Source organism: Colossoma macropomum, unplaced genomic scaffold, assembly GCF_904425465.1.
Source record: "Colossoma macropomum unplaced genomic scaffold, Colossoma_macropomum, whole genome shotgun sequence".
NCBI classification, from domain to species: Eukaryota; Metazoa; Chordata; class Actinopteri; order Characiformes; family Serrasalmidae; genus Colossoma; species Colossoma macropomum.
The window spans coordinates 30,844,758-30,916,846 of NW_023494799.1; the positions used below are offsets into that span (position 1 = coordinate 30,844,758).

General features: G+C 37.7%; 2 protein-coding genes across 4 annotated transcripts; both read left to right on the plus strand.

Moving 5' to 3' along the window:
- Window positions 1-19,814: 19,814 nt before the first annotated feature.
- On the plus strand, window positions 19,815-52,038 carry LOC118818710 (complement factor H-like). 3 transcript variants are annotated; one of them, XM_036586064.1, is made up of 20 exons: window positions 19,822-19,965; window positions 20,501-20,671; window positions 20,766-20,871; window positions 24,272-24,348; window positions 25,602-25,784; window positions 29,735-29,902; window positions 30,155-30,346; window positions 30,436-30,609; window positions 30,698-30,865; window positions 33,227-33,406; window positions 35,919-36,113; window positions 36,213-36,377; window positions 36,836-37,015; window positions 37,185-37,373; window positions 42,044-42,211; window positions 43,509-43,694; window positions 45,088-45,255; window positions 47,467-47,514; window positions 48,048-48,206; window positions 51,378-52,038. In XM_036586064.1, the coding sequence occupies exons 1-20, from the start codon at window positions 19,902-19,904 to the stop codon at window positions 51,572-51,574; spliced, it is 3,138 nt and encodes a 1,045-aa protein (XP_036441957.1). In that variant the 5' UTR covers window positions 19,822-19,901; the 3' UTR covers window positions 51,575-52,038. The 3 variants fall into 3 exon arrangements, with proteins under 3 accessions (XP_036441959.1, XP_036441957.1, XP_036441958.1); XM_036586065.1 differs by lacking the exons at window positions 43,509-43,694; window positions 45,088-45,255; XM_036586066.1 differs by lacking the exons at window positions 35,919-36,113; window positions 36,213-36,377; window positions 36,836-37,015; window positions 37,185-37,373 and having other exon boundaries at window positions 19,815-19,965.
- Window positions 52,039-56,084: 4,046 nt separating this feature from the next.
- LOC118818712 (complement factor H-related protein 1-like) lies at window positions 56,085-69,408 on the plus strand. The gene is made up of 9 exons (XM_036586068.1): window positions 56,085-56,228; window positions 57,804-57,959; window positions 59,517-59,693; window positions 62,969-63,160; window positions 63,250-63,423; window positions 63,511-63,678; window positions 64,737-64,922; window positions 67,070-67,240; window positions 68,713-69,408. Exons 1-9 carry the CDS (start codon window positions 56,162-56,164, stop codon window positions 68,907-68,909), a joined length of 1,488 nt encoding a protein of 495 aa, XP_036441961.1. The 5' UTR covers window positions 56,085-56,161; the 3' UTR covers window positions 68,910-69,408.
- The last annotated feature ends 2,681 nt before the right edge of the window (window positions 69,409-72,089 follow it).

Below are 72,089 nucleotides of genomic sequence, written 5' to 3' on the forward strand. Positions count from 1 at the left end.
AGTTATTCATTTTTCAGTGTCAGAAGAAAATGAAAATGTATTTAGCAGAAAATTACTTAAAAACCTCAACAACTCAGTGATGTTAAGGTCTGGACATTTCAAATTTGCAGCTTTTTAAAATTAGTTTTCTTTTCTCAGCGAGGGCTTCTTGACAGCTACACATTCATTCAGGCTCATAGCACTGTTTTCTTCTCACAGTGGAAGGATGGATAGATTTACACCTGTAGCTCTTGCTTCAGATCTAAATGAAAGCTTTTTAAAAACTCTTTTTTTTTGGAAACTCTTGTTTTTCACTTTCATTTTGCTTTAATGTTCCTCTTCTTTGTAAAAGTGGATTATCTTATGTCCAGTCGTCTCAGAAATATCTCCTGAAAATGAATGGTTGCATTGCCTGGAAATTAACTGAATTAAATGAAGGGTGGTCGCTGACTTTTGCACAGTTCTGTATATAGAGAGAATTCTGCAAGAAAATGAACCACCATACTGTAAACATTACGTTTACTTTCACCTACAGCTGCATGCTAATTATAATTTAGGAAACATGAGCATTTTTTTACCTTTAGTGCTTTTTAAATTTCACTTCTCTGACCTTCACGTCCTACACTCATGCGTGTCCTGTAATCAAGAGCTGCGTAAGCCCCTCTGGAGACTTGCAGATGTACAGTGTTTATGTCATGCTCTTGCTTTTGCTTGTTCGGTGGTGATGGTGGAGTAAGCTGGAGGCGGCTGGCAAATTAGAAATCCTCTGTAAAGCTTGGTAATTAACTGGCCACCCTTGAACCCTGGGCAAACTCCTCAGTGAGACAAATGAGTTGCAATTATTTCGACCCAAAGACCGCCACGAGTTGTCTTAGGAGAGGCAACAGACGCCACTCAAAAGTAAGTTAACCAAAATTTCAAGGGTGTCTCAGCACAGGGGAATGCAGCACAACGCCTCAGTGATGGTACACAGAGTGCACTTGTGAGGGAGACTGAATCCACACAGAATCCAGATGAGAACAGTGGATGCTGTTGTACTTTCAAATGAGTAACAATAAAAGCCATATGGGCTGCAAACTGACGCACAAGAAGAGAATATTGACTGCCTTTTACAGCACTGCGCTAACGTTAGAGACCGCCCTTCAATTATTTACCTTCCAGTGGTGAACCGTGACTATTAGAGCTAGGCCTTCAATTCAGGCCATAAATGTGAAAACTCAGCCAATACGTGAAAAAAATACCTCTACATGCTTTTCTGTTAGCTTACAGAATGGGATTCTATCAACGTCTGAGGGCTAAGCTAATAGCAATTTGCGTAAACATTTTTTGCCAGTTCTAGATTAAACACTGACATGTGAAGCTTCTAAAAGACTTTCATCATTTGAAGCCTGTGACAGACATATTAGCCTATGTTTTAGCAGTTACACTGTGACTGTTATAGGAGACTGGTATAGAACTGCTGCTGCTGCTTTCCATTTCAGTACCCCATTGTTCAGACTGCTGCTTGTATTCACAGACAGTGACATATCTGGGGATGTGTCTCAAAGAACTACATAGCTCAGTATTCAAGGTCCCAGGGAATCAACCATTTTCTAGGGTGTCTTGTTGTCAAAATCGTTTCAGTGCACTGGAATTTTTTTAAGTTCCCACAATGCACCGTAAAGACCATTGAGCATCATCTGTTCACTACGTTCCTTGACCAGAAACAGTGTCAAACCTCCAGCTCAGCTTTCAGCAAGTTTTAAAATGGTGGATAAATGCTGTGCATCTCAGTTGCCTCTTCACCAGGAAAATATATTAAATATGTATTTTTCACATTGTGAATAAAAAAAAACTACCAACAATAAGGGCTATGGTTTAGATCACAGTTTATCATTCCTTTATTAGTTTTCTACTAATTAAAATATTCCACCTGTTAGCTGCTTAGCTAACCAGTTGCATTTGTCCCTGAATTACTTATACATTTTGATGTAAATGTTTGCCACTAATTACCTACCAAATAATATCATATATTTAGCATAATAACACAGTACAACACCATATTTCCCAAGTATTGCACTTTATTTGTTCTTTTTATGAACAAAGTATGTCATAGTAACTTGACCTGCTAACAGGCTAATAGCTAACATGCGGACTAAGCCCCTTCAGACATATTCAGTTACAGACTTTAAGTTTGAATCTCCACTGAAAGGATCAGATGTAATGTTACCGAATGTCTATTTAGTCGTTAGCTAACTGTGTTTTTAGCTATGATTTGCATAGGTGAACCACAGTTAGCTTGGCCCTATGCTAACAGGGTTAGCATTTATGCTAGCCGTGTTAATCACCTAAAGAAAGGCTTGATTGCACTAAACACTGCTGTGTGTGACTGACACATGACTGTATCTGGTCTCAGTTTAAACAAAAGGAGAGTGTTCATGAAATGACTGGAATATTTTGGTATAAAACGACAGTTTGGCTAAGCACAGCACAGTGGATGAGCTTTTTAGCTATGCTGATGGATGTAATGCGTTAGGATCCTAACCAATAGAGAGCTCACTTAGCTATAATCTACCTAGATATCACAGAGAAAAACAATTCCTGATTGGCCAATTTTCTCCTCGGCGTTCAAAGAATTTAACCCTTTTGTTTCCTTCCAGAACTTAACAATGATACAAGTGTAGTACTGTAATAGAGTTTAAATACAAGCATGATTCTACTGAATAAAATTAACTAAAAATTAGAGATATGTATTTTAAGTTCCCAGAAATCATTAAGTCTTCTCTGAAGGCCTTGAAGGCCCAGGGTGATCCCCTCTGTGATTTCCAGTCAAAACAGCCTTTAAGGCCAATTCATACATTTGTCAGGAGATATTTTTCAAGAGAGTAGATATACATTTGTATGCAAAAGTTAAAAAGTGAACAAAAGTTCAAAAAGTGAACATCTTTTCAAATTCAAATGTTTTGTTAAGTTTCCAACTGAAAATAACACATTTCTGTGCAGGTAACAAACATGAACATGGCATGTTTCAGTGTACAATATCTATTCATTTGCTGAGTCTAACATATTGGAAGAAATTAAACAAAATATAAAACGTACCATAACTTTTATGTTTTATTTTACCCCCAATATGTTAAGTTCAGCAAATAAACAGTAATCATGCATCAAAATGTGCAGAAGTGTGTTCTCTGTAGAGGATGTGTGAACTTATAACAAATCAATACATGCAATTTGTCAAAGCCCAGATTTTTGCATATGACTGTAAGATAATCCACTTGTATGAGAGGAAAGTCAAAGAAAAATAAGAAAAAATAAATCAGTAGTTTCCAAACTTAAGTTTTAAAAATGACTGAAAGATACAGAGAAAACGGGGCCTCCAAACACTGGGCAGGACCTGGTAGAGCAACAAATCGGTCCGCATCAGATAAACAGCACTCAAAGCTTTTATCTCTGAGAGAAACATCAAGCTCCACTCTTGATTCAGATCTGAAAAAATCTGAAGTGTTTCTGTCCATCTGTGAGAAGACAACTCAACACTATGAGTCTAAAAGGATATGTAGCTGTCAAGATGCTACTGAGAAAAGGAAAGAAGAATTTGCAAAGCAAACAAAGAAGCTGCTGGTGTTCTCAGAACGATGGACTGACCACCTCCAGACGTCCAGACATCACTGAATGTGTTTGGATTGCAAGAACCAGAAAATACAACAACGTTTTTCTCCCGATGCTGAAAAATTAAAAACTTGCACTTCTTTGTCATTTTAACTGGAAATTTAAATAAATAAATAAACAAAAGGTGGTCTTTGACTTTTGCACAGTACTGTAGATATGTCTGCAAAGCATACAAATCACATGTTTTGCATGATAATGGATTTGATTTTTTAAAGCATGTATAGAATTCAGTGCTTTGTATATAAAATTCAAACTTGTTCTACTGTGGATTACATAGTACATCATTAAACTGCCATGCTGGTTTAGTTCAGCAGCTTCATAGTCACTCATATTATCCCCTAAACTCTGCAGGCATTTTACAGATGCCTGTGTGAAGCGAGTGCCAAAAATACAAAAGTTATTGACTATATCTCTGAGGTGCAGATAAGGAGCGTCCCTATATTTGATATTTAAAGCCGAGTCCACCAAGCTTTTCATGGCCGTTCATCTGATGTTGCCACGTCCTAAATTGTGCTGGTGATAATGGGAGCGGATGCAGTCATTTCCAAATGGACTCAGACTTATCAGCGAGAGCACAGTGTGCTTTGAATGTGACTTCTCCTATCACTATTCAGCTCATGTGGCTGCTGCGCTTGTGATTTGCACTTTGTTCAGTGTGAGATTTGATAGCTCTCTCATGGTTTGTAACCTCCCAGGCACATTGGATTTCTGTTGAGGATTACTTAAGGTCGTGTCCAGAGGTGCATAGTAAAGAGCAGAAGGAGCAAAAGCAATGCACTACAGAGTGGCAAATTAGACTGCTCATATTACTCTTTACTACCAATAAAATTCATGTAACATTATATGGAAGTTATGTAAGTCTCAAAACCTGCAATACAGTTAAAAAAAAAGAGAAACAATCTGACCCCAAAATTCACTTTGCTGCATGTCAAAGGGCCTTTAGTATATGACAAAAATGCACTGAATCTGGAAAAATTGTGCATTTTAATGAAAAGCACTCTCTGCTGCATGTACTACATAGCATGCCCGCCTTGTAGGCACAGAGCCTTAGATATGCCCAGACTGACCAAAGGCCTACCCAATCAAGTACAGAATTTTTTAAGCTGCATTTTTTAAGAAAATGAAATTTGATTCGTCTTCTGTAAAGTTTTGTATTGTGGCCAATTGTATTATTGCATTATTGTATTGCGGCCAATCAAAATTCAGATGGTTTCCACTTCATACCTGAACGTAGTAGGTAGGTAGTCCTACTTATATTTTATTTCTTAGCCTTCAAAACACCTCTTAAAATTATGCGTTGATGAGTCAATAGAAACACCCGTTTTTGTTTCTCTAGCATTTACAGATATATTACACTTGAAAAACATGTTAGGGCTAATTTATTTATATTTTGAAATAAAACAAAAAGTTATTGTAACAATTACACCTCTTTGAACCATCAATTTAGCAATATTGGTTTTTGAATCAATTATGTAGAATTCCAAGCACCACAGAAGTGCTCATCCTCACAGTCATGTGTGAAAGGTCAGTGCCATATTTTGAGGTAAAACACATGTTTTTCTACCATTTTAACTGCAATAATCTATACATGACTATGACATATATCATTTAAATGACATAAAGAAAACAAATGCCAAATAAATATTAGAAAATACGTAATAGAAGTTGTGTCACTGGTGTTACTGCGTAACACAAAATCTCTTATTTTGAAATAAAAATCACACTGATGACATCAATTGACTTCCTTTTACCTATTTTCTGAGGATCTATGAAGAAAAGCACATGGTAAGTCCACTGTGTCTTTTCAGTTATCAGAAATTTTCTCATTTAGTTCATGATTTCATATGAAGCTTTTAGTTGAAGTCACTGGTGTGACCTACTTTATTCTTAGGTTACTGGGAAAAAATAGGATACAAATGGATAAAATTACATATTAGAGGATATTCCATAAATTAATAACACGTGGTTTGATGCTCTGTAGCAGCCATTTTGTAAAATTTGTTTTTTCATTTAAAATGTCACTGGTGTTACTGTCTCTGGTGTTACCTTTCTCGTGTGTAACACCAGTGACTCCTATGGATAAAAAAAAGTGGACTTTTCTGGTACATACTACATGTTGAACTCAACACATTGTTAAAAAGGAAAGTTGGCCAAGAAACAGCCAAAGAGGAGAAGATCTGAAGAACCAAGACTGAGAAAGAAGTTCTTGGATCAGGCAAGGAAGAAGAGCCGTGTTGACATCAGCAAGTCGTTTCAGCAGTGGAGAGACCTCGAGAGCTGACGAGGCTTAAGTTGTTTTTTCATTTGCCAGCTTCATGTTTAAATTTCCCCGTTCCAGCTTAAACTACCTGAGGTGCCAGAATGTAACTGCTGCAACATTTAAGGTGGAACGGAAGACTGGAACAAGAAGGTGAATAAGAACCTGATGAGGAGGTATATATATATAATTATACACAATATTAATACGAATGAATAATAATAGTCTTAACCTCGATATCATGGTTCTTTTATTAAAGAACCCCTAAGGAACTTCATTTTCAAAGAGCGTAAGAGGTATGTGTTCTACTACCAGGTGGTCACAGACTGCAGGATTATTGGTGCAGCCTATCACGTAGTAAGGCAGGTGTCACAGTTGCCATGACCACAGCCCCTGCGGCTCCACCCCATTCACCCTCCTCCTGACTCAGAGCTCCTATGTCTCGTTATCAGCATCACTCCTGCATGTATATATAGCCTATATTTCCTCTGTGCTCACACTTCCAGACTTTGCTGTATACCCAGTTTCTAGTTATCTGGTCATCTCCTCCTCATCTGCTCCTTGTATCTTGTCCGTTATTGTCTTCTGTGACCTTTTGTTTGTACCACCTTTATTGAAAGTACTTGCATCCTACATTACATGCAGCATAATTTTTCAGACTCCCTAAGTCTTTCGATGAAAAAAGCCTCTTTGGAAATAATATTGATTTTAAAGGACCTGTATGGACATGTAATCAATATGAAAAGAGGGTGTGTTTAAGAGATTGACTGGAGCTTTTTGCATTTGTATTCTTACAGACATTATGACTTTATGACTGGGTATTTTCCCTATTTTTCCAGATTTTTACATCTTCACTTTAGCCATTTCCTTCTAAGTACACTTAAGCTGTTGCAAATTACTTAAAAATACATTTTTAAGAGGTTATATACATATTAGAAAGGCTAGTGCAAGCTAAACTTTTATATTTATGTCCAACAAAATCTTAAAATACATTTCATACCGCATATATGATATCAAACAATAAAGTGATTTAAAATATAACTGAGAAGCATCCACAGGAGTTCATATGCAGACAAGATAAATGAATCCCAGTGTAGCATATAAATCCCTCAGCTACAACATATATCAAATAGAATGTTTGTTGAGTTTATATTTTTAGATGTGAAGCATCTCATGGATGTGGTTTGTATCTCAGTCAGCCACTCACTCCCTCACTCACATTTAGCAGACTGAAGATCTTCCACGAGGGGGCGCTGTTAGCACAGTTCTTCATAACAGTGGCACTTCATATCAGTGACACTATGTCCTTGTTTCCTGTGAATGATAGTTATCTTCTGTTGATTTGATGGAGTAATAATATTACACCTGCTCTATTAAGTGATTTTAATCATCAAACTACAAGTACATATATGTTCTCATAAGGATATGGCCTTGGGCACTACACTCTTAACAATAAAGGCTCCTAAACAGTTCTTAGTTTGAAACCTACCGCTCTGTGAAAAGCCTTTACAGAAAATTTCAATTAGGTGGAGATTTTTCATGCTCGCATATATAATTTACAAAAATGGACCAAACATCCACTGAAAGGTTCTTTAGGGAACTAAATGCGATCCTTCTATGATGTTACTTTAGGAAGCCATGGTTCCTTTATGGCAGAACATTTTGAGAAACTAACCTTTTTGGTACCTTATTTGTAAGAGTGTACGTGTCTTCAGTGGAATGTGTTTATAAGATACCTCCGTAAAGATTGTGCGAAAAGTCTGAAATCCAGCTGTGCTTTCAAAGCACACTAAATATGTGCAACAATGCCAGAAGAATCTTTTTTGTCAGAGTTGAATGTTTCAGATCATCAAACTACTTTTAATATTAGACAAACATCACCCAAGTGAACACAAAATGCTGTTTTTAAATGATGATCTCACTTATTGAAAGAAAAATGCTGTTCATCCACCTTGGCCCTATGTGAAAAAAGTAATCGCCCCCTTAGCTGCTAAATTAAACAGTTATTCAAATTCAGCTGACTATTGGGTTCAATTTCACTATCCACACCCAGGCATGATTACCGCCAGACTTGTTAAATCTAAACATCACTTAAATAGATCTGTCTGGAAATGTGAAGCAGACTAGAAGGTCTCAAAAAGCAGCACATGATGCCACGTTCTAAAAAGATTCAAATACAGATGCAAAACAAAGTCACTGAAATGTACCAGTCTGGAAAGGGTTACAAAGCCATTGCTAAGGCTCTGGGACTCCAGCGAACCACAGTAAGAGCCACTAACCACACATAGATAAAACTTGATACAGTAGTGAACCTTCTTAGGAGTGGCTGGCCTACCAAAATTTTATTAAGAGCACATCAACAACTCATCTAGGAGGGACTCCTTAGGAGAGTTGCAAGGCACAAACCACTGCTGACCAAAAAGAACGCAAAGGTTCATCTCACATTTGCCAAAAAACATCCAGATGCCCCCAAAGACTTTTGGGACAATATTCTGTGAACTGATGAGTCAAGGGTGCAACTTTTTGGAAGACATGGGTCCTGTTACATCTGGCGTAAAGCTAACACCACATTACACCGTAAAAACATCATACCAACAGTGAAACATGATGGTGGTAGTGTGATGGTCTGGGGCTGCTTTGCTTCTGCAGGACCTAGATGACTTGTCATAACTGGTGTAACCATGAATTCTGCTCTCTATCAGAAAATCCCAAAGGAGGTTTGTGACCTAAAAAACCAAGCAGTTGGGTTATGCAGCAGGACAACTACTTTTTCAAATCGGTGATACAGATTTTGAATAAATCTTTATCTTCAATAAATGCGATGAATATTTGGAAGCTACATTTTACATCTGCTCTTGCTGTCTTTATCTTATGTCAAAATTAGTTGAATGAAACATTTAAATGTGACAAATTAGCAAAAATAAATCAATGAGGGGCAAATAATTTTTCACAGCACTGTACATAATGTAAAGGTTCTAGGAAGAACCCTTAAACTGGTATAAATTTAAAAGGTTCTTCACATTCATAAATCTCTTTGACACATGGTTCTTAAGGGAACCAAAAGTGGTTCTTCTATGACATCACTCAAAGAACCCCCTTATAACTTTAACTTTTATTTTTAAGAGTGTGCTGTGGCAAACATATAACAGTGTAGGCTTCAGTGAAATTCACAGTGGTCAGTATTTTTAAATGGGGAACGCAATCCACTTTGCAGAAATACGCATTCTGTTCTACTCCGAGATTTACGAATGCTGATCTTTAGAACAGTGATCTAATTGGATGTTTCCAAAGCTACAAAAGTGGAGAACACTCGAGTGTCAGTGTGATGGAATGATGGCCCGGGGCCTAGAGCCATTGCAGGGTTTTTCATTGTTCTACACAAACAGAGGGTGCATCAAGCTTTCTGCATTAGCATGGCTACCCCTCCTTACTGTTCATTAACAGTTGATAAATGTGGGCGTGTATAACAAAGGTTCGTTAAAGCCCTTTAGCGTGACTCATGAATATTTTCTCCATTGCCTTCTTCTCTCTTTCTCTCCTTCTCCTCTACTACCCTCAACCACATATAACGCAGGTCATCAGTCAACCTCCCACTCTTTATTATCCCTTTCCTTTACGGCTGGAGAGCAGTCACTGACTGCCCCAGCCACAGATGGGGCTAAATCCAGATGACTGTTGGGTCAAAACATTTTTGCTCATTTTTCCACGTTCAGTGCCACTGCACCCTGATGGAGCCATTATTCAAAGTGTGAGACTATACTTGTTTATATATAAACAGTATACTGTCACACTGTATACTGTTATTAATATAAATGCGCTGCTGTCAGAACAAAACCTTGTATCTCCATTTTTGTTGTTTTTCAGTTTGTTGCCTTTCACATTATATGTAAATTTCATGATGAATAGACCAAAAGAAACAGATATATAAGGAAGAAACATTCTTTGCTTTTAATGTAAGTCAATGGAACCAGAGTTTTTTCCAAGTAATTTTGGTCCATTCAACATGTCATCATGAAATTTACACACAATGTAAAGGGCAATAAGCATTTGCCAATTATGTCAAAAACTGAAAAACAACAAAAATGGAGATACAAGGTACAACCAACTTCTGAGACTGAACTTAGGAGGTGTGGAAAATTATCCCTACAGATTTCTGAAGCTGTAATAAAGCCAAAGGATGCACATATTAAACACAAACACACACATTTCCTAAACTGCTTATCCTACTGGGTGTTGGGGATTGCTGGAGCCTTTCCCAGCAGTCATTGGGCAGAAGGTAAGATACACCCTGGATGGGTCGCCAGTCCATCGCAGGGCAGACACACAGACATATATATTACATATTAAACACTGGAAACAAAATAATATTATGTTTATATGTTGAGGCTTCTGTCGGTGTAATTTTATGTTGTTTTTTTTTTTAATGATGCTGAAAAATGAATAACGTAACGAATGAATAATGTACCTTTTTTTGGGCTGGAAGCTATGCACGCTGTAATGCACGTTGGTCTCAAACCTTTTCACAGCACTGTATAATAATAATAACAATAAGAATAATAATGATCAGCATTATTATTATTATTTTATATTTTGTAATAATCCATATGTAAAATACTTAAATCAGAACAGATAAATCCTTTTTCCATTTATTATACTTGGAAGTCTTGAATTGTGTGCTCTCATAAAGCTTTTGTAACTGCAAAGTATTTCAAAGTCATTGCTGCCCTCTTGTGGCTGACATGAATGCTGCACTCTGTGACTCACAACAAGGTAGGAGGAATTCTGTGTTTTCATTTTTCGTAAAGCTGTAGTCCAAATCTGTGTCACGTCCAATACTCAGCAATGCTGGAGTGTATAATCGGGAAAATCGAGTCAGGAAAATTCAATGGGCCTGTAACGTTTTTGGCTAGGTTAACATACACCAAGCAACCACTTCACTGAGTACAGCTCCTTGTTTCTATGCTTATTGTCCATTTTATCAGCTCCACTTACCATAAAGGTGAACTTGGTAGTTTTACATTTACAGACTATAGTCCATCTGTTTCTCTGCATACTGGTGGCTCCCTTATATCTTGTTCTTCAATGGCATGGCCCCCACAGGACCACCACAGAGCAGATTATTTGGGTGATGGATCATTCTCAGCACTGCAGTGGATCAGACACAGCTGTGCTGCCGGAGTTTTTTAACTCTGTGTCCAGTCACTGTCAGTTCTGTCAGAAACGTCTACCTTGTTGGTCCATCTTGTAGATGTAAAGTCAGAGACAATGGCTCATCTGCTGCTGCACAGTTTGTGTTGGTCATCCTCCAGTCCTTCATCAGTGGTCACAGGATGCTCCCCACAAGAACCTGTTGGCTGGATATTTTTGGTTGGTGGACTATTCTCAGTCCAGCAGTGACACTGAGGTGTTTCTAAACTATAGCAGCACTGCTGTGTCTGATCCACTCAGACCAGGGCAACACATACTAACACACCACCACCACATCAGTGTTACTGCAGTGCTGGGAATGATGGTGGTCCTGACCATTGAAGAACAGGGTGAAAGGGGACTAACAAAGTAACACACTAACACAACGGCACCACGTCAGTGTCACTGCAGTGCTTTGAAAGACAGTGATATGCTAAGTGGAGCCTATAAAATGGACAGAGTGTAGATACAAGGAGGTGTTCTAAATGAACTGGCCAGTCGGTTTATATAAACTCACGCATATACACACAGGAGCACAGCGATTAACTGTGAACGTTACAACCAAGTCTATATTTGTAGTGATTTAGGGGCTTCATCCGCAGCCCCTCCTTAAGAGATTCGCATGTTCAGCTTCTGCGCCGCGGTGAACCTGGATGGACAGCAGCACAAAGGAGAAAAAACGCTAAGGTGGCGCCGAAAAGGCAAAAAAAAACGCTCGAGGAAGATGCAGTGAAATGCTTTAGTCCTCCAAATAATCTACCATTTTTAGCTCTAATCATAAATAGTTTTCTTCATTCATTCTTTATTATTCAGTCACGTTCTCACGGCTCGGCCAATCATATCAGACCTCGCAAATTATAAACCAATCATATGAGACTTGGTCGAGGGTCTGTGGTACTCTGCAAAGTTGTACAAGCGCCAACGTTGTAACCGGATTTTAGCTACAAGCTTGACTTTTAACAACAGTAGAACCCTTTTTGGTGCTATATAGAACCCTTTTCAAAAAGGCTCTATAGAACCATCTACAGCACATTCTCATTCAGTCTGAAGAACTCTCCATTTAATCATGCAAAGGGTTCTTTTGAGTGTTTATGGTTCTATATAGCTACGTGAGGTAAAGAAACGAGGGTATGCCACTAACTGATGAACAGGAGTGTCCCTAGGCCAGTTTATCTACACTGAATGTACATTATTCATTTAATTAATTCAGCCGTGCATTTATTTTTCATTATCCAGCTGTGCCATCGTGTCTCCAGGTTCACAATATACTTGTGCTAGCAAGACGCAAACTAGGGGAGGCGCTGCTGCTGCTGCTGCAATCCAGCACTGCCTGGCGGCACAACTAGAGATTTTCTAACAGAACAGGACACGGCAATCCTGCTGTTTAGCGTTGGGAAAAAGGGCACCGCCAGCTCAGCCAATCATATCACACCTTGTAAGTTGTAAGCCAATCATATCAGAGCTGGGGGCGGATCTCTGGTGCTACTCACCCTGCGAAGTAACGTCAGTCGGCAACCGCCAAGGCTGTGACAGGATTTTAGCTAAAAGCTCCCTAAAATGACCATTAGGCCTTATTCAAAATATATAATATACAGTCTGAAACCGTAAATAGTTACAGAGAGAAAACATCTACCTACAAATTGGATTTGTACGAATTGTGGTCAATTGTGGTCAATACATTTTTAGCTGGTTGCTTTTTAACTAGTTAGCTAGCTTGCTAACTAGCTACACGAGGTAAAGAAAAGCGGATAGGCCATAAAGCACAAGTGTTAGCGAGCTAGCTTAAGAGCCAACTATTTTACGAATTAAAAAAAAAAAAACTTAATTGATATTTGTTTTCATATTTATATCAAATAGTTTGAAGAAATCACACCAGTATTAGCCACATATTGTTTTTACTGCATCTAGCTTAGATAATACTGGTGTTGTATGTAATGCAGTTTTATATCCCTGAATTCCTCAGTCTGTAGCTGGATGTTAATTAAGTGGTGGCAACTTCATAAAAGGCCCGTCAGATGAGAAGATTTTTGCCAGTTTCAACAAAAATATGAACGCTTTGATCCTTGAGCTCTTGTAAATCTGGGTTTAATAAAGATAACCTTATTAAACACAGGCAACCAGAAAGAAAGAAAGAAGCTAAAGGAGACTGACAGCTGAAGGAACACAAGAACAAGTGTTTCATTGAAGCTTTCATTCAAAATTAACACTGAATTTGTAGAAATGTTATTCTCTTCATACATCTTCATTTGAAAGAAATGTAAAAATATCATTTTTGTATTGGCAAATGTCACTATGACCATGTCATGCAGATTATTAAACATGTAAGCACAACTATAGAATAAAATCAGACTCTATCTGGTCGCACAAATTGAGCCTGTACTAATCTATAATCCGTGCATTTGAAAGACATATTTAGGCAGACATTTTGGGGCCTTTAAAAAACATCCTCCTGGGGGAGCGTGCTCCCAGACCCCTTTAGTAAAGGCTTAGCCTCATCCATAAATCTCTAGTAACGCCTGTGCTGATGAGTCAGCTATTTTGATAGAAGCATGAATTTTAAGAAACTTTACAGATGGTAAGTATGTAAACCAGCAAAAGAGATGATACCACATAATAACACATAATGTTATTGACAGGTCCTTATGTATTTGTTTTCATATATCTCAGTAGTATTTCAAAACAGTTAGTAGTAGTGTTAGTATTAGCTATACATTGTTGTTTACAATAAGTTCATCTCAGTGAAAAGGTCGCATAGCATTGATCATAATTTTATATTTTTCATTTTCAACTTGTAGATGAAACACCTAAAGTTAAGAGGCAGCAGCTCCACCGAAGGCCAGACAAGTGAGAAGATTTTTGCCAGTTCAAACTGGAACTGACTGATCTGTCATTAAGCCTAGAATTCTTGTAAACCTGAGTTTAATATAAATGACTGTTATAACAGAAGAATGTGCTATTTTTTAGATAGATATTCCAAAAAATTGCAAAGGAGATGCAACAATGCAAAAGTGTATGAATTGCTTAATTTCATTTTACTTTTTAAGGAATTTGAAACTCTGTCAGTCACCGTTTATTTTTCCATTTATCAAACACAAAACATAAACTACTATTAATAGCATGACATTGGAATGATCAACAAATCACTTCCAGTCCTTAAATCTGATATCATTTTTAATTTAGAGCAGATTGGAGAGGTGTGCCTGTCCACTCAACACCTCCTTGCAGAACGTATTATAGAGGAGTGAGAGCAAATGCTTTTCTTATAACCATCTATGGTCAGCAGTGAGAATTAGTATACAGTGCATTATGAAACATTAGCACCCCCTACTGATTACAGCTACAGATTGAGATTTAACATAATGAACTTAAAGTCTTTGCAAATCGAATGCATTTTAATACAGCATTTTATTTTTTAAGAAAATTAAACTTAAGCAGTGAAATTTAAAATAGAGTTTTTATAGTAAAGGAATTAACAAAACACCAGCATTTTATAACCTAATTTCCTGCTACCACATCTGTGGCATATGATTGATGACTATTGACAAAAATTTTAATGTGTTTAAAAAAGCATAGAACACCACTGACTCTGTTTCATCACTTGCCCATTGGCTTCCATTTTACTTGTGCTTTGAGTGAACGAGTTTTCTGTTCTTTTACTTACTAAAGGGAAAAGTGTCTTCATTATTGTTCCTAGTAAGCCGTATGCCACGCATGAGCTTAAGGTCATCATGCCCAAAGCCAAGTGTCGGCTAGAGAGATATACATCCCCCAATATTGGGCTGTGGAGCACTGAAGCTGCACCCTCTGGAGTGATGGAGCTCCATCCGATACAGCTGGGATGAGTTGGAGTGGAGTTTGTGGTCCAGAACTGATCATCAGTACCTCAGTATCAATCAAATCAAAACAGTGTTCTAGCATTCCAGATGTTTTCTGAAACTTAAAACTCAAAGTATTTGATGTTGACCGTTCTTTGTTTTACACTTAACAGAACATTTGCATTTAAGACCTAATATTATTTTAAATAATAAAGTGAATCAAAATGGCATGACAAAAAAATTGGCACCCTTAACCTAATATTTCATTTCCCAAGAGCCTCAAAGAGAAAGGGGCCCCCAAATTTTTGCATGTGATTTTTAGGCTTCCGTACAATTCTTAATTGAAACATCAATGTATCTAACTAGTGTCAAATACAGTGCCAACAATAATGCAACTTGCATTCTGACACCCCTTAAATGGGCCCCCCTGTGTAAACGGTAAGGGGCTTAGCCCGGGCATAGTCTGTAAAAGGAATGAGGAACGTCTGTGAGTGGAATGATGCAGAGCTATTTAAACAAAACCGCATGTCCTACAGCAAAATTACAGCATTTTTGAGCTTCAGCCCCTCAGAATTCAGTAGTGCAATACACTTTCTGTTTTTTGTGCTAAGAGGGATTTTCTCTCGTCTACTGAAATTTAAACATTTAATGAAAGTGAGGTGCTCATATATGGGTAGCCACGTGGAAAGTAACTGTGGTCAGTGGTTAACTGGGGGTGGTATAACTTTTCCTTTTTGTCCAGCAATTTTGTGACAGCCCCTAACACTAAAGTGGACGTAGGAGCAAGCTCTGTGATAGCATGCAAGTTAATGTGTCAAATAAAAGAACATACTAAAAGCACAGTTCACTAAGAGCTATGCTTGTCGTAGAGTTTTACTTCAAAGGGAGAAGATAATCACTTTTAAAAAACAGCAAACATTAAAGTTAAATACAGTGCATTGATTTGAAGTCATGTAACTTACAAGCAGCATGACAAAAGTGAAAACAGTGGTATTATGAAAATTTGGCACATTTAATGTTATGGCAGTTTCTACTAAGGCAAATGAGGTGCAGCAAGGGGTCCATGCATGAAATTTTCAGGTGGCCCAAAATTACTGCTGGCACCCCCATGCATGAATGGATAGCAAAAGATTGATTCATTTAATAACTTTCAGGATAAATGGTGCTTGTTTTGAATACTCAAAATGTATATTACATGTTAAAATCATCCTGGCTTCACCACTGGCATTTATTAGCATGTGACAATTCAGCTTCTTTTCAAAAAATCTGACCACTGAAATCTTGTTTAAATTGGATCATTGCATGCACACGTTTGTTTCTTACATGTATGAGTAGAAATTTTTTATTTTATATGCAAGATTGACAATTTCATTTCCATTTGTTAATTTTCAATTTGAACCTCTTAATTAGAAATTAAACAACAAATCTTCTTTTTACTTATGAAATCTGAATTACTGCATGTACAGTAAAACTGTTCTCATTACAAAGACTTGGAAAATGTAAAGAGGTCTTCTTGGTGATAATTGAATTTTTAAAAACTAAAACATAAGTCTTACTAATAAAATATAATGTTATGTTTTTACTGGTAGCAATGGAATTTTTGTTTTTCAAATTAAATTTCTGATATCAAGAAACTGTGGCTTAAAAGGTAAAACTGGCTTGCCATAGTGCAGGACCTGGTTGGAATAGTTACGGCATTGTTGTACTTTGCCACAGGTCCAAGTCTATGTGAACTTTGCAAAACAGGCTAAAAGCCCACAGTCTGTCCCATTTACAGGTTTAATTCACTAAATGTGGTTTTCACTCATACTGTCCTTTAAATCATCACAAGCTTAGCTCATGAATGACAATGATCTCTTACAGATTGTGCTGTGGTTTGTGTTCTTTTGTGATTTACTTTGTAGATCTAAATGTTCTGGATGAATCACTTCACTGTTGACAAAAGAAGAAAGAAGAAGGGGGTTTATTTGAGGTGCTAAAGGTGGCAATGAGTAGTGCATATCCAAAAAGTTTCCCAAAATGGTCCAAAAACCAGACCTGAACTATAGCTTTGCTTACCTATCACTAAATAAACAGTGATTTTCGTAAGTGACATGGGGCTATTTACTGGAGTTTGGTAATCATTTAGCTGTGCAACCAAAAGGATATTGACCCTTTATTTACAAGTTGCTTGTACTTTTGCAGCTGAAAGCAAGGAAAGATGCAAATGCTGTTAATAATAACAATGATGTCTGCAAATCATAGGCTGATAACGTTGTTGGAAATGTACAGTATTTATGAACATATTATGTGCATGTTAAATGTAAGGTCATATTTTGGGTTTAAGTAATATTTCAGGATGAATTAATCAGGAACTGTAATTTATGACATAGGGATTGGGGACCTCTGTGACAACATATTAAATGCCACGTCAAAATAAATTCAACTAGCCAGTCAGATTGCAGAGTACATAATTAAGCTTGCTAATCACATTGCAAGAGCAAAGATTAAATTAGGAAGTCAGATTGTAGGATTGAAAATACTTGATGAAAACTTTGACTGGTCAATCAGAGAATAGGAGGGGAAATTTCGCCAATTGCACTGCAGGTCGATAATTCAAACATGATGGAGAATTCAGCTAGACAACGACTGAAGGACTGAATTCATCTAGTCATCAGAAATTTATCCAGTGTAATTTCATAGGAAAGTGCACTTTGCTGCAGTAAGAGACATCTTTACACTAGATGTTGCAACATTGCTATGAGGATTTGGTTGCATTCAGCCACTACAGCCTTAATGAGGTCAGGTACTGATGTTGGATGGTTAGTTCTGGATTAAAAAAACGCCACTCCAGCTCATCCAGAAGGTTACTTCACTGCAGCAAACACATTTCCACTGCTCCACAGCCCAATGGCAGGGGTCTTTGTATCCCTCGAGCTGATGCTTGGAGTTGAGCATGGTGACCTTTAGCTCAGGTGCAGCTGCTCCGGAGTGTCCCATTCTGTTGGAGATTATATAAGCTGTGTGTGCTCAGTAAAATACCTGTGTCAGCAGTTGTGGGTGCATCTTAAAGTAGCTAAATTCCCTTGTTATGTTACCAGCATGAATTAAGCTTAGTCCTGTACTACACAGCAAACTGAAAGGAAATTCCATTGATAGGAAGATGTAATCCAGGATTACACTGTCTAGGAAACATATCTTAGTTTATTAATAATTGTGAAATGCAACTGTTTTTCATTTTGCTGAATGTTTCAGTCTATTAGAATTAAATGAGCCCTCCTATCATCTTTAGACCCCATTCAGTGTTTAATGTAAAGTAAATGATAAACTTTTTTTTTGCTTCATATTTACTGATTTGGGTAAACATAACAACTGGGTGAACAACTGGATAAACATAAAATTAACATAATGATGATGATGACACATTTTCGATGTTCTGTATACATTTTGTACACATCAGTGTTCTTTGGGGTCAGTTTGACAGCATGCTGTTTTAGCTGTATAAAACAAACATCAACAAGTTATACACATTTGCTTTGAATGAGAGATTGATCACAATAACATGCAGTTTTATAATCTTCAATAACCTTTCCTCTGTTTTATGACCCTGACCTAACATAACCACACCTGCAATAGTGTGAGAACCACTGATACCTCACAATTAATGGAGGAGGGGAAACATAATTCTCACCAGAACTTTGATATTTCCCAGAGGTTTACATTGCTGGGGTCAATTTGACCCCAAGGATGACAGATGTCAGTAAATTTGAAGACAACAGGGGTGATAATAGATATACTTATGTGTAGTTGTGAGTACTCCCAATCAAATGACCTTTGATTTGCAAGAGAAAATAAGTTAACGCATCACCTACAGGAAATACACATAAATATGGCAATTTTTCAAAGCTTTATTACTATTTAATAGCTTAATCACTATTATTTGAGTTGTTTGCAATTTGCAGTTATTTTCCACAGTGTTTAGTCTGTCATATTTACATTGCAACAAACAGAATTTAATTGAATGTGTTTTTAGCAGTTTATCAGGCAAATTCATGCGAATAAAAGAAAGCAGAAAATACATTTACCGAGATCTATGGGTTTCACAAAGACAACAAAAGTTCTAACTTCTGACTGGTGGTTTAACACCTTCAGAGAGCAGCGCTGAGTAATGTAATTTGAGCTGAAGCTGTTTCTGTCTACAGTTAGGTGCTATTGACAAAAACAAAGTGGCATAGCTTGTCAGCCAATTTGGTCATTCTAAGCTTGTACTTTAAATCAATTTGTCTTTTTACATAAGCACAATTATTTATGACAATATTCAATTTCATGATTGTGACAGGCCTAGTATAAAGTACATGTCTGTATATGCTGTAAGTCAGTGTCTGTATGATGGGCGCAAAATGGAATTTAAGTCTTTTAATGGATGCTGTCATGCTAAGAACACGAGAATAGTAATATCTATACCAAATAACTGTTTTGTATTTTATGTATACACCTAAGCTAAAGCCTTTGATTGTTTGGTATTTCAAAATTATTTTGTAACTTTTCCTTAAACTTTATCCCTATCTGGCATGCACAGACATGACTCATTACAGTTCAATTCTCAAAACAGACAGCTTTGTATGTGTTGCATCACTTGAAGCTTACATGTGCAGTCATCCTCTTAACTTTAACACATCTAACATCTAATGAAGAAGTAGTGTGGAAATCTTGCACACACAGACATGACTCCTAACATTTTACTTCTCAAAACTGACAGCTTTGTAGGTGTTGCATCACTTAAAGCTTACTCTTGCAATCACCCTTCTAACTGTAACAGACACTTCTACATCTGATGAAGTAGTGAAGAAATCCATGTTCTCATATGGTTGTTGAAGAAATACCCCAAGTGTGTGCAGAGGGCTGTTTCAGCTCTGATAAATGATTAACTGAGGACTCACATTGATCCACACAGTGATCTACGCAGCTAATATATCAAAAACAAAACCCAGAGAATCCCAGTGCTGAGTCTTCGTGCTACAAGGCTGGGATCTAAAATGCAAGCGGTTGTCAAAAGCTTCATTTTTGCCCTTTTGGTTTGTTCATTCACCTCGGCGCAAGGTAATGTGCTTATAAAAGCAGTTTACTCTTTTTGCCACATTATAGAATTACCTCTGTGGACCTTTCAAATTCTTACTGACTTCAAATGTTGTCATTGTTGCATTGATAACTTTGTTTGCCCATCGTATATAACTGCATAGTTTAGGAGCATGTTTATAAAATGTTTTAGTTCTTGCATACATAAATTAGGAAGAAATACTAGGTCCTGTGCAATCTGACATGGGTTGCTAGTATTCTTTATGATACGAATGTAATCTTTTGTGAACGTGTGAGCCTGCGGAATTTTGTCACAATGTATTTTCATAAACTGAGCATGAGTCACATTTCTTTCAGAAGCCGTTTCAAATTTTAAATCATTTAGCTTTAATGAGAGTTTCCAGATTTACATTTAATTTCTGAAACTACTTTATGAAGATCTTATCATCATTAAATGAAATGAAATTGAAGTGAAAGAATCTTGCTTTGACAACATTTTCCCACATGGTTAATATTCTGTAGTTGTCAAAAGGCAGTAAGTTTCCTTTATGCTTTCCAGAATGTTCCCGGAAAGAGATCACCTTTGCAAATATTCAAAAAACTGGCCTCGCCGCGAAGTATGATTCCGGAGATACAGTGAGAGTGAACTGTGAGACAGGCTACGTTGGATTCCTTAAACTTACTTGTGACAAGGGTGTATGGACAAAAGACGCCGGGAGAGAGTGCAAAAGTAAGCATACTGTTGTCAGGATACTTCTGTTACAAATAGTGTGATGTGACTCAAGATAGAGAATTCATATTGCGTATGAAATTAATTTCCACAGAAAGGCCGTGTGGTCACCCAGGAGACACGCCAAATGGAGACTTTAAACTCATAGGAGACACGGAGTTTGTGTTTGGAGTTACAGTGGAATACACTTGCAGACCAGGGTAAGAGTCTGTGTTGTAAAATAAAGCAGTCACCTTTCTTTCCTTATTTTCTTTCTTTATTTTTTATTATTTATAGGAGAAATAGTCACCAACATTGTTAAAATGGTAGGCTTAGTCCGCATGATGACAGCGCAACAACTAATAAAGCCTTGCCAAAAAAAAAATCTAGAAAAAGATTACATTTCTGGACCTAAAATCATCTGTCATTACAGTGTTACTGATGAAATTAGCTTCCTTGCTTGTTGTAGCACTGAAGTACTTTAACTTTGCCATGCCATTTACAGTGAGACAACCCGCATTATTTGATTTCCAGATAGTGTTTGAAAAATTTGTGAATGTGCATAAATGCCTGTGCGTCAGTCATCAATACTGCTATTAGGTCACACCTATCAGGCCTTACTAGGACTTTGATCTTAAGGTTCTGCCCACACTGTCATCTCGGTCACCCAAAGAAAACACAAAGGCAAAGAAAACATAGGTGCTTTACCTAACTTCTACATGATGAAGCCACGGCAGCTTGAAAAGGATTTCACTGCTGTACATTATCAAAATCCTATTCGTCTGTCCTTTCCACTTTGAAAATCATACAAATTATCTCATTACCACCTCTGTCTGTTTCTTATCATACAAGGTACCCGCAAAAGTAGATTTGGGTTCTGTGAAGGTTGCGTGGTGGTGACATGGAGTCTCATGAAGTTTTCATTTGGTTTTACTCGTTTGGGTTAGTAAAGCAAGCTATTTTAGTTACCGAGTGATTTTTTTTAAAATGGCGGCTATTGGTTTTTAGTGATGACGTGGGACACTTCTGTGATAGTTTTTGACATTTAATGGTTTGCACTGTTTCCAGCTTCGCCCATGCGTCTTCGTTCAGTACGCTTGGCACTCCAGAAAAAAGGGTTACCAAATCCAGCAAATCCTTCTCAGGAATCGTATGGTTCCCTTGCCAGTAGAAATGAGGGAACAAAAAAAAAACACGTCATCACAGACTTGTTTGTAACTGTCAGGTGGAACAGCAGCACAGGTTGCACCAGATGGAAAAAAATAGGTTACATTTACTCATATTGCTCTACTTCAGTACATTTTCGCTTTAACAGCACTTTGCGTTATACTTCTTTTACTTGAGTTACTTACAATTAAAGCTCTTTTGTTGGTACTTTAAAGGGCAAAAACAACAAAACTGAACTACCCTAAATATAAATATAAAGGTTTAGGTTAATGTAAACATTTCTAATTGATCAAAAAAAGGAACATTCCCTGCCCAGTTAAAACAGTCCAAATATGGAAAGCAAGCTGCGAAAACAGCCTATTTTGAATTAGCTGTATAATGCGTGGAGGCAGGAAAAAAGAGGTTGGGAGAACTGCAGGGCTGGCAGGACCTATGTGAGGACTGAATACAGTCCTCCATCCCTAGGGACCAGGTCACTACAGGGCAAGCCACCGACCTGGGGCATAAACTGACCCAACTGCAGAGGCCTGTACTAACAGGACGGTTATTTAAGAAAACAGAATTTAAAATATCAAACAGGAAGTCACCCAGTGGCAGATTTAAAAAAATATATACACCTCACGGTTCAGAGACCAGTGCCTAAGCAGATGAGCTACAGAACTAAACCAGGTAAATTGCACGAAAGAGAAGATGAATTTAGGACTTGCTTAGTAGGGCAAAGAAACATATTCTTTTTTTCCTTCTCTCTTCTTCCTTCCCCCAACAAAACCAAAAAGCAACTTAGAAACAAAGGTAGGCTTGAGAGGGTTGAGAATCCCCAAGAAACACACTTAAGGGGGCTTGGTGGGAAGCAGGAAGAACGAGAAAAAACACAGGGTCCTTTACCAGATTACTAGCCAGCCTTGTGTCAGCACTTTACAAAGACAATCCAAGGCTGAGCATTGAGTAACTCGAGAGAGCTCCTGTAGCAGGGCTTGTCCAGGTATTCAGAACTGCCCTGATTGAGAATGGATGGCTGCTCTCTGCCTCCCTCTGGTGGCGGCACGTGGTTTTGTTCCCTTACAAATTGTTTCTGTGAAGCCATACAGCCACCTATTGAGCCTACTTTCAGCTCATTTACAGGCCTTAAAGGCACAGTGACAAAAAACAGGCTGTTTAATTTTATGGAATAAAGAGAAGTTGGACAATATTCAAGTTAAAATAAATTAAGTCATTGTGCTGTTTTTGGTATATCCACAAGTAAATAATTATCTGACATAAATATGTTCACTTTTGTGTCATTATTGTTTATGTCTGGCGAGTTAGCTGCCCTTTGTCCTGCAGTTCAGTTCAGTCAAAACCAAACTTAAACTAAGTTGAACAAGAATAGCTCAGCCAGTATGCATTAAACTCCCTGTACTTACTGAATAATAAGCCTTATTGTATCGCATGTAATATGCCTAGGATTTTAAAAAATCAGTGTTGCATACAGTACATTCAGTAACTCTAGATAGTTAAATTAGCGGTGCATATTTTCTGAGAGCATATTGTTTGTTCTATAAAGTTATCTGCGAGGTGTAATTCACATAATTACAGCACTTTTATAATCTTTGTATATTTTTTCCAGATGTCATTGTTTGTTTTTTTCCCCTGTATTTTTGAAGACCTATTTATCATTTATCTACGGCATTTTGACCTGTGTATCTTGATCTATGATCTAATCTATGTAAATGTGACTTTATCCATTTTGTATATGTTAAGCCTATGAAAATTAATGTTCATGTAGCCATGGTTATAGTCAACACTTCACTTATCCTGTAGACCGCATTTTACTTTCCCTGTCTTTAACAGTTTTCATCCTTTGGATCCCAAATGAGTCAGTAAAATTAGCGTCAAGACAACGAAAACGAATGTAGCTACATAGATCACATTAACAGCAGGCTAATGAAAAAATGTTGCACAAGCAGCCGTTTAAACAGCTGTTGGGGTTAGCTGGCTAGTTAACTCAGCTGGTAATTGGAATGTTAGGTTCAAGGAACTTAAAATCAACCTAAATATACAGCTAAATAATTCTATACCAGTGTTGATCAGAAACAAGCAAACCAAAAAAAACCCCACTTATTAACATCAAGTCTACGATAGTGATAACCAGAAAATACTAGTGACTTCCAAGAATGTAAAGAACAGAAACAATGGATGAATGGAAAATTTAATTGACCAGTCAGAATTGAAGTGATAAAATCATTTAGCCAATCAGATGACTCGAAGGGAAAATTCAGCTAGTTTATTAAAAATGTAAAAATTCAATACCAGGTATGATATAGCTTCCACTGTTCAACACACTGGGAATATGATGAGTTATCAACATTGCATTGAAATACCATGTTAACTAGCTTCATTATAGTGGTATGCATCTGTGTTGGTAAAATATACTTGAGCTTCTACTGAAATTTTCCAAACATTTTCTGCTTCAAGGTATGTAATGGCCAGCAGGGTAAACATTCGTCACTGTCGTAGCCAAGGGTGGGATAATGCTGTCCCTGTCTGTGAAGGTAAAGTAAAAAACAATGTCTCTTTATAATTTTTCTTAAACATTGTAATGTCAGATTGCAAATTTTTGCATGTTGTGTTACTTCTGCATTAATAATTTCATTAACCAGAGTTGATGTAAGCCAGTACTAAATTTAAACTCTCAGGTTCTGATTTACTAAAGGTTTGCATGTGTAGAAAGACCCACTAAAAGGACCTGCCAAAAAAAGTGCAAGCTGATCTGCAAGATGAACTCGGTTCATTCAATCAATAGGTTGATTTACTAAACCTGAAAGTCATTTCGAGAATGGTGATTGCAGGTCACATGCTAATCTCCTGCATGTTTTGCTGCATATGATGTCACTATACTTGCACTGTTTACCCAAATGTTTTTTGCATAAATGATAATCTTGTGTAAAATATGTATAAAAATTAGATATTTAGTTGATATAAAGCCTCTCCAGTGACCATACTTGTTCCTGCCCTGCAAAACGATTGGTTAAAAAAAAAATTAAATTAATTAATTAAATAAATTAATTATTGAAATATGAAAGCTGATGCATAGCTGAGCGAAGCTCAGGCTCAAGAGACAACGAAGAAACTGCCAAACAGAGGGAAATGGAGGAAGCACTGAAGAAATTGCAATTATTATAAGCTTTTAAAAAGTAGCTTAAAGGTTCAGAATGCAAGAAAATATCCTGGAGCAGGGCCTTGCTGTTAAACTTTAAACTGCATAGAAGGGCTATGTGTGTGCTGTTTAAAGAAACTAGAAGAATCTAAAGTAGGAAATCTGAGGGCCATCATTTGGTAACTACCTCAATGGTAATTTTAATTCTGCCAAAAAAAATGTAAAATTCTGGGCAAACGTTTTGAAAATGCGATTTTTCCAAACGAAATTCTAGGCTCTCTGAAAGCCTCTGGACATTTAAAATGAAAACTTTGCTCACAAACCACCAATCATGTAGAGCCCAGCCACATAAATTAAAAAAAAAATCACCACACAAAGCAGAAAAATAATATCTCTAAGCTTTTAGTTTGATCATGAGAAAGGTTCCATAATAGGAATAACCTAAAGAACACCTAAACAGTTATAGTAGTTAGAAATAGTTAGTTGTAGTGTAGGTATAGTATATAGTTTAGCTATAGTTGGTTGTAGTATAGTTATAGTATAACGTTATAGAGTCTGTATGTAGATGTAATAAACGGCACAGAATCAGGCCACTGAAATTTCTTCAACAGTATCTTTAATATCTGATTGATTTGACCTGTTTTTCAGTGGTGAAGTGCCCAGCAATTCAAACCTCTGGAGATTTGATTGCAACAGGCAACACTGAGGAAGCAAGCTTTGATGATGTTATTCACTTTGAGTGTACATCTCGTCAGATGATGCTTGATGGACGAGAAAACATTCATTGCACGGAACGGGGAACTTGGAGTGGATCTGTTCCAAAATGCATAGGTTGATGCTCTGACATTGCTCTCTATTACAAGTCAAAGTCTTTGCCTGATCATTCCAGACTATAACCATTTGAGGTGGTGTGTGTCTGTAAACAGCAACATTCTGCTCAGTTTTAGTATATATGCTAGTATTGTATGTTAGCTAAATTACTTCTAAGCACAAAATTTGGCCTCATTTTATTTGTATAGCCCCCTATAGATACTCTAAAGATGTTCAAATAATTAACAAACTTCACTTGATTCTACACAACATTAGATTTAGAGCTGGGACTAGCACAGAGGTAGGGTTTAAGACAAGGGTTAGGTTAGGATTAGGTTTCGGTTTGAGGTTTGGAATAGTGAGTGAGGTTTAGTTTGCCAAAATTAAGATGAATTTAGTAGATCATTGGTCACAATGAGAGGAAACAAGTATTCAGACACTTTTGTTTTTGTTACTTAATATACTTCAAATTTACACACACTGTCTGTTTACCGACTAATGTGTGCATATGTGTATACACACTAGGGTGGGAATCTCTAGGCACCTCACGATTCGATTCAATTACGATTCAGAGGGCTGCGATGTGATTATAAAACGATTATCGATGCATCTTGATGCTTTTTTTTCTATACAGGATTTATTTTTTTCTAACTGTGTGAGGACTTCGTACTTTTTAAAGCAAAGTATTTGTAATTATCCATAACGAATTTACTTCCAATATTTTAATAAAACAAATCGAAGTGATGTGGCAAGTGATCTAGAAGGCTCTCATTCACTGCTCTTGTTTGGAGCACGTGAGACACTGACTGCCACCCATCTGCAATAAAATGCAGTGCTACGGTGATCCAGAGATCCAGTAGCAATAGATGTCCAAGCAACACGTTACAGCTGTCCTACCCGTTTTCTTTTATATTCTTTTATATTTTTTTGCTTTTGTAACTTCGGTTTTGGTCTCGTTCTAGAGAGTGGGGGGATCGCTGTGTCAGTAAAATATCTTCGAGACTGGACGCTGTATCTCGGCTCCAAAGTGTGCAACATAGCGCGAAAGCCCTGGTTCTCAACGACTGAGAACTGGCATGCAGACTGCAGGTCACATAGCAACTGTTCTGTTCTACTTTTCTGGCAGAGATGGAAGGAAAGCAGCTATAGATAAAGCTTAAAGCAGAGCAAAGTAAGTCTGCATTTTCGTTTATATTGTTTAGCCTATACTAGGACATTATCACATACTGAGACATATTGAACATTAAATGATGTGGCTCCCAATGTGGTTTGACTTTTGTTGATAGGACAAAATGGCTCTTCTTAACATTTGGGTTGTGACTCCTGACCTGACCTAGCTTTTAATACAGAGGGTGCCGGTAGGATTTCTCACTCATCCATGGGACACACCTCATAATTATTGAGTTCAGATGTTTCAGTCACACCCATTGCTAACAGGTGGATAAAATTAAGCACAGCCTTGCAGTCTCGATAGCTAAACACTGGCAGTAGAATGGGTCGTATTGATGAGTTCAATGACTTTAAACGTGGCACTGTCATAGGATGCCACCTCTGTCACTGGTCAGTTTGTGAAATTTCTGGAAACACATTCTGTGGAGTGACGAATCACGCTTCTTTATCTGACAGTCTGATGGACGAGTCTGGGTTTGGTGAATGCCAGGAGAACGTTACCTGCCTGACTGCACTGTGCCAATTGTAAAGTTTGGTGGAGAAAGGATGATGCTATGGAGTTGTTTTTCAGGGGTTGGCCAAGACCCCTTAGTTCAAGTGAAGGAAAATATTATTGCTTCAGCAGACCAGGACATTTTGCACAACTATACCCTGCCAACTTTGTGGGAACAGTTTGGGGAAGACCCTTTTCGGTTCCAGCATGACTGAGCCCCAGCGCACAAAGCAAGGTTCATAAAGGCATGATTGCGTGAGTTTGGTGTGGAAGAACTTGACTGGCCCTCACAGAGCCCTGACCTCAACCCCATCAAACACCTTTGGGATGAACTAAAACAGAGATTGTGAACCATGCCCTCTCATCCAACATCAGTGTCTGACCTCACAAATACTCTTGATGAATGGGCAAAAATTCCCACAGACACTCTTCCCAGAAGAGCAGAAGCTGTTATAGCTACAAAGAGGAAACCACTCCTTTGTAGCCTATTGATATACACTATATTACCAAAAGGATTTGCTCGTCACACTCATATGAACTTGAGTGACATCCTATTCTTAATCCACAGGGTTTAATATGATGTCGGCCCACGCTTTGCAGCTATAACAGCTTCAGGTCTTCTGGGGAGGCTTTCCACAAGGTTTAGGAGTGTGTTTATGGGAATTTTTGACCGTTCTTCTAGAAGCGCATTTGTGAAGTCAGACACTGATGTTGAACGAGAAGGCCTGGCTCGCAGGCTCCGCAATAATTCATCCCAAAGGTGTTCTATCAGGTTGAGGTCAGGACTCTGTGCAGGCCAGTCAAGTTCTTCCATACCAAACTCGCTCATCCATGTCTTTATGGACATTGCTTTGTGCACTGAGGTGCAGTCATGTTGGAACAGGAAAGGGCCATCCCCAAACTGTTCCCACAAAGTTGGGAGCATGAAATTGTCCAAAATCTCTTCGTATGCTAAAGCATTAAGAGTTCCTTTCACTGGAACTAAGGGGCCAAGCTCAACTCCTGAAAAAACAACAACACACCGTAATCCCCCCCTCCACCAAACTTTACACTTGGCACAATGCAGTCAGACAAGTACCGTTCTCCTGGCAACCACCAAACCCAGACTCGTCCATCAGATTGCCTGACGGAGAACACGTCTCCACTTCTGTAGAGTCCAGTGGTGGCGTGCTTTACACCACTGCATTCGACGCTTTCATTGCGCTTGGTGATGTAAGGCTTTGATGCAGCTGCTCGGCCATGGAAACTCATTCCATGAAGCTCTCTATGCGCTGTTCTTGAGCTAATCTGAAGGCCACATGAAGTTTGGGGGTCTGTAGTGATTGGCTCTGCAGAAAGTTGGCGACCTCTGCGCACCATGCGCCTCAGCATCCGCTGACCCCGCTCTGTCATTTTACGTGGCCTACCACCTTGTGGCTGAGTTGCTGTCATTCCCAATCACTTCTACTTTGTTATCATACCACTGACAGTTGACTGTGGAATATTTAGTAGTGAGGAAATTTCACGACTGGAAAAATGCACAGGTGGCATCCTATCATGGTACCACGCTGGAATTCACTGAGCTCCTGAGAGCGACCCATTCTTTCACGAATGTTTGTAGAAGCAGTCTGCATGCCTAGGTGATTGGTTTTATACATGTGGCAATGGAAGTGAATGAAACACCTGAATTCAATGATTTGGATGGGTGAGTGAATACTTTTGGCAATATAGTGTAGCATGGGATATCAGGAAAGCTCCTTTAGGTGTAATGTGTAGGTGTCCCAATACTTTTATCTTCTCTTCTGGGAAGGCTTTCTACAAGATTTTGGAGTGTCTGTGGGAATTTTTGCCCATTTTACATCACTCCCCCATCCCCCGCATATATACATATACATGTATATAAATATATGTATAGGATATAATGTGCATAAATTTAAAGTGGATATATTTATCAGAAATATATTAATAACAAAAACAAAAGCATTTGAAAACTTGATTACCCTCACTGTAAGTGTAAATAAAAGGCATCTACAAACTATATACAGGGGGCTATCATAATAAAGTGTTACCCAAGTTATATTATGATTCCATTTAACTCTGCAAGTGTTGAAGTCTATAAAATGCAGGTATCAGTGAGCTTATCTCCTCATCTCCACTTAACCTGCATTTTATAGACTGATACCTGCATTTTATAGACTTCAACACTTGCGGGTATCAGTCAGCTTATCTCCTCATCTCCACTTAACTTGCAGCATTTATTTAACTTATGCTTGTGAGATGCTAATTCTGGATTAGGGTGAAATCAAATTCATGCATAATTTTCTCACAGAAATAAGATGTAAGCTGCCTACAATACCACATGCGATTATTAATGACGCCAAGGAGGAATACAAAGAGAATGAACAGTTAAAATATTCCTGTGAAAAAAAATACAGGCCCAGACATGGAACCCCAAAGTGTCTCAGAAATGGCTGGAGTATAACACCAGAATGTGAAGGTAAAACCCCTCCATTTGATTTCTTTCTATAGTACAATTAATGAAAGATGAAACACAGCCGTACATTTATTCTGAACATATGTGAGCAGTTTATAACTTATTACAGTACCAGCGTTCATCCGCAATCTTTTAGTAACAAAGTATGTTTATCATTAGTCTTTGCATCTTTATAACTAGTCTCTGTGAATCTCCCTGTTATTTATCCTTGTGAGATCAGCTCCTCTCTGTTTTGTCTCATTTTGTCTACCACAGAAATTAATTGTCTGCTTGGGCCGCCCACACCTGGAACAAGCACAAGCCCAAAAGGGAAGAATGTATTCAGGGTTGGAGAGAGTGTAGAGATCACCTGCTCAGATAGTCACTGGTTGTATGGAACAAGAGAGATCAAACGAAACATTATATGCAAAGAAAGTGGTGAATGGGAACACTCGCCTGTGTGTGAGGGTAAAGAATACACAAATATAAAAACTGCAAAAACATTCTTGGTGCTTCAGTTATAACATACAGTAATTAACATCTAAACATCTTTGCAGAAATTACTTGTGATATTCCCTATGGCCAGCATGTGGACAGTCCTCACTACTACTTTAGTAGGGACAGAAGATTGGGGGTCGAAAAATCATACTGGTGTGAAAGTGGGTATCGGGCAGGAGCTAGAACTGCCACGTGTACAGAGAAAGGCTGGCTTCCAAACCCACTGTGCACTGGTAAGTCCCTGTCTGTGGACGCGTGTGGTTAATTAGCTTCCTTATTTCAAAGCAGAGAAGTATTTAAAAAGTCATGCCTGTTTTTCAGAGATTGTGTGTCCTGAGCCAACAATTGAAAACGCAAGACTGCCAGAGAATCCACAACGTCCTTATAAACCAGGTGCACGTATTCGGTACCAGTGTCTACATGGATCTAGCACGTTTGAAATCACCTGTGGTTGGCAGGGAGAATGGAACAATATACGTCCCTGCCCTGGCAAGTATCCATTTGTTAATCATTTGGAGAGACTAACAGCCAAATATTCTGACCAAAGATGAACAAAGTGATCACAGCAATATCAGCATCTTTGGCTACTCTGTGTGGTCATGCACTGTTTTTTACTTGTGTTAATCAGTTATTTAGTATCATGAATCACCGATTCATTCTGTCTGTCGCGATTGCCAATGATTTAAATGTCAGAAAACACACTGTCCACGGCTTTCAGACGGACTACATTAAGAACTTTGATTTCTTTTAGCATGTTTTCAATGTCCATATCAGTTTGTTGTGCTGCTTCAGAACATCCTGTAGCAGCACAAGGCAGCACTGTTTTTATTTTTCTCTGTAGTTGTGCTTTTAAAAGCTGTGCTGCATCCTTCTCTCACAAAACATGAACGAGGGTTAACTGATTTTGACGCTGTGCTTAGGTCATGCTTAAAAAAAAGACAAAGCCTATTATTGTTATTAATCATCTAATAATAATAATAATAATGATGATGATAATGATAATAATAATAATAAGCTATAGTTATAGTAAAGGAAAGCTAAAATTGGCTGACTTTGTATGGTAAACTTCAGCCAATTCAGAGTCAGATTTTTGCAGATGAGAAAACATGTCAAGTTTTAAAAAAACAAACACGCATATTAATGCCATCTTAAACTTGTGTACCATGACACTGCCTAAAACGTTTCATCTGAGCCAGCTAAATTTTCTGTGTTTTACGGATGTGTTTAAAAGCAGGCTGACCAATCAGAGCTTGCAGTCCAAACAAATATGCATCTTGATGGTGGCAGAACTGCTAATCTTGATTGGAGCCAAGCACGAAAGCTTCTACCATAAGAAACATAAGCAATGTGCTGACTAAAAAAATGTTTTTTTTAGAGTTTAAATAAAATGCATTGTGGATCACAGCTGAAAGGCTAGCAAATGACTGTGAGTACATTAGTAAAACATAGAAACTGTTCATAGATGCTTTATCGTTTTTCTAGGTGTGTCCTGGTCTGTTCCTGCCCGGTCCTTTTGCAGAATATTTCTTCCCAGTGTGTGTCTTTATATTACAATACATAATATTATACAACAGTTAGTTCCGGCCACACAAGCTGATTGGTTGAGAAGCGTTCAAGCTGTGCTGTTATTTCGCCATAACATCACGTTTTATTCACAAACACTGTATCACTCCGCTGAGACGCCGTTGCTAAGCAACGACTTTGACAGCTGTAAGAGACGCGCAAGCCATTTGAATGTTTTTACTTCTTACTTTGCCACAACCAGAAAAAGGACACTTTTAAGATCACATTTGACTGACAGCTGATTTGGTCAGACGCTGAAGATGAGACTACACTAAATTCCCAAACTGTCATCACCAGCAGCTTTTCAGTCAGCAGCTGTGACAGAAGAACAGCTAAACAACCTGGAATTAGTCAGAAATGAACCAAATACCATTCACCAAACAAAATGGACTGTAAGATGCTTTACAGACTGGCTGGAACAAAACAACATTAATATTGATCTAACAAAAAAAACAACACTGAGCTAAACTTGATATTGCAGCAGTTTTATGGCTCAGTCCGTACTTCAAAAGGTGAGGCTTACAGCAGACTGCAGCGAGTGAGCGGAGCTCATTACTCTGACGTAGCAACAAGCTGCTTGTTAAGGAACTATTAGCGGAAATTTAGCAGAAAGAACTGCTAACATTAAAACATACTAAATGCCACGTTCACGGCTCAGTTTATTTATTTCTTACTTTGTTTATTCAACGGTTGTATAAAAGCAATAGAACACTCGAGGTCGTGTGTTATCGCAAAAAAAAAAAATATGGTGAAGGAGGGGCATGTGTTGTGCAACCCCACACATTTTAATGCCAAAAAACGTTCATGACACTTGAACATGTATAAATGTAATTGAATCTTAAACCTGAAAATATGTGCATCATTAGTCATTACATACACCTAGGGAATTAAAACAGTTGTGTCTGTTGATAAAGGACTCTACAGTGCTCTGTATGTAATGTAGCTTCTTAAAATGGGAGAACAAAAGTAGAGAAGGTCAGATTATTTTGTTCTGTTTCTTTACATTGGGCTTTCTTGCCTTTAAAAAATTTCATGTTCACTTTCTTCTCACATACATTCATACATCATTTTGTTATTAAATGAGGCTAAATTTTAAAAGTCATTTTTAAGTCTCTGACTACATAAATAACTTGCATTTAACTACTACTACTATTGTCAGAGAAAGGCAAAGAGAAATAACTGCCCACATCCTGCCCACTGTACTGCACATTACATTACAACTGCTCAGTCTGATGTATTTGTTCTTCTTATTGTTGTAATCATAATGCCTTTACATGTTATGGCCAGCTACCTGTCCAAAACCTGATATGGTGATAACCAGTGGCACCATTATTGAACCTCAAAAGGTCAAGAATGTCTACACAAAAGGATATACTGTGGAATATAAATGTTCTGAAGGATTCGTGTTTGAGAAGGAAGGCGTTGCCCGCTGTACTGGGAGGGAGTGGACATACCCAAAATGTATACGTAAGTATATTTTAGACTGTATATTATGGCAGTTTATTTGTTTTTGTATTATTATTAATAGTGTTGTTTGATAGTGTACTGCACTAGTGTAATAGTGTTGTGTTTCTTGAGTGCTGTTTTTAATTTCACTGCCATTTCATGGGAGCATCATTCAGTAGTTGACCTTTTCCACTACTGGTGCAGTACTGGCTTTTCTAAGTGTACAGGTGTACAGAGCAGATGCTGCTTGATAATTACACCTGAGATTAAACACTAAAAAGAAGCCTGTAATTTATGTTTAATCTCCATCATTGCACTAGTTCAGTAGCAAAACAGACAAGTAGCAAATGGGCAGTATAAAGAGACAGAAGCCTGACATCACCACAGGAAAACTGCACTGCAAAATGTAAATAAAAAAGAATAGAGTAAAAAATGGAAGCACATTGCAGTCCAGAAAATGTAATGTTTATTTTCTTAGACAATCAGCTCTGAGTACATTTCTGTGTTGCTTGGAACAGACTAAATAAAGTAATGATAATAAACAGCTACTGTTTATGGAAAGGAACAGTTTGGCAAAAAATCAAATGTACGCAGTTTCCCACTTACCCCACATCAACATTATTAGTTATTAATAAGGAGAAAGAACTGAAATCGAAAACTTAATCTGAGGCGTCCATACGTCTGTGTGACATGCATGCATGTGAATGGGAGTTGGATTTCAGCACAACACCTGGACTGGGCTACAGCAGTTTTGCATACGTTTGTGTGTGAAGTCTTGGTTAAGCTTTTAATTAACAGAGTTTCACGAAATTCGGTTGCACCACCATCAATCCTTAGATCTAGTAACATCAGTCCACAGTGACAAATGCTGAACACTGTTGCTTTAACATGACAATAAAGTTCAGAATCATTCAGTAAAGATGTTGCCATGGAAACACAGATGGCACTTACTTGCACTAACTTTTTGCAATCCATGGAAAAAATCTATGTAGTACGGAAAAGCAAATTGTGTGTTTTCAGAGTTTATTTGAAAAGAAATTAATACATATATCAAGTCTGCCAATTGAAAGCTGTATGGAAAAAAAATCCATAAAAACTAAACGGGCAAAAAAATTACCAGTACATTTTCCATTACATTAGACAATTTCGTCATTCCTTTGTGTTAAATTAAAGAACTTATTCTGTGTGTATACAGGCCAATTCTTTCTCTTCATATACAGAACATTCCATAGGGGTGTCATCAGATGTTTATGTACAGGAGGGCTAAGCCTGTACTGGGGGGGCTGGGGGCATGGTCCTCCAGGAGAATATAGTCCCAAAATGTCTGTTCATCATGAACTTTTAGAGGAACAACAACCAGAAAATTTACCAAAAAATGGCTATTTGGTCCTTGTGGTTTGTATTAGGCACAACGTTAGTATTAAATACTAAAATATAAAAAAAAAAAATACTAAAACTTAAATACCATACTGACATGCCAAAAGTCATGGGACAGGATCTATTATCATGTAGGACCCCCTCTAGCCCGGCTAATGGCCCAATGGCAAGGTGCATTATCCTTCTGGAATATCCTGTCACTGTTTGGGAACATGAACATGGAACCGTTACTCATCAGACCACACCACATGTTGGCAGTCCTCTAGGAGTCAGTTAGCAACTTTATGAGCCCAGGTGAGGCGCTGTGTCCGTGTCATGGTGTTAACAGAGGAACTCTTGTGGATCTTCTGCTCCCATATCAGTGGAAGCTAAGGCACGCTGCACTGACCTGTGGGATATGCATGTGGGGCCTCCTGCATTGAATGTGGATGTGATTTTTTTGCCAGACTCGCCTGTCTGTTTGCACAGACAGTTCTAGCCAGACGCCACCGGTCACAATCATTAAGCATCTGTGGGCGGCCACTGCATCCTCTGTGGGTGGTCATGCCTTTTATGATGTATTCCCAGTACACACGTGACACTGTGGATCGAGGAATGTTATATGCCCACACAACTTCAGAAATGGAATCTCCCATCCGCCTGGCACCCACTATCATGCCTCATTCAAACTCCGATAATTCACGTCACCTTGCCATGAGCATGTTAGCCAGTGTTCAGCTTCACTCACAAGATAACACTTCAAAACTTGTAAAACAATGTAGGCGTTCCCAAGCCGTCCCCTGAGGTAACGCCACTCCTTAATCAATTTACATACTGCTATCCCATGACTTTTGGCATGTCAGTGTATATCTATCAGGTACAGATCAAGCAAAGGTTCTGACGTCAAGCACTGCTTAGATAAGCTGCAATGTCATTAAAGTGGTAGAGCCCTAAAACTGTCTTGGCTGATGAATTACATCTGGGGTTAGTGGAAAAAGGTGCAAATTTGATTTTTTGCTGAACCATTTCTTAGTTGGTTATATGTATATGTAAGTTGGTGGTGTCAGAATGTGCTTGAAGCTGACTGGTGCACAGAGAGTCTGAAATAGCAGCATAATCTTGAGAGATTAATAGAAAATATTCAGTTTTATTTGTGTGTCCTGTGTTTGGATTCCAGCTAAACCGAACGTCTGTGCTTCATTCCGTTTGGAAAATGGACTCACACATTATTTCACAAAGGACACAGATTCTCCCAGACCGTCTCAGGGTATTTACTACTCATGTGACGCAGATTATAAAACATTTGAATACACATGGTGGGGAGAAACAAGCTGCAGTCCGGATGCTTTGGACTACACACCACGGTGTATACGTGAGTCTATTTTCCTTGCTTTTTTCATAGCACCACATTTACAGCACAGAAGGGAATGGCTGATTTGGGGTTTCATGTCTTTTTGGTCTCTGTTAACAGACAAAAATAAGTGTGGCCGTATTCCCAACATTCCACATGGAAAACTAGCTTATGACCAACATCATCAAAGGGATTTGATTAATGTCTATTGTGATTTTGGCTTCAAAGCAAACACATCTTTCGTCACATGTAAAAACGGACAGTGGACGACCACGAAATGTGAACGTAAGTTACATTTGATTATGACTTCAGTCCATTAAATCACCTGAGACCTGATGCGATGGCAGAAAAATTAATAATAATCAAATTTTGACATAGACAGTGGGTCTGCAGGCATGTAGGAACAGTAATCACTGAACTGTTTGTAGATTTTACAGAGTTTGAGAAGAATCTAAATCACAGTCTGTCAACTCATTAAAAGGTCACAATTCATGTTGGCTTAAGTATCCAACTTTACTTCTTACAATTTATTTTAATGTTGTTTGACCTTTTTCCATAGAATATTCAAATGAACTCAAACTTCACTTGAGACTCCTCTATTAATAGAATAAAATGGAGTTGGAGTTTTTCTTGAACTTAGAAAATCCACAGCTAATGTTAAATTGCTTAATAAACAAGTATTGTGTTGTCTTTCACACTGCTTTCACCACAAAGTAACCGTTTCTCAAAAAATGCATTTTTAGCCCTAACAGGTGAAAACTATGGTGCTCCTCCACAAGTAGAAAATGCAGTCATCACTGAATACACTCAAGAGCCACACCAAACAATAGTGAAATTTGAATGTCGAGAACATTTTGAACTAAAGGGGAGACAGACAGTTTACTACATAAACAAACACTGGGATAAAACACCTACATGTGAATGTGAGTACATGTATTTATGATGATGATGATGATGATGATTATTATTATTATTATTATGATTATTATTATTATTATTATTATCATTATTATTATTACAAAACCAAAAAAGGATCAGTTTCATTTGATTTTTTTATCGTATCTTTTTAATCTTAATGTCTTTATATGCTAGTGTCAAAATCTGCATGTGGAAAACCTGAAACGAAGATAACCCGTGGCATCATTAAAGATTCTGAAGAGATCATGGACTACTACACAGAAGGAGATACTGTGGAATATAAATGTTTTGAGGGATTCATGTTTGAGGATGAAACGTCCGCACGCTGTACTGACGGGAACTGGACTTACCCAAAATGTATACGTAAGTACATTTTAGACAGAATATTGTGACTCAATGTTTTTTTTCATTCCTAATAGTAGTGCTGTGTGTTAGTACTGTGTTTGTTGTGTTTATTGTGTGCTGTTTCACTGCCTCTTCATGGTGGCATCATTCTGTAGCTGCCTTTTCCACTGTTTAAGCTTTATGCATTAAGTTTAAACTTGCGTGTGCAGGGAGAGAGGTACATATGACTTGCATAAAACACTGGTACCTGTCTGTGTAGCTGTGCAGCTAAACATGCTGTGTTTAGGCTGGAGAAAACAATACAATCCTATGGAAATTATTTAGCTAGCTGACATGGAACCAAAAAAGACCACTCGATTAACTTCTTAAGGTACTGTTACCTAAAGGCACGTTCAAAATAACCTCAGAGAATCGTTTTTGGTCTTAGAATTGCTGTTACATTACTTTGCTAGTCTGTCTGTCCAACAGGGTTATACAACAAATTTAGTAGCAAGGAAGCAAACAGAGGAGGCCATTTATAAACATGATTTTTTAGTAAAAACCAAACTGCCTCAGTCATTCAAAAGCAAAAGGAAATCTTTTGTTCACTGTGGGTTAAATCAGTAGATGAGCTAATGGTAGTGCTAACAGTTTAATGTTAGATGAGGGGCAGACGTCGCCTTAAGCACAAGGTACATTAGTTCCTGCCAGTGGATCATGTGAAACATGTTGGCTTAAGATAAGATAAGATAATCTTTTATTAGCCCCACAACGGGGAAATTCTCAGTATAACAGCAGCAAAGGGAGAACAAGACAGTTAAGAAAAAGAAAAGAAGTAACAAGAAGAGAATTAACAAGCAAGTAATTAACTTTGTTAATTACTTAACAAGGTTTTTATAGTTTGTTACTTGTTACTATATAGACAATATATATAAAATACTAAAATGAATGAATTCACAGTGTATGTTCTGGAGGTGTGTGAGGTCTAATGTGGGGCGGAGGAGGTCCTACTGGGAGCAGTGCTGGTTGTACAGTCTAACAGCAGCAGGAAGGAAGGACCTGCGATAGCGCTCCTTCACACACTTGAGGTGAAGCAGCCTGTCACAGAAGGACCTGCCCAGTGCTGCCAGAGTGTCATGCATGGGGTGGGAGCTGTTCTCCAGCATGGATGCTAGTCTGGCTAACATCCTCCTGTCTCCCACCATCTGCACTGGGTCTAGGGGGCTTCGAAGGACAGAGCTGGCCCTCTTAATGAGTCTGTCAAGCCTCTTCCTGTCCACAGTTGAGATGCTGCTGCCCCAGCAGACCACTCCATGAAAGATGGCTGATGCCACAACAGTGTTGAAGAAGGTTCTCAGGAGTGCCCTCTGCACTCCAAATGACCTCAGACTCCTAAGCAGGTAGAGTCTACTCTGGCCTTTCCTATAAAGTGCACTAGTGTTCTCTGACCAGTCCAGTCTATTGTTGAGGTGAAAACCCAGGTACTTATAAGAGTCCACTCTCTCAGTGTCCCTTCCCTGGATGTTCACTGCTGGAGGGAGGTGACTGCGTCTGCGAAAATCCACCACCATCTCTTTCGCTTTCCCTGCGTTGATCAGGAGGTGGTTCCTCAGATACCAGTCCACAAGTCCTGGGTCAGTTCTCTGTACTCTCTGTTGTCCTCATCTGTAATGAGTTTGATAATCCTGTGCCCTCACATACTGTGGTCAGTTGGTCAGGTAGTCCAGATTCCAATTTGATAGGTGGTGATCCACCCCTGTGTTCTCCAGCTTGTCCCTCAGGAGCCCAGGCTGTATAATGTTAAAAGCACTGGAGAAATCAAAGAACATGATTCTCTCAGTGCTCCCAGGCTTCTCCAGGTGAGAAAGAGCTCTGTGAAGCAGGTAGATGACAGCATCATCCACTCCAATGCCAGGTTGATAGGCAAACTGGAGTGGGTCCATAGATGAGCTGACCAGAGGGCAGAGATGCACAAGACCAGCCTCTCTAGTGTTTTCATCAGGTGCGATGTCAGTGCCACTGGCCTGTAGCTGCTGAGGTTCTTTGGTCGCTGTGTCTTTGGCACTGGTACCAAATAAGATGTTTTCCATAGTTGTGGTTCCCTCCCGAGCTGACGCTGATGCCATCTGGACCCGCAGCTTTCCTCATTTTGATCTTTCTGAGCTCCTTTCTCACCTGGGCTGTTGTAAGGCACAGATTGGAGCAGGGGGGCTGGGTGCTGGAGTGTGCGGGTAGGGGGGTTGAGCTGGCAGCAGAGTGACCAGTGGTGGGTGGCTGTGAGGTGAGAGTTGTGAAGAGGGGGGTAGTTGTGGGAGAGGGGGCAGTGCAGTGCCCTGAGAGTCCAGAAGAGGTGGTTTGCAGCAGGGGTAATTGTGCAGGGGGGTGGTGTGTGATCAAATCTATTGAGAAATAGATCGTTCACCCGCTTTTGGTCTCCTACTGCCAGGGGGTCAGGTTTCTTGTGCGCAGAGTTTGTTTTTAGGCTTTTCCAGACCCCACTGATGTTGTTATTCTGCAGCTGTTCCTCCATCTTCTTTCTGTAGCTGGCTTTTCCCACCCTGATTTTCCTTCTCAGTTTCCTCTGCACAGCTCTCAGTTCCTCCTTGTCACCTGATCTAAAGGCCCTCTTTTTCTGCTTTGTAGTAACGTTAGCAGGAGGACAGAAGACACTGAGCTGCTAGTTTATTAAATACGCCTGCCTTGTACGTCTGTTGGCCATTTTATCTTCTACACAAACTAAATGCTGACGTAAACAACATGTTGCTATGGTGAATACTAGGTTGCTATGCTCAATGCAGTGAAGCAACTACCGTAGCGTTAAATAAACGTTTGTACAGTGTCAGTGTTTTTAGCATTCATTTTTACCATTTACACTTCTGTGTGTGAAAAGTTCTCAACTTTTGACAATGTCAACTATTTTTTTTAAGCCACCACAACCCTGGCTCTTCCAAATGTACAGAGTGCTTCTTCATACTGATATTGATGATCATAAGTGCAGTAATGACATCTGAGATTAAACACTGAAAAGAAGATGTGCAGGACCCTGCAATTTATATTAAATCCTAAAGGTCCATCGCTGCCCCAGCTTATTGTTTTTTATTTTGTTTTGTTTTGTTGTTTTTTTTTTTGGTTAAAATTATATATAGTACTGTGCAAAAGTCCACCCTTTATTTATTTCAGAAAGCATGTATTTAACAGAAAATGACACAAAAGCCTCAACAACTAAATATAAATACAGCTTTATTAGAATTTAATGTGCCCACCAGCTACAGCTTCCTTTCTTTTCAGGAGACTTGCTTTCAGTTTCTCAAAGAAATCTGCAGGGGTGTTTTCCAGTTTCTTTTAAAGACCCTCGACGTTCAGTCTTGAAGTGCAGAAGTTGGTTGCATTTTCTGCATGATTCAGGTTATCCCAAAAACATTCAATGATGTTGAATGCCTGGTCTCTGGAAGAGACATGGAAGTCTGATCTCTGGGGTGACTACATTCGACTGTATTTACAGTATCACAGTTACAAATGGCTGTGTACCTCCAAAACTGCAACAAAACCATATTTTATGTAGGTAAACCGTGAGAGTTGACGCCTGTGTAATTTTTGACACTGACCATGGCATGGTCCGCAAATCACAGTAAAGGTGGCTTAAATATCTAACTATTCTTCTTACAGTTCATTTCAGTGTTATTGCATGATGATTTTTGTGTGTTTATCAGTATCCATGATGCCTTTATTAATTAAATTACCAACTCCAAATGTTGTTATACATCCCCAAACATTGATCCTCCACTATGCTTAACTGTTGGTTGTAGACAATGAGTTCAACAAATTTTTTATTACAGTGTACATGCTGCTTTCCGTTACTTAAAAAGATCTCAAATTTAGACTCATCACTAGATAAAAGCATACTTCACATTTCAGATGTTTGGTTCTGATGGTTCTAGTGCAAAGTTCTTTTCTCAGTAAGGGCTTCTTGACAGCTACATATCCTTTCAGACTCAGTGTCAAATTGTCCTCTCACAGTGAAAGGGAGGATCTGTGGATTTGTTCATATCTGAAGCAGCTTGATGTTCTCCTCTCTCTCAAAGATGAAAGCTTTAAGTATTATTTATCTGGTGAACAGTTTTGGTGGCCTTGAAGTCCAGTTTTCTCTACATCTTTTACATTTTTTTAATAATGAATAATAATAATCATTTTAATAATGTGTATGAAAAGGAAATGTACAGGGCAGCTAAGGTGAGTTTGGCTGGTTGCTTGTGTGAATGTTAGTGTCTCTTTGAAGGAGAACATAAATTCAGCGATGCCTTTGGGAGCAGCTTGTGTTAGGAGGACACAGCTGCAACTGGTTGTTTTTTTTTTGGTTTTTGGAAGGTAGGAAGAGTTAAAGTGGCACACAAATGCACAAAAGTAAAATGTGGACGAATTAAATACTGTTAGATTTGATGTACTTCGTGTGTGTTTAGGATTATTGAGATCGCAAGAAGCAGAAAATGCAACCAACTTTCAAGACTGAACTTTAGATTTCTTTGAAAAACTGAAAGCAAGTTTCTCAAAAAGAATGGAAGATGTAGTAAGAAGTAATATGTTGGAGGTCTTTTTTTAGGGTAAATACACAAGAAATACATTTGAGTTGCTTAAGAAGAATTACTGTATTCTCGTTTATCCTACATTCACCACCAAGTCTGAAAAAATGATTGCATCTTTGTGCCTAATAGGTGACGTCTGTGGGCCTCCTCCACAAGTAGAAAATGCGGATATCAAATCTTCCGTTAAAGAGCCACGAAAAGAAGTGACATATGAATGTCATGAACATTTTGAACTGAAGGGGAGACGCACAATTTACTGCAGAAGCAGAGGCTGGGATGAAGCACCTACATGTGAATGTAAGTACAAGTACTTATTAAGTATTATTATTATTATTAGTAGAAGTAGTAGCAGTAGTATTGTTATTATTAGGGCTGGGCAATATGACAACAATAATAATAATTATCACAGTATAACTTTCTTTGATATCAATATAAGAAATGTTTGAAATTATAGGCCATTCTTACACTTGTGCATTGTTTTGACAGCCTGGTGACATTTTCAACTGCAAGAAAAGCGACACTGTTGTCATCAAGAAAGGGCGCACTTTCAATTTGACGAGGGAGGGGATGGGAACTAAAATGGGTCGCCAATTATACCTTTATGCTATACTTCACACACACACACACACACACACACACATAAATATATATATATATATATATGTGTGTGTGTGTATATAATATATATAATGTAATGTTCGTGTGAGGGAAACAATGACCAGTGTTTTACAGTTTTGAGAGGCAGTACCTGGCATTTTGCCGAGGCAGACAGACTACTCAAAAACCATGGGATAACATCTGAATCATAGGGTTGTACCTTGATACATCCTTCAAATGTATTGCAGTTCTTCCACCACTCAGACAACTTTGACAGCATAGTGAAATCCAAATGTCTGCTAGCTTGGGTTTGAATACTGTGAAATGCTCTGACATGGATGTGGTAGGAGTGATAGGCGGGGTGATCCATCATTAAAGTGCCGAACCAGCTAATGCTTGTTGGTCGTACTAAGCTGACGCTGTTGAGAAACTAAACAGTTTAGCTGTAATCAAATAGCCCAGTAGTTGTCATCAGACAGCAAAAAAAAATCTGTTTTCTTTTTAAATTTTGAATATTACAAAAATCGTGGGCGAGACTGTTGCTTTAACTAGCTGGTATAAACAGCTGACCTGGGATTTGTCCCCCTATTCCATGACCCATTTGTAAAATGTTCTGTCATGTTCTGGTTTCTTCAACTTTCACTCAGGAGCAAAAATCAGCCTTTAAGCTTGAAAGAAATAACTATTCGGTATTCATCATGATAATTATTGATATCGACTGACATGAATTCTTTTATTTTGATAGCATTTTAGGCCATATCACCCAGGCCTGATCGTTATTATTATTATTATTATTATTATTATTAATGATAATCATAATACTGATAATGCTGTATTTGTCAGCAAATGCTATCATGGTTGAAAAGTGTACACTGCTACTAAGTGCCCCCTGGGCTGCATGTTACAATTGCTCTTAACCACAAAACAACAAGCTATCAGTTTAATTTAATTCATTTGTTCTTCTTATCATTTTAATCATAACGCCTTTACATGCTAGTGTCGCCATCTTCATGTCTAAAACCTGAAGAGATAAGCAGTGGCTCCTTTAAGGATCCTCAGAAGACTAAGGACTACTACACAGAAGGAGATACTGTGGAATATGAATGTTCTGAAGGATTCATGTTTGAGATGGAAAACTCTGCCCGCTGTATTGGGCGGCGTTGGACTTACCCAAAATGTATACGTAAGTACTTTTAATACTGAATATCGAGATTTTATTTATTGTGTGCTGTTTTAAATTTCACTGCCATTTCATGGGGGCATCATTCAGTAGCTGGCCTTTTCCACTACCAACACAACACTGGCTTTTTCAAGTGTACACGAAGACAAACAAAACAAAGGAGTTTATGAAATGGCTGGAATGTACCATCTGTTATGTTCATGCTATCCCATTAGCAGCTGCACTTCCGCTTTCTCCTGAACTCAGGGCTCCATTTGCTCAAACACGAACTGCAAATTTTCTAAAATCTACATAGAAGGTGTGTGACTTTTGGCTCGGGGTGAAAATGCCCAGATCTCATTTACATACCTAAGATTTGGCCCTAGATTTTTTATTTTTTTTTTACAAAGGAAAAAAAAAGTTTAATATCAAATTTCGATATTTTAGAAGACTTTTGAGATCACTGAGAATCTGTTTTACAAGCTTGATCTTACAAACCCAGTTCCAAAAACATTGGGACAAGTAAAATGCAAATAAAAACAGAAAGTAGTGATTTATAAATCTACTTTGACCTGTACTTGAACAAAAACAGTACAGACAAGACATGTTTTACCATATTTCATTAATTTAATCTTTCTGAAATTGATGCCTGCAGCATGTTCCAAAAAAGTTGGGATGGGGCCACAGATAAGCTTGAGCCCAGCAAATTCTACCACATCTCTCGATGTTACTGACATATGACCTCTGCTGTGCATAGTACTGTTTCAACCTGCATTTGTGGACGCAGCGACAAACTCTGTTTATTCGCAGCAGTTTGTCAAAGTATTCCTGCAGCTTCATTTAGTGAATGACATTTAGTCAACACTGCAGACATGAAGCTGAAACTAAACACTGAAAACTGCCAATATTGGTGAGATGGATAACGTCTTATCAGAGCAAAGAAGTACTTTGGCTAGTTGCTTGTGTGAATGTTAATGTCTTTTTAAAGGGGAACATAAAGTCAGCGATGCCTTTGGGAGCAGCTTGTGTTAGGAGGACACAGCTGCTACTGGTTGTTTTTTTGTTGTTGTTTTTGGAAGGTAGGAAGAGTTAAAGTGGCACACAAATGCACAAAAGTAAAATGTGGACGAATTAAATACTGATAGATTTGATGTACTTCGTGTGTGTTTAGGATTATTTAGATCGCAAGAAGCAGAAAATGAAACTAACTTTCAAGGCTGAACTTTAGATTTCTTTGAAAAACCGAAAGCAAGTTTCTCAAAAAGAATGGAAGATGTAATAAGGGCAAAAGTTGGAAGTGATTTTTTAGGGTAAATACATGAGAAATACATTTGAGTTGCTTAAGAAAGAATTATTGTATTTTCATTCATCCTTCGTTTCACCACAAAGTCTGAAAAAATGATTTTGTGCCTAATAGGTGACGTCTGTGGGCCTCCTCCACAACTAGAAAATGCGGATATCAGGTCTTCCATTGAAGAGCCACGAAAAGAAGTGACATATGAATGTCATGAACGTTTTGAACTGAAGGGGAGAGGCACAATTTACTGCAGAAGCAGAGGCTGGGATGAAGCACCTACATGTGAATGTAAGTACAAGTACTTATTATTATTATTATTATTATTATTAGTAGTAGTAGTAGTAGTAGTAGTACTAGTAGTAGTAGTAGTAATAGTAGCATTGTTACTATTAGGGCTGGGCGATAAGACAATAATAATAATAATTAACACAATATATGCAATTTGGGGACTTTTCTAATCTTTGACACTTTTAACTACTGAATAAGTGTGTTTTCTACAGGTTATTACTATTGACTTCACCTTCAATTTCCTGATTTTAAAGGTGCCATATATGCACTTATTCAGTATTTTAAATTGTTTTCTAAAATCTAGAGGTCTGTGACTTTGCTTGGGGTGAAAAATGCCCAGATCTCATTTACAACCCATTTTTTTTTTTTACAAAGGAAAAAAAAGTTTAATAAGAACAATTTTGATATTTTAGAATACTTTTGAGATCAAAAGTTGGGACAGTAGGAAAACAGAAGGCAGTGATTTATGAATCTATTTTGACTTGTACTTGAACAAAAACAGTACAGACAAGATATTACCATATTTATATATACCATATTTCATTAACTTAATCTTTCTGCAGTTGATGCCTGCAACATTTTCCAAAAAGGTTGGCATGGGGGCAACTTAAGACTAGAAATATTGTGAAATGTTCAGACAACATCTTATACAGGTGATGCAATCATGCTTGGATATAAAATGAGCATTGAAGAAAGCCCTAGTCCAGCGTGCTGCTCCGGAGCCACATGCGGCTCTTTTACTTCTCTTTTACAGCTACACAGCAGAATTAGATTTTAGGCAATAATAAATAATCTTCCTCTGCAGTAAAATAAAGCTTTGCTGAGTCTTCTAACACACATTTCTAACACAATTTTTTAATACTAAATGGTTATAACAGCCACAATTAAGGCATAACTGCTTACCAGCCTTTAAACCTGAAGATTGGCATGCAGACTGCTGGTCGCACAGCAACGCAGACAATGATCCTGCCTAGCTAGTAGCTAACCAAAAGGCAAAGAAAAAAAAAAGAACATTAATCATTTAGAAACGAATTGACACTTATTTAAATTTATAAGCAATACAGCTGGTTTTCCTGATATAGTTATTCTGCAGTGAGAAACTGTCAAACACTAAAAGTCAGAAGCTAAAGCCAGCTTTTCGTCCGCCAGCTTCTTTGCTCTGATAAGATGTTATCCATCTCACCAATATTGGCAGTTTTCAGTGTTTAGTTTCAGCTTTATGTCTGCAGTGTTGACTAAATGTCATTCACTAAATGGAGCTGCAGGAATACTTTGACAAACTGCTGCCAATAAACACAGTTCATCGCTGCGTCCACAAATGCAGGTTGAAACAGTACTATGCACAGCAGAGGTCATATGTCAGTAACGTCGAGAGATGTGGTAGAATTTGCTGGGCTCAAGCTTATCTGAAATGGACCTGTACATAGTGGAAACATGTATTATCGTCTGATGAGTCAACGTTTCACATTGTTTATAGAAATAAGTGACATTGTGGTCTCCAGTGTAACGTAAATATGTGACGCTGTTACAAGCTGACATGAGAATCTTGCAGGGTCTGTTTCTCATGTAGAACTGTAAATGTTAAAAGTTGATGCTGAAAAAAGTTGACGCTGTAAAAATGTTTATTCCTTGTTGCAGTTGTCACGTCTCCGTGTTCAGCCTAACAATCTGGTATTTCACTTAGTGAGTGTAGTAGATAAAATAGTCACTGAGAGGTACAAGGTATGTGTACATAATAAACTGGCAGGTCAGTGGATTCTCACTCTCACTTCTGTTATTACCAGGAGCATTGGCTGGACATGTAAAGATCCGCCCAGTTCACTGTAGGATTGTTTTGGGGGTATCCAGACTGAGAATGTTTTAATGAACCTGTACAACTGAATTTTTACTTTTTCAGTGTCATGTTAGGAAGGACACATCAACAAAAGCAGGAATTCAGAATTAATCATTGGTGTGTCTTGTAAATACAGTTAAAGGAAAAGAAGCAAAAAACACTGCTTGTAACAGAAAATATCCCCATCCATTTCCTGATTTCTAGGTTTCCAGTTTTTTAAAAGGTAGGATTTTAGGCATTAGATGTGTTCAAGTCATTACAGCTCAGGTACATGCTCACTCTAAATCACAACAGTCTTAGATTGTGTGTTTTAAAGCACACATCGATTTGATTTTTTTAAGATTGACCCGTTGTTGTTTTCATTGTACCATCTTCAGTAAAGCATGATCAACCTGGTACAACACCTTCCAAGACTACTGGCAAAGGTAAGAAGCTCTTCACAGTTTCGGGCTTAGATTTTGGCCTATATTACAAATTTTTTTCTAGCAAGGTTATTTGTTGCTTTACAGGGTCAGCAGCTCAGATAAGTCCTACACCACTATCCTGTGTTACATTAAATATTTTACACACGTTATTTTGTTGTTTTAAACTGTTTAAATGATGTGTTATTTGGAAGCTGTATCAAACCTAGTGTACAATTCTGCAAGAAAATGTTTCTTAGAAAACTAGTTTTGATATTTTATAAAACCTTTAACATCAGTGTTTTATAAGCTTGTTCTTATGTATTTATGGCTTTATAACAGCATCAGTTCTCCTTATCTAGGATAAATACAAGCTAAGGCAACAAGAATCTGTCAAGAATTTGACATAGGCCAAAAAAACTTGCCATAGCAAATTAAGTTACAACTCTTTTAAATAGCATTTTCATGTGCTTGTCTGTGTGTGTGTGTGTGTGTGTGTGTGTGTGTGTGTGTGTGTGTGTGTGTGTGTGTGTGTGTGTGCGCAAAAACCACACTAGACTGTGGCCGGCCTCCACAGATTGAAGATGCCGTACAGGATTTTAAGGATCGATATGAGCACGGTGAAGAAGCTGCTTATGACTGTCCTGCATTCTACAAAAAGGAAGGTTATCTGACCTGCACACAAGGCAGATGGACAGGAAGTGGGAAGTGCTGGAGTGAGTAGTTGCATTTTATTCTTTTCCATTCTTAAGTTGAATCAAATATAAAGTAACTACGCATTAGCACCTGCAGAAAATGTTATTTATACATATATAGAGATGTACATTAGGGCTGCAGCAACTATCGATAATATCATCAAGTTATACTGATTGGTTAGGTTGAGACATTTGCAAGTCCCATTTATATCATGTGACTGAAAGAGAAATACAAATAGCAGAGACTGCAGCAAAGAATCATGCATGAACCAAAAAATCAAAAACTATAAAACATTTTACTTCAGCGTTGACTGTTCCAAAAGGTTCCAAAGGCAGCGTAACCGTCAGGCGTGAGTAACCCAGAGAATATATACTGCATCCACGGCAGAAGCTAAACCTACTGAGATACTAATACCTTTTACAAACACAGTCAATAGTAAAACACAGCACATCACAGTCTTTTAAAACTGTTAGTCTAAACTGCTCAGCTACACAGTCATCATGGTTGCTAGTAGGCTAATGCACACAGACCAGCTCTATCCTTTTAGTGTTTTTCTCTGGGGTTTTAGCCTCCGTTCCAATGTAAACAGAGCTTAGGGTCACTGAGGTTTTTTAAAACGCTATTTTCAGTAACTGAATGTGGACTAATAAGAAAACATATATATTTGAAAACACTGATTTGTGCGCTGGTTATTGCTCTCTTGCGTGTGATGAGCTGCTTAGGTCTTTGTATCTGACAGGCTGACTGGACTGTGGACTGGACTGTGTGTGTGTGATCTGTAATACTGACGACACAGAAGCTAAAATTTGTAGCAGTGCCCTAAACAAAAGCTCTTTTTAGAAAATATGAATTAGAAGATAGGGTACAAGGTTTATGAATTTTTTTATAAAGGAAGAGTAATTCTTGTATTTTAATTGGCTGATTGAAGCTCACCTTTAAAAAATGATGTCAGTGAGGAAATGTGACTGGTTCAATCAATCAGTCAATCAATCAATCAATCAATAACTAAATAAATAAGCAAGCAAGCAAATACATGGGCATGTAATTAAAAAAAATAATCAAAGAATGCATTTGAAACATTAGACGTCAGAAACTTTAAACATTACAAAAACACTGTTATTTAACCTCTTATGTTTGTGAGTATATTTTGGTTTTTCCATCTGAATTTAAATGCCCAAATCACAAGGCAAATTATGAAGTAGCTGCATGAAATGAATGTAAAGTTTGTTTGTTTTTTAATGTTCACCTCAAATTAACAGAAAATGTGTTTTATTATCATAAACATAATGCCATATGCTTACAATTTACTGCTGAAAGCCAAAAATCTCTCTTTGTATTTTTTCATAAAAATAATTTTTACAGAGCAGATCACTGAAGAGACACCATCTCAGATTCAGTTTCTAGCACAGATTTGTGGAGAATGGGTCAAATTTCAGGAGGAAGAACAAATGTCAGTTCAGCTTCTTGTATTATAAAGTTTTAAATTACATTTCCCATCTATTGGACTGGAAAGACCACAGTTACAGCTCTCATATGAAGTATGAAGTATGAAGTATGAAGTTATGAAGTAAAGAATATGGCGAAGTGCGTTTTTGGACCATCAGTGGTTCCACAGAGTTAAAGAGGTTAATATCATTTAAACACACATTTTCAGGTGTAACCAAACCAAATTATTCTAAACGTTTACTGCTCAGTGATAGAAGCTGATTTCAGCTAATTTATTTCAGCAAATGTCAAAAATGAGTTCATGAATAAAATGGCACCTCAGGGTCACTGCTGTGCTGTGAAGAGCGGTTGAGGACTGTGCAAAGTGACAGATGAGCTACAGTCAGTAATCATGTACACTGTAAACTTAAATCAGAAGACTCATTAATTTTATTATTATTAGACTTATTAAGCGAAGTTACGTAACAGGTTCAGCTTAAATAACCTTAGATTTGTGTCATAGTTTCTTTCGACTTTTCCTGGATCCACACTTACTTGCAGCAAGTAAGGTTGACTGAAGCAGCCTAGTAATTTTAAAAGGGTCTTGCTGAGCTGGCAGCGCTCTACTTTTTGAAGTTCTGCTTAACCTTAAACTTAAGTAAAAAACACATTCCTGTGTAATGAATGGGCATCAACTGAAACAACTTTATTATTTTAAATGGACTGTTTTATACAGTAAATAAACAAACAGCTCAGATAAGACAAGAGTCACAGATTTCTGAGGACTCGACTGGCTTTATGAATCTTTTCCACTGTGTCTGAAAGCTGTTTGAGGACTGATATGTATCATTTATTGCTGGTGAAAAAAATAATGTGATGTAAAATACATTCAAACACAACATTTCAGCATGATGAATTTATTTTGACTTAAAATTAACATTAAGCAAAAGAGAACGAATGAAAATATGGAAACATATAAGTTAATTAACATAAACCAACCAAATCGCTAAGGATGCTGGGAAGCGTTTTGGGAAACAGACTTTTCAGGCAGTAGGACTTATCCGGATGAATTGACTAGCTAGATTTACCTAAGTACCCAAGTTATTACACAAGAAATTGTTACTTGATTTGCATTAGCAAGTTTAACAAAAGTAAACCAGTAAAAATTAAGATAGTACAGCTGTTGTGTTTTACAGTGTACCTATAATGTGCACCTCTATGGTCAGCTGATTAAATGACCAATTACAGAAGAACTACATTAATGTATCTAATAAACAGGCAAGTTGCTGTGTATCCGGGCAGTTGTAGTTGGACGTTAGCCCTTAAGGGAGGTCATAAACAATAATTAGTCACTACAACTAGTCTCTCAATTTATGAAGTAGATCAGTGATTCACAATGCTGGTCCTGATGTTCTTCTTCTCTGCACATTTTAGTGTTTATTCTGCTAACAGCACACTTGATTCCACTCATCGTCTCATTACTGAGCTTCAGGTTAGCTCGAGTATGTTAGAGCTGGGAAAACACAAAAAATGTGCAGTTCAGGGAATCCAGGAATTAAAATGAGGAAGAGGAACTCCAGAGTTACACAAACCACACAGAGCAGAGTGATACACAGAGGAGTAACTGTATTATAATAAGGAGATGCTCTTTTTTCCATCTGTATGTTTTCCATGTCTTAATCTGTACTGTGTACTGTCTCAGTTATATCACTGAACATAAACACAACCATGAATGCACTAATTAAAACATGTTTGTTTGATTTCAGAACCCTGCACTGTGGATCTTAAAGCTATGGATGAACGTAATATACAGCTAAGGCATAAATACACAGAAAAAATCTATTCAACACATGGAGATTTTATTGGGTTTTCTTGTAAAAGCGGATATAGACCAGTGGAAGGCAGTGTTTCCCTCCGTCAGAGCTGCAATAATGGAGAAATTCCCTTGCCTGTTTGTGAATAGTGAGTCACAGGTTCCCTTTAAAGTGCTGTGGGGGGTTAGTTGTGCACTTCACTGCTTAAAGAAGAATCAGTCATTTTAACCTGCTGTCTTAGAAGTTCAGATGTTTGTGTAGTGATAAATAACTGAGGAGGCTGCCATTCAAACTACATTCAGATAAACTTCCATTCAGTTAGCAGAAGAATGGATTGTGTTCAGTCAAACACAATAAATTATGGTGACCAGAGAGCTTCACTCACTTTCATGAGCTAAATAAACCAAAGAAATGATGATTGTAAAACACAGTGTTCGATATAATTAATCGATCCATCTCCTGGGAGATCAAATGAAATGTCATTTACAAACTTAACCTCTTAAGTAGCATTAATGAAGAAGCCCTTTGAACTACTCATAACCTTTGCTTGCTCTATGTTGTTCATTATTTGTTTTCCAGCAAAATTAATAAAGCATTTGACTTGTGACTTGAATTACTGACTGATATTTTTATGCTTAAACTTTTATTTCTCAAATCTCCTCTAGTGATGCTACCATGGTGCATTCGACTAGCCTATAGCTCTCTTCATGTAGTGAGTATCATCAGAGAGAATAATGAGGGGGTGTGGATTATCACACCCCCTCATTATTCGTTTTCAGATGTTGAAACTGAGAAATTTTATTGTTTTTTTGAAAAATATCTGCCCATTTGGAATTTGATGCTAACAACACATTCCAAAAAGTTGGGACGGGGCAACAAAAGGCTGGTAGTGGTTGTGTAGTGCTAAAAAAAACACCTGGTGGTTAATTGGTAACAGATCAGTAACATGATTGGGTATCTCAGAGAGGCTGAGGCTTTCAGAAGTAATGATGAGGGGTTACCACTCTGTGAAAGACTGAGCAGGCAAATAGTGCAACAATTCGAGAATAATGTTTCTCAACGTAAAATAGCAAAGAACCTTTGCTTTTCATCATCTACAGTACATAATGTCATTAAAAAGTTCAAGGAATCTGGAGAAATCTCTGTATGTAAGGAACAAGGCCAAAACACTCAGAAACACTTCTGAAAACCACTGTCTGTGAAAACATCCACAAATGCAAGTTAATACTCTAAAACGCAAAGAAGAAACTGTATATAAACAGGATCCAGAACATGTGTTGTAGGTTACCTTTATACAGTGATGTATGACTGGCTTTCTAATCATTAGACTCATGTATAACCCGAGTTTTGTCTTTAGGTTTACTTTCAGCAATAATTGTACTGATGTAATATTTTATGAATTTGGAAATGATGGACAAATTTAATTATGCACAGAGAAAAACAAATGCATCACTTTTCTATGCCATTTTAAAACAGTAATTTATTTTTTTTTTTTCTTAGCAGTGTGTCAGCATATTAAAATCTCTGGGTCTTACCTGGCCACCACATTTTAAAAGTTCTAGCTATGCCCCTGTTCCCAAACCTGCTTGTGTGATTTTGCCTTCCAGATTAACTATGGTCATGTGTAGTTTTGAGGTTTGAGAGCACTGCATTTTGGGTATTGTAGTGAATTTATGTTATTATCTTGGCGAGTATAATCACTGCTATGATACAAAATGCTGTTTTTTAAACTCATCCTGTTGCAGCTGAGTGTATGGTACAAATGAATGACAGGTGGTTCTGGCTGCTCGGGTGTTCCGCGTTCCCTTTATTGTAAACACATAACAGAGCTGTGAATGTAGGGCTGGTTGCAGTCACTGGATTTTCCATTCGGGTCTTGCTTTGACGTAAAAACTACAAAAGAGTACCAAATCTAGAGAATTGACCATGGAAAAGCAAGTAGTTTTAAACATGAGATTAAATCAAATGCCAGTCAGAACAACTGCAGACCAACTGGGTGCGCCAAAAACAACAGTATTGAATATTTTGAAAAAGAAACTGCTGGAGGTTTAAGAAGGTTACAACGATCAGACCATATCAGGAAGATATGACATTGTTAGAGCTGGATAACCAGCAAAGTGGGTATAGTTGCAGAATTTATTGATGACCTGTGTAAGGAAACATCATCGCTCTGTTCTTGCACTGTAGTCAGGGAAAATCACAGCAGTGCTACATATCACACAAATGCGAAAACATGCTGCCGGTTCTCTGTTTGCTCTTAATGCCACTGTAAATCTGTGTGCTTTATGAATCTGGTCCATAGAGAGAGCAAGACAGAGCAAAGAAAAGAAAAAAAACAGTTGTTTGTGTTTATATACACAGTTGTGTACAGATTATTTCTGGGAGGAACAGGTTAGAGCCTCCTACACCAAACACAGAATCAAAGTATATGGATTGACTTAATTAACTTGAGATCTTGAGAAAAAGAATCGTAATAAAGGGATAATAACAGCATATAAAGGTGTGCAATGTCAGAGGCTTGTAAGCCAGTTGCAACTACAGAGTGGCCTTATTTGGGGCAGTCCAGTACTGTCAAAACAGGCAGGGGTCAAAAGACAAGCAGGCAACAAGAGAGACAGGTCCACAGTCCAAATCCAGTAAGACAAGCAGGAAAACAATATAAACACGACACACTCAGAACTCAAGTACAGCACACAGAAACGTCGCAACACACAGGTAAAACACATAATGAGCCCTCGAATATCATGCAGGTGTGAGTGGGTGGAGTCAGGGAGAGTCCAAGTGCAGTCTCCCCAAATGGGGGAAAGAACATGACCAGGTGAGCAAATATGGAAAAATCATACACCTGGCCTGTAACTGGCAGTACAGCACTTCCTTTTGGACATTTGGGACAGTATTGTCCTTTTGCACATCATACAGTAATGACTTCCACAGAGTATATTTTAATACCATCAACAGCCTAAAAGGTATTTTAGAATTTTCCTCAATATTTAAAGTATTTTGGGAACAATAGGAAAATATTAAATGACAAACAATATAATGTAAAAGTCTATTTGCAATCATTTATTGTCATGTAAGCTTTGGGATTTGATCATTACTTTTAAAATGCCAGGTAATGTAGATGTTCATATTATTATAAGTACATTCTTGATGTTATACAGTTTTCTCTTTCATTGTAGAACCACATACAGCTCTTTACATCACTCTACTTACATCTAACTAAACATTTTCATTTTTGCCAGATTCTCTGTGTCCTGCAAATTATTTGATAAGTGTAACGTAGAACTCATGTATTTAACTATATTAGTTTCATTTCACTGAAAACACTGATTCCACACTTTTGAACTGTACAAGGGAAATTACATAATTGCATAAGTCCAGACAGACAGATGTCATCTGCAGGGTCACTCAGACTTGCTCTTAGACCAAATATTGAGCTACTGTTTGTGCAGCCCTGGTTAGAGGGTGACTGGGGATGGTCAAGGGTCATTGGGCCTCATTCATCAATAAAGCCCCCCAAAAAATCTACGTCAGATTCATGACGTGTTCTTAAACTGCAGAACTGTTCACACCTTTGTGCTCGTGAGTGTGTGTAGATTCTGTTCTCACCCAAGAATAAGAAAACATGAGTGAATGTCGAGTGAAACTGTGTGAAAACTGTATAAAATGGTTTTGACTGTGCATGTTGACTCCCAACCAACCACATCGTAACCATTTTGGATATATACAGGAATGGGCAGCCTAAATGTATCATGCTGATTAACACCTCAGTGTCACTGCTGGACTGAGAATAGTCCACCAACCAAAAATATCGAGCCAACAGTGTCCTGTGGGCAGCGTCCTGTGACCACTGATGAAGGACTAGAGGATGACCAGCACAAACTGTGCAGCAGCAGATGAGCTATCGTCTCTGAATTTACATTTACAAGGTGGACTGACAAGGTAGGAGTGTCTAATAGAGTGGGCAGTAAGTGGACACAGTGTTTAAAAACTCCAGCAGCCCTGCTGTGTCTGATTCACTCAGACCAGCGCAACACACACTAACACACCACCACCACATCAGTGTTACTGCAGTGTTGAGAATGATCCACCACCCAAATAGTACCTGCTCTGTGAGCGTCCATGGGGGTCCTGACCACTGAAGAACAGGGTAAAAGGGGCTAACAAAGTATGCAGAGAAACAGATGGACTACAGTCTGTAACAGTAGAACTACAAAGTGCACCTATATAGGAAGTGGAGCTGATAAAATGGACAATGAGCGCAGAAACAAGGAGGTGGTCATAATGTTATGCCTGATTGGTGTATATATATGTGATACAGTTGTAGACTGCAAATAAGAACAACTGTCTCATGGAAACAATCTAGCAGCACTTTACGACAACTGAGGCAACACTGTGGATTTGAGAACATTTACTTCAATTTGTTTTAATCAGCTACTTTTTTCCTCTTATCTCCTGCAAATTCTTGGATGAGAACCTCTTCTACAAAGGGAACTAATATTGTGTTCTAGCCTCACTACTTGTCTGTTTGCATCAAAATATTTTGTAATTCTGTAAATTCTGGAAAAGCCTTTTAGAGATTACTTTTACAGACAGCAAAGGGTTTTTGTTAGATTTTTTTTTTGCAGTTTACTTTTCAGCAGGTTGGATTTACAGGAATGGGTGGGACATCATTGAGAAATATTAACCTTGCTGAAAGCAGAGTTTCCTCAGTCTTACTGACTGACTTTGACAAAATGAAGTGGAGTCTAGTCGTACAATGCCTTTCCTTCTTTTTCTGTGTTTATACCTCAACACAAACCGGTAAGGCTTTTTCTGTAATAATCTGTAGACTGTTTTTAATCAAATAAGCAGTGCAGAGAGAAAGGATATCATTGTAAATGTTTACATAATAAAACATTATTTACATTTATTAAATATTTACATTTGGTTCTTATTTGATAACCTTCATATTTCAATCATTTTATTTGATAATATTATTATATGCAGGATGTTCATAACACGCCTGGTACTCCTCGGTTTTTAAAGACTGAATTCTTCAGATTCTGTTTGTTTTGGTAAATCATCAACAGTTAAATGCTATGATCGTGTGTTTACATGGGGCATTCAGGGTCAGTTTCCTGGACAGGGATTAAGAACATTTTCTGAACATTTTTTATTTCAATGGAGTATCTCCATGCTGAATGCTGTGTAGTGCAGGTTCAAAAATCTTACTCCGGTTTCGGTCCTGACTTGGACTTGACTGCTACAAAGCCTCGGTCTTGACTTGGACTTGATACATCCAGTTTTCATCCTGGACTCAGACTTGCCTCTAATGGTCTTGACTACACTAGTGAATACTGACCAAATATGTCTGTTGTACATGGTGTGTTTTGTTATCATATTATTTCGTAATCTTGACGCTTGTTTCATGATGCATATCGTATCATGAAGCTGCAGACAGTACCCAGTCCCAGATTGTTCCCACCCTAGTATGTCTATGATCTCCCACAAACATTCAGCCCAACGTTTCTCATGGTTGTCCACACTCATTCTGAGATCCTGCTAGATTAGAATCATTCGTGGTTTAGGTGTAGCATGAACAGTAACATTCTCCTGTTTTGTATTCCCCTTTATCCTGTGTTAGTATACATATTTCCAAACAACAACCAAACACTTCTTACTTTGCAGCCATTAACACATATTTTATTAGGTACCATTAGAGTTTTAGAGTTTCTGGCTTCTCTTTCAGTGAGCTTTGCCTGGGTGAATTCTATAAAAGGTAAATGTAAAGAAACCTGTTATCATTGTCATAAATGTTCTTCAACAATTGATGTTTATTGTAAAAAAGATGTAAATGAATTCATCGCTAAAAGCAGCTCTAGTGAATAATGGGCCTCATTCACCTACATCTTACTAAGTTCTTGAGTTCTTGAGCAACATTTTGCTGACATGTATTTGTGTGACACTAAATTCTTGGACTTCTTGTAAAATTACATGTGAAGAAGGAAACGGACATAACGGTCAGGCACAAAAACCTTAAATGCCTTAGAAAGAGCTGGAGTATACAGGCAGAATATGAAGATAATAGCCCTTCAGATACTTCAGCAATATCACAATAATAAAAACAAATATCTTTGCAGAAATTACTTATGATATTCCTTTTGAGGAGCATGTTCAGTCTCCTTTTTACTACTTTGGTGGGGACAGAAAATTGGGAGTCAGTAAACCATACCAGTGTGAACATGGTTATCAGGCAACAGCTAGAACTGCCACATGTACAGAGAACGGCTGGTCTCCAAAACCACTGTGTACTGATAAGTCACCATCTTAGAAGCCATGTGCTTAATTATGTCCATATTTTGAAGTGGAGAACTATAATTGTTGTCTGTCTTTCAGAGGTGACGTGTACCGTGCCAACAATCGAAAACGCAAAGACACTGAAGAAACCAGGCACAAATATCGAGTACCAGTGCCTACATGGATATGAACCCGACAGGTTTACCATCACCTGTAATCAGCAGGGAGATTGGGACAATATGCGCCACTGCACTGGCAAGTATTCATTTGAAGAGACTAAACAAAATATTCAGACCATAGATGAGCAACATTAGCACAGCAATATCAGTATCTTTTTTACCAGCTTCTATTTTTCATCAAGTCACGAAAGGAACAGGGAACTCAAAAACCAGGACAGGGTCCAAGAACAGGTTTAATGGAAACTGGCCAATACACAAGACAGTTTTCTTGGTCTTCCGGATGCTTTCCACAATTTCCCTTAACTACCATTTTTAATGACATTCCAGACATTCCATGGCTTTCCTCTGCTTTGTAGACATCAGACGTTAGCTTAATTTTCAGATCCTCAGCCAGCTGCTCTGAGGAACTCATAGTTGTTGAGTGTTAGTTCAAGGTTTGAAGAGTCAGGAATTTATTACGCTCTGGACAGCTGACAATTCCAAAGGACAATTCTTGACCTGCCCAACCAGTTCTAACAAGTCAGTAAAGGCCAAAAAACTCAACCACGACTTGAAGGGTGTCTACATTTTTGTAAATGTCATGATTACTTTTTTAATAAGATTTATTTTATATTAATTTTTAAAAACAATTTGCTGCAGAAGTTGTTAATGTCTTTACACTTAAAAATGCGACATTACATGTAACTTACATACACCAATGTGGTGCCTATGTCTGAGCCCCTGCCCCCTCCTCATAATATGCAAATGCTGAATACTGATGAGCAAAGACTGAAACTAGCTCAAAATGTAACCTGAAGTACCTACTCACAAAATACATATATAGTAGTATATTCAGAGGTGGGTAGTACTGAGTTGATTTTATTCAACAACATTTAATCAGGTAAATTGTAAATCTTTGACTTGGATATGTACGTTCCTGATGGTACTTTTACTTTAAAGTCTGCTTGTAAGAATTAGTTCCTAATTCCTTTTATTGTTGTTGTTGTTGTTGTTGTTGTTGTTGTTGTCGTGTTGGTTCAGCTCCTGGACTGATCTGCTCTTGCTCACACCTCTCACTTTGGAGCATTAGCAATTTGTTTCACACAAAAATGATCCAAAAAGAGGAAAAAAGAAGATCCTAACAAGTTTTAATTCCTATGCTAAGAGATGCTGGATGTACTAGATGTCCACTGCAGTTACTCAGTAAGAAGTTTTTTGTGCTGCTACTTTTGCACTTGTACTTATTTAATATTAACAGTACTTTTACTGCAGTCATTATTGCATTTTTTCACTGAGATAGCAATACTTTTTTCTTGAGAATGGGTTTAGGCTACACTACAGCTTACCTACATGTCTCTTCTAGAAGTCATAGTTCGCATCCATCCATCCATCCATCCATCCATCCATTCAACCATTCACCCATTCATTCATCCATGTTTCCTTTGTCCATGTTCTCTTTTTTGTCATCTGGTGTTACCCGTAAATAACCTTATTCTCCTTTTCAAAACATTTTAATTGCCAGTGTCAACTTACTAAGATCTTTTCTGTGACAACACATACATGTTCACTCGGCAGGCTAGAGGCCACAAACATGCCATGCGCTAGTACTTCTCTCTGTCTTTTATATAAAATGTGTGTGTTTATCTGTTAACAGCAAAAACACTGGACTGTGGCCCACCCCCATCAATCGAACATGCATTACAGGTTTTTAAGGAGCAATATAAGGAGGGGGAAACGGCTACTTATGTCTGTCCTTCAAACTACGTTAAGGATGGTGATCCCTACATGATCTGCTCACGAGGCAGATGGATAGGAAAAGGGAAATGCTTGCGTAAGTACAGAAGCACTGTCTCTTTAGATTTTGTTCTTGCTCCACTCTGTTTGTGCACTTTTAGTAGTCTTGTTTCTAGAGATTAACACACAGAGTAGTTTCTGCTTAAAAGGCAGGGGCAGATTTAGTAAAACTGTGGCCCCCTACATGCACATTTTTAGTTGAGTCTACAATGCAACAAAATTAAATCATTCTAATTTAGTCAATATCTCCAATATTTCTCATTTTAACATTGCTATAAGAATTCTCAGATTATTTCATTCTAGACATTTTTCACTTCCTAAGTGAAATAATATGACTATAGTGGCAGATAATTCAGCTGATTATAATGAGATAATTTGCTACAGAGTAAGGAAGAAGTAATGAGTAGAGAGGTTACTTTTTCCAGCAAGTAATAAGTAACATTTCAAAAAGTCTGAAAAGGTTATAAGAAAGTTTGAAAAAAAAATAGTAGCTTTTAGTATTTTTTTTTAATTAGTTTGGAAAAAAATCTGTAGTGGATTACTTTTTGAGTAATTACCCAACACAGGATCGATCTATACTAACATTAGTGCTAGGATTATATATGGTCTGCTGGGCCTATGAAGTGCTCTGTTCTGACTCTGCTTTCCTCCTTATTTTGGGGTTTCTCTGCTGTACTTTATTAGATTGTCATTCTCAGCACCCAGAAAGTCATACCAAAGAATCGCGTCTTCAAATTTACAACCCCATTTCCAAAAAAGCTGGACCGCTGTGCAAAATGTAAATAAAATCAAAACGCAATGATGTGCAAATCATTTCAATTCTATATTTCATTGAAAGAGAACATATCAAATGTTGAAACTAAGAAATTTTATTGTTTTTTGGAAAATACATATCCATTTTGAATGCAAAGTCAACCACATGGTCCAAAAAAGTTGGGACAGGGGCAAGGAAAGGCTGGTACAGTTGTGTAGTGCTAAAAAAAACACCTGGTGGTTAATTGGTAACAGGTCAGTAACATGATTGGCTATAAAAAAGCATCTCAGAGAGGCTGAGCCTTTCAGAAGTAAAGCTGGGGAGGGGTTCACCACTCTGTGAAAGCCTGTGTGGGCAAATAGTGCAACAATTCAAGAATAACGTTTCTCAACATAAAAGAGCAAAGAACCTTTGCTTTCATCATCTCCAGTACATAATAACATTAAAAGATTCAGAGAATCTGGAGAAATCTCTGCATTCAAGGGACAAGACCAAAACCAGTATTTGCTGGCCGTGATCTTTGGGCCCTCAGAAGACACTGCATTAAAAACAGACATGATTCTGTAGTGGAAATCACTGCATGGGCTCAGAAACACTTCTGAAAACCACTGTCTGTAAAAACAGTTCATCACTGCATCCACAAATGCAAGTTAAAACTCTAAAATGCAAAGAAGAAATAAACTTCCATAAACTGGATCCAGGAATGCCGCCACCCTCACAAAGGAGACCCTGAACTGTTGAGCAGCTGAAATCCTATATCAAGCAAAAATGGGAAAACATTTCACTTTCAAAAGCACAGCAATTGGTCTTCTCAGTCCCCAAACGTTGTATTTGTAGTATTTTCATTTAAATATAGGGTTTACATGATTTGCATATATTGCATTCTATTTTTATTTACATTCTGCACAGCATCCCAACTTTTTTGGAAATTGGGAGGTATTACTGCTTCATTGCCATCTTCATACCAGCCTGTCTTGAGTCATGATGTAGGCACATGGTATAGTTCATTATAATCTTGACTGGGTTTGGCTGCATTTGCCAAATTGCAATTACTAAAGAAAATATTTACAACAATAAATAGCATCTAAGAAATAGCACATATATATATAGCATATATATATATACACACACTGGTATATATGTATATACATATGGTACTGGTCTCAGTAGAGGGGGCAGGGTAAGAGAGTGGACATTGTCCAGTGATGGAGAGCTTGATGGAGAGCTCAACAGAGGACAGTATATATTTCTACATCATTTGGGATGGGGAGGGTGTACACTGCTATTGCAAAAACTTGTGAGAATTCCCTCGGCAGGGAGTAAGCCTCATGCTAATGGCTAACAGATGGGTCAGTGCATCACCGCGTCCATGTTACTGGTAAGAGATCTTATATTTCCCATAACGACTGAGGGAAGAACAGGTCTATAACATCTCCTCCTGGCAAGAGGCAGAGCTCTGGCATGACTCCCCCATTTCTTGCGCTCAGCTCAGCCGGGAGAGGGTGGTCTTTAAGACTGCAGGCTTTCACCTTGTGCAAATCCTGGAGTGTGGTTCAGAAGTTATCCACAGCCTACCATCCACAGACAAACCTGACTGAAAGGGTGAACAAGATCCATAAGACAATAATCATCTCATTTTTGGGAAGCAGACAGCCAAATTGGGAAAAATGGCTCCCTGAGTTTCGCCTGGCTATCAACACTGCCATCCACGAGACAACAGCTGTGACACCTGCTTGACTGGTCCTGGACTGCAATCTTGCTAGAACGCCTCATTCACTGTACCCTGCACCTGATTCCCCTGCATACCTTGTAGTGCCAACAACTGATTAGAGCTGAGGGACAAAAAAAACACACATGTAGCTAAAGTCAGATTAGCCAGAAATTATAATGCATGACAGATATGCACACTCTGAAAAAAATAAAATCTGAGAACCAGAAACTATGAGAGTATATAATTATATTTACATTTACATGAGCTGATGGGTGACAAATAATGACTACACACCTGACTTGTTAAATTGTGACAGACAGACCTCAGTGCTTCACACTGCCAGACAGGTTCAATCTTAAGTGATGTTTAGATTAGATTTTAAGATTTTAGATTAGTTTAGATTTTCAGTGACAAATGAAAAAGGCTTGAAACTAAGATTTTAGTGAAAACGTTGATTAAAACAATTCATCAGCTTTTCCTGCTGCTCTAAGTTGTATATGTTATATGATATATTACTGCATTAAAATCAATTTAATAGGGAATATGATCTGTGTTCAAACCTTTTAGTGAGGTTTCAACCATATTATTCAGTCATTTTTGGTGAAAATATCCTTAAAATGTTTAATTTAGTAGGCAGATTTGGTAATAAGCATCATGAGTTGAAATTACTAAAAGAAGAAAAATTGGGAGAAAAACTCAACACAAAAACTTTGGATGGTTATTATTTATTTGAAAAGTTCAAATATTCATTTTTTTAAAAGTTCAAAAAGCATTTCATAAATATCTGTATTTCTTGCTAGAAAATAATGAATTCAGTTTTCAATCTGCTGCATTTTGTCTACCACAGAAATTAATTGTCTGCTTGGGCCACCCACACCTGGAACAAGCACAAGCCCAAAAGGGAAGAATGTATTCAGGGTTGGAGAGAGTGTAGAGATCACCTGCTCAGATAGTCACTGGTTGTACGGAACAAGAGAGATCAAACGAAACATTATATGCAAAGAAAGTGGTGAATGGGAACACTCGCCTGTGTGTGAGGGTAAAGAATACACAAATATAAAAACTGCAAAAATATTCTTGGTGCTTCAGTTATAACATACAGTAATTAACATCTAAACATCTTTGCAGAAATTACTTGTGATATTCCCTATGACCAGCATGTGGACAGTCCTCACTACTACTTTAGTAGGGACAGAAGATTGGGGGTCGAAAAACCATACCGGTGTGAAAGTGGGTATCGGGCAGGAGCTAGAACTGCCACGTGTACAGAGAACGGCTGGCTTCCAAACCCACTGTGTACTGGTAAGTCCCTGTCTGTGGAAGTGTGTGGTTAATTAGCTTCCTTATTTCAAAGCAGAGAAGTATGAAAAAGTCTTGCCTGTTTTTCAGAGATTGCGTGTCCTGAGCCAACAATTGAAAACGCAAGACTGCTGGACAATCCACAACGTCCTTATAAACCAGGTGCACGTATTCGGTACCAGTGTCTACATGGATCTAGCAGGTTTGAAATCACCTGTGGTTGGCAGGGAGAATGGAACAATATACGTCCCTGCCCTGGCAAGTATCCATGTGTTAATCATTTGGAGAGACTAACAGTCAAACATTCAGACCAAAGATGAGCAAAGTGATCACAGCAATATCAGCATCTTTGGCCACTCTGTGTGGTCATGCACTGTTTTTCACTCGGGTTAATTACAGTATCATGAATTGCTGATTCATTCCGTCTGTCGCGATTGCAATCAATGATTTAAATGTCAGAAAACACACTGTCCACGGCTTTCAGACAGACTACATTAAGAACTTTGATTTCAAGGCAGCACTTTTTCATTGTTCATTAAAAAAAACAAAGCCTATTATTGTTATTAATCATCTAATAATAATAATAATAATGATGATGTTAATAATAATAATAATAATAATAATAATAATAATAATAATAAGCTATAGTAATAGTAAAGGAAAGCTACAATTGGCTGACTTCATATGGTAAACCTCAGCCATTTTGTTTGAACAAGAACTCAGAGTCAGATTTCTGCAGATGAGAAACTGTCAAGTTTTGAAAAAAACAAACACGCATATTGATGCCGTCCAAAACTGATGTACTGCAACGCTGCCTAAAACGTTTCATCTCAACCAGCAAAACTTTCTGTGTTTTATGGATGTGTTCAAAATCAGGCCGAGAGCTTATCGAGCTCGAAAGCTTCTACCACAAGCAACTTACTGATTAGAAATATATAGAGGTTGAAGAAAATATATTGAGGGTTAGGGGTGGGAATCTCTAGGCACCTCACGATTCGGGAATTAGAACAGTTGTTAGAGTTGATAAAGGACTCTCTACAGGACAGGTGATTTTTAATTATGTTTCGCTATTTTTGCAGGTAGATTTCATGTACATGTTCTTCTCACATACATTCCATCATTTTGTTATTAAATGAGACTAAATTTTGAAAGTCATTTTTAAGTCTCTGACTTCATGAATAACTTGAATAACAGAGACAGGCAAAGAGAAATAACTGCCCACATCCTGCCCACTGTACTGCACATTACATTACAACTGCTCAGTCTGATTTATTTGTTCTTCTTATTGTTGTAATCATAATGCCTTTACATGTTAGGGCCAGCTACCTGTCCAAAACCTGATATGGTGATAACCAGTGGCACCATTAATGAACCTCAAAAGGTCAAGGATGTCTACACAAAAGGAGATACTGTGGAATTTAAATGTTCTGAAGGATTCGTGTTTGAGAACGAAGCCGTTGCCCGCTGTGCTGGGAGGGAGTGGACATACCCAAAATGTATATGTAAGTGATCTGAGGTGTCCATATGCCTGTGTGACATGTTCATGAGAATGGGGTTCGATTTTGGCACAACACCTGAACTGGGTTGCAACAGTTTTGCATAAGGTTTTACTTAAGTACTTAATTAAAAAGTCTTTGCTAATTTTATGAAATTTTCCAATCCAAGTCAGATCTTAACTAGTAACAACTAACTAATGCGTACACAGTGACAAACGCTAAACAACACACTTCAGATAATACATACAATCAGTAAACGCTGCCATGGAAACACTGATAACTTTTTGCATTCCATGGAAAAAAATTATCATCTGTCAAGTCTGCCAAATGAGATTTGGGGGTGTGGATCCTAGCTGTGGTCTCACTGAAGATGAGCTATGGATTTTAAATGTTCGTAGCAGAGCTATGGATTTTAAATGTTCGTAGCAGCACACAGCGTTTTTATTATTTATTAGCTTACTTATTTTAACTAAAAGCAGTTAACCTTTTCTGGTCAGCAGGGGCTCCACCAGGGATTTTGGGGCCCATGAAAAGATATCACATCAGCCCCACCACCACAGTGGTAACAACGACATGAAAACCTGGCACTAGCTTGGCTACTGAGTTGATACCCAGTTGGCTATTTTTAAACAATAACCTGATTGTTCAAAATTAGCTAACATTTGCATTCTAGTCTCTCAAGGTACTGAAAGAAGTAAAATGGACTTAAAATCTCAAATATGATGCCATGTGTGTATGCTTATTATGAAAAATACAAGAGATATATCTGAACATGACAGAAGAGAGAAGCCTCAATTTTATTCTAAAATACAAAATTGATTTTATAACACAATTTCTGAAAATTGCAAAAACCAGAAATGATTTGATGTATAAATTATACACTTTACTTAGTCTTCCTTAAAACTTAATTGGTGTAATATTCAAAGGGGGAAAACATTAAATACAAAGGCTATACTTCTATATGAGTACAAACAGTTGTCTTATGTAACTGGGGCCTGGTCCTCAAGACTGACTAAAACTGCCCTGGTCATCAAGACAACAGACAAATGAAATGAGGCAACAGCCTTGAAGAAACAGTGAAAGAAACCACTTGCGCAACTGCAGAGAAATGGAGCTCAAATCATGTTTGAGGTGACCCAGAAAACAATGTGGAAAAACTGATAGCCTGTGCATGGAGGAGTTATTTCCGAGACCGACAATGTTTTCAATGCCAGCTAAAACATTATAGTCAATCAACGTAATGAAAGACTTAGATGTAAACAGGAAACCTGTGAAAATCTTGGAGCCAAAAATTTACTTGAGCGCAAGTTAAAAAACGATAAAAAGACCAAAGTTTAAACATCCTCAAACTTATAAAACTAAAAAGTGTTATGTTTTGACAGTGTGGTCACAAATAGGCAGTGCTAGTCCTTGAATAAAGACAAACAAGCATATTTGTAGGCATTTTCATTTTACAGTAATTTAAATTTGGTTGGATATTTTAATAAAAACTATTTATTAAGACGTGCAGTAATTTGATTGATTGGAAAGAAATAAAAAACTAAAATTTCTTGGTTGTAGAGGTCTGTAACAAGCACTGTGAAAGTCTAAATACAAAAGGTGTAAAAAGTATGTTTTTTTTTCCCTAGAAGCAAAAGTACAAGTATTCTGTTTCACTGGAGTAACAAGACAAAAGTTTCAAAATAATACATTAGTAATAATACACAATTATAGTAACAAAGTACAAAGTACTTTCTACCCCTGCTGACCAAGATGTACAGTGTTTGGCTTGTGGCAATCTAAATGTATCAATATACAATTTGTGTAAAATCAGGCGCCCATATAAGACTCAGACTTGCACACAGAAGACTACTAAGACACAAACACGGTAGAAAAAAGCTACATGTTTAGTACAGAGAACTGAATCATTCCTCTACAGTTTGCTACTTTGGGGATGTTGCTGCTAAATTGCAAGAAAGTTGTGCTGCCCACACTAAAACGGTAGTGTAGGCTCGTTCTGAAGCCCAAAGTAATCCACGTGATAACAGGCCTAATTTTAGTGTGTTGCTTGACTGGGCATGAAAAAACTTGACAAAGTACCTACAATTCTTTTATATAATATGTTTGTGTGTGTGTGTGTGTGTGTGTGTGTGTGTGTGTGTGTGTGTGAACAGCAACAACACTAGACTGTGGCACACCCCCACAGATTGAAGATGCCGTACAGGATTTTAAGGATCGATATGAGCATGGTGAAAAAGCTGCTTATGACTGTCCTGCATTCTACGTTAAGGAAGGTGATCTGACCTGCACACGAGGCAGATGGGCAGGAAGTGGGAAGTGCTGGAGTGAGTACTACTGTTTTACTCTTTTCTATTTTTTTATGTTAGTCAAATATAAAATGTAACTGTGCATTAACACTTTAGAAAATGATATTTTAACTATTATTATTATTATTATTATTATTGTTATTATTGTACTGAAGGATGTGTTTACATCTTTTAACTTCATAAATTAACAGAAGATGTCTTTTAGCCAGGAGTGCCCCACTGTTCCATACAACCGTACTGTAATAGTAATACAACATATTATAAGCATATTTACTAAAAAGCGCACAAAACTTTAAGCACATACTAAAATGTCAAAAGTGCAGCTCTAGTTTTGCAACTAATCAGTGGTCAACATAAACAAATAACGTCAACATAAACAAAAAAGTGACTCTCCATCCCACAGTTTGTGAGAGAATCTAGAAAATTGAAAGTTTGTCTCATCCCACAAAAACAAAATGTCCCTCATTTCCAAGACTGAGGAGAAAAAACCTGAAATATTAAAAAACTAAATGTGTAGTTCCTGTAATGCTTCGCTCCAGTGATCATGTTCGCTCACTTTTAAAAAATGTCAGTAAGGAAAAGAGACTGGTTAAATAAATAAATTCATTAATTACAATACATAAAATAAAAACATATGGAAAAATACATGGGCGTGTATCAAAAACACATTTCAAACATTAGAAAAAAAGCATTAGACATTTAGTAAATTAAACATTAGAAAACTAATTATTACCATTTACAAACAGATTTTCAGGTGTAACCAAACCAAATTACTCTACAAATTTACTGCTCAGTGATTATTAATATCATAGAACTATTTCTTTCCAAAGACTTGCGGGTGAGAAGATAAACATAATTTCAGCAAATGTCAAAAATGAGTTAATGAACAAAATGGCACCTCAGGGTCACTTCTGGGTTGAGGAGAGCAGCTGAGCACTGCGTGACAGATGAGCTTCAGTCAGTAATCATGTACCTATAATGTGCACCTCTATGGTCAGCTGATTAAATGACCGGTTAGTGTGGAGCTATATAAATGTATACATAACTGTATCTTGGCAGTTGTAGTTAGACGTTAGCCCTTAAGGGAGGTCATAAACAACAATTAGTCACTACAACTAGTCTCCTGGTGTAGAATACAGTATTCCTCAATTTATGAGTAGATCAGTGATTCATTCTGCTAACAGCACACTTGACTCCACACATCGTCTCATTACTAAGCTTCATTAGGTTAGCTCGAGCTGGGAAAACACAAAAAAATGTGCAGTTCAGGGAATCCAGGAATTAAAATGAGGAAGAGGAACTCCAGAGTTACACAAACCACACAGAGCAGAGTGATACACAGAGGAGTAACTGTATTATAATAAGGAGATGCTCTTTTTTCCATCTGTATGTTTTCCATGTCTTAATCTGTACTATGTACTGTCAGTTATTTCACTGAACATAAACACAACCATGAATGTACTAATTAAAACATGTTTGTTTGATTTCAGAACCCTGCACTGTGGATCTTAAAGCTATGGATGACCGTAATATACAGCTAAGGCATAAATACACAGAAAAAATCTATTCAACACATGGAGATTTTATTGGGTTTTCTTGTAAAAGCGGATATAGACCAGCGGAAGGCAGTGTTTCCCTCCGTCAGAGCTGCACTAATGGAGAAATTCCCTTGCCTGTTTGTGAATAGTGAGTCACAGGTTCCCATTAAAGTGCTGTGGGGGGTTTAGCTGTGCACTTCACTGCTTAAAGAAGAATCAGTCATTTTAACCTGCTGTCTTAGAAGTTTAGATGTTTGTGTGGTGATAAATAACTGAGGAGGCTGCCACTCAAACTACATTCAGATAAACTTCCATTCAGTTAGCAGAAGAATGGATTGTGTTCGACCTGTCCAGGGTGTATCTTGCTTTCCGCCTGATGACAGCTGGGATAGGCTCCAGCACCCCCGCAACCCAGAAGGATAAGCAGCTTAGAAGATGTGTGTGTGTGTTTGTGTGTGTGTGTGTGTGTGTGTGTGTGTGGATTGTGTTCAGTCAAACACAATAAATTATGGTAACCAGAGAGCTTCGTTTAGTTTCATGAGCTAAATAAACCAAAGAAATGATGATTGTGAAACTGTGTTTGATATAATTAAGATCTCAACCAAAATCCATCTCCTGGGAGGTCGAATGAAATATCATTTACAAATTTAACCTCTTAAGTAGCATTAAAAAAGAAGCCCTTTGAACTAGTCATAAGCTTTTCGTGCTCTATGTTTCTCAATATTTGTTTTCCAGCAAAATTAATAAACCATTTAATAATGTTCACTGATTCTTTTCATCTTTATCTCCTTTTTTGGTTAATAGACAGAAACACACAGCATGCTACTCTCTGAATGAATGGGGCACTAGCGTTCTATTTATGGGACTCATATTGTAACCAACTACAATGTACTTCTGATCAGTTTATCTGTTAACTGAAATGGTATACATTGAATAATATTACTTTTTCTTGTTTTTATTTATTGTACCAGCTGAATTATTCTTCCTTAAAACAGATATGATAAACGTACGTAATGCATATTCATAGATTAGAAGTGATATCACACCCTATTGTCAGGCTTCAGTTACTGACTGATATGTTTATGCTTAAACTATTATTTCTCAAATCTCCTCTGGTAATGCTACTGTGGCTTATTCAATTAGCATATGGCTCTCTTCATATACAAAAACAGTGAGTATTATCAGTGAAAATAATGAAGGGGTGTGGATGATCTCCTGTCAACTAATTTGCATGCCTTTAATACAGGGTGCTTTTCTTGCAAATATATTTCTTACACCTAAGAATGTATTTCTTTGGCTTTTGTGGAGATTATTTGGGAACTTTCGTGGCCTCGGGCCTGACAGAGACACACTGTTGCAGATTCATTGTAATAATGCCATCTCGCCCACAGTAACTGCCGAATCCATGACAGGTGTACACATGCATAAATTTGGTCTTACCTTTGTTCTAATGTTGGTGAATATGGGTTGCTCTAAATGAATTACCCCACTTAGAGGTCCATGTAGAAGGTGTTTAATCTTTAAAGACATTTATACAACTCATTTACAAAAATGGTTCTCTGAGGAACCATCTATTGTAAGGTTTTTGAGGAACCAAAAACGGTATTGTGTGTCATGCAGTGTTAAGGTTTGAGAGCACTGTATTATGGGTGTTGTAGTGAATTTACATTAATGCCTTGGCAGCTGTAGTCACTGCCACAATGAAAATGCTCTCATTTTTTCTCATTGGCACACTCGTTTTTTTGTTTTGATATTTTTTTTAATGCATGCAACAAATGGCAAGTGCTCCATCGACATTCTGTTCCAACTCATTCTTTTGGAAAAGGGAAAGTGCCCAAAGTGGGTATTTCCCCCAGAGCAGCAGGGAAGTTTAAATCGCTCTTGACCTGGATTGAAATTTTGTAAAATTTGGTAAATTTCAAACTTTTTAGTTCTTATTTTATTAGCTACAGTGAGATATCCTAACTGTGAAAAAAATGACAACTGGAGGAAGATTTATTTTAAAGATGAGATAATTGTAAGAGTTTTATGTTGTAAGAAGTTCATATTGCCCACCAGCTAGGAATACATGTGATATTTTGAATAGCCTTGGTTTCTTCATGGTTTTTACAGCCATTATTGGGTTATTGTTGTTATATTGTCATAAATGTGCATTCTAGATCACAATTTAAGCATGATTAATCATGATATTAGACACAGGATGTCAGTTTTTATTTCTGGGACAATATAAAATGTGTATTTTTACCATTTGTCTTTTGTTTATTGTTTTTTGTTTAACTCAACCTATGTCATCTCCTCCTCGGTTTTGCCTGTGAAAACGGCAGTTGTTGTTAAAAACCATACACCAATATAAAGACCAGAGAGCTGTCTATGGGAGAAAAGCTAACCATTTTAAAGCTGAGCAAAGAGGGAAAATCATACATTGCACAAGCACTGGGCTTAGCCAGTATAACAATTTGGAATGTCCTGAAAAAAGAAGGAAACCACTGATGTCCTAATAACCATCAACGAGGTTGGCCAAAGAAAACAACAGCAACTAACTTTGAAAACTACATACAGCATATTGCATAGTTATAATAAAATAACATTTTATGAACCTAAGGGGGAATAAATAGTATCAGTGTATGTTTAAAACCTATTTCACTAAGTTACTTATCAACCTTGAAAACATCACATTTTGAAATTCAAGGTAAAATTCCATTATAATAATTCATTTAACTTTTAACCTTATGATAACATTTCAGAAAATCTACAGCCAGCTCTGTTTATCATTCCATACACGTCTGTAAGTTTTACATCTTCCTAGTAATTATTTGGAACCTGTGAAGCTGCACAAAACTGATTCTAATAATCTCCAAAACAATTCCAAAAAAGTTGGGACACTGCGTGAACTGCTGATAAAAACAGAAAGCAGCAATTAGTAAATTCTATTTGACCTGCATTAAAACGGTACAAAAATTAAATATTTGATGTTATACATTGTGAACTTCATTGTTGTTTGTCAATGTATACTTGTTCCAACGTAGTCCAAAAACAGTCAGAATAGGAGCATGTCTGTGTTACATCACTTTCCTTTTAACAACTCTTGATAAACATCTGGGACTAAAAACACAAACTAATCTAGTTTTGAAAGCGGAAGTTATTACTTCTTCTATTATACAAATCTTCAGCAGTGCAACTGTACAGGGCCTTTCTTTTTTGTATTTCGAGCTTAATAATGTGGCTCATGTTTTCAGTGAGAGACGGTTCTGGACTGCAGGCAGGCCAGTCTAGTATCTGCAACCTCTGATGATGCAGCCATGCTGTTGTAACACAGAATGTAGCTTGGC

Coding starts and splice junctions, on each gene's coding strand:
- LOC118818712 (XM_036586068.1), top strand. CDS start 56,162: ATGAAGTGGAGTCTAGTCGTACAATGCCTTTCCTTCTTTTTCTGTGTT. Junction 56,229..57,803: donor TTATACCTCAACACAAACCG/GTAAGGCTTTTT, acceptor TCTGTCTTTCAG/AGGTGACGTGTACCGTGCCA. Junction 63,424..63,510: donor TCCAAACCCACTGTGTACTG/GTAAGTCCCTGT, acceptor CCTGTTTTTCAG/AGATTGCGTGTCCTGAGCCA.
- LOC118818710 (XM_036586064.1), top strand. CDS start 19,902: ATGCAAGCGGTTGTCAAAAGCTTCATTTTTGCCCTTTTGGTTTGTTCA. Junction 30,866..33,226: donor CAATATACGTCCCTGCCCTG/GCAAGTATCCAT, acceptor TGTTATGGCCAG/CTACCTGTCCAAAACCTGAT. Junction 37,016..37,184: donor TAAAACACCTACATGTGAAT/GTGAGTACATGT, acceptor TTTATATGCTAG/TGTCAAAATCTGCATGTGGA.